At 39.7% G+C, this 72,089-nt stretch overlaps 1 protein-coding gene across 1 annotated transcript; it reads left to right on the plus strand.

Moving 5' to 3' along the window:
- The first annotated feature begins 40,052 nt into the window (after positions 1-40,052).
- On the plus strand, positions 40,053-58,381 carry TMEM196 (transmembrane protein 196). The gene is made up of 4 exons (XM_050890922.1): positions 40,053-40,199; positions 51,915-51,971; positions 53,813-54,067; positions 58,319-58,381. The coding sequence occupies exons 1-4, from the start codon at positions 40,053-40,055 to the stop codon at positions 58,379-58,381; spliced, it is 522 nt and encodes a 173-aa protein (XP_050746879.1).
- Positions 58,382-72,089: the final 13,708 nt, after the last annotated feature.

The raw sequence follows: 72,089 nt of genomic DNA on the forward strand, positions 1-72,089 counted from the left end.
CATGCAACATAAACGTTTAGGATTAGGATTAGGTCTAGAATTAGGGTTTGCGTTGGAATGCCAAGAAAGATGAACTGGAGTTACTGCTGGGTTTCCATAAGTTTGCTTCCCTAATATTACAGCTGGTTCTGCAAGGAGAAAGGCAAACCTGACACAATTTGTTTGGGAAAGACCAAGAGCTCTCGATTAGGGATACAGTAATGTTTGGAAATAGAGGGAGGGCTGAACTGTAGTGTAGTTAGGTTTGCTAACCTGTCTTAACGGACCTAAAACTTGATGGACTTGATTTATTTCTCTAGAATTAAGTCCAATACTATCATTATAATCCTAGATTAGGATATAAAGTTCCAGGATACTGCTTTGGAAGTTAATGATGTATAGTAATCTTTTACTCTAGAGTTAATTATTTCCAGTTAAGGGCTAGAAACAAGGTTAAAATAAAGGTACAAAAAATCAAGAAGGGGCTGGGCTGCAATTATTGCTGTGTTTGGAAAGGCTTGGAAGGTAGTGACACTCTTTGGTCACTTGTATTCCCCAAAATAAAGCCTATTCTTGAACATAAGGCCTTGGCTTTGCATGAGAAAAGTGTACTACCGGAGACCACAACAGGGTATGTTCCCCAATGTCCTAAAGCAATTAGTCTGACAGGGCCAATCTAAAGATCAGTTAACTTAGCTAAAGCCAGCACTGATTACAGTTAGGTCTTCCTGCATTTCTGAGTCCTAACCCTGACTTTAGCCATGAATTTATACTAGGACAAGTGATGGCCATGAAACTCAATATAGAATCCTAGCTCTTTACATTTGCATACATTATTCTGGAAATGGAAAGTCTGGACAGCTCCTGTTATTATGGGACTTAAACACATTAATTGACCTAGGCTTATGGCTGGTTCCTTTAGGACCTAGACGAATGTAATAAATTCTGGATATTTCCAGGGTATTTTGCCTGGATTCCAACATGTATACAAGATTAGGTTTCTAATGGTGTTGTGGTTGCAAGGGTTAGAATTTGGTTAGGATTCTGAAATGTAGAAAGTTCTGACCTGTAGTCAATTCTGGGTTCAGAAATGTTCACTAACATAACCTTTAGGGCTCGTACACAAAAGGAAGTAATATGCTAAGTGACTTTCCATCACTTCCATTATATTGCACCTGAGTTAAATCTGGAGTTTGGGATAAAGAATGCCAAGAGATCAGGATTCATTTTAATATTGTGGTTAGAAAACATGTCTGGGCTAAATTTAGGGCAGTATTATTTGTACCTAAGAGATTTTGTTGAGTTTTTTGAGCTACCTTTCAGTCCTTGGCATGAGTTAGGTTTGGATATAAGAAAATGTCAGGTTTGTTACCTGTCATTTTGGAACCACTACGTTTGAGAGAGTAAGTGGATAGTCCATATCAATTATTCGGGGTGGGACTCAGTTTGAGATTAAAGTGCCTGAATTTAGGCATTTAAATATATGTGACTGCTTGTAAGTAAGATGCCTAACCTCCTCTTGTAGTCAATAGAGATCCAGTTAATAAGTGATTAATCTGAGATTTAATCCATAGTGAATAGTCTCAGAAGTGATTATAATTCTCAGGAGCAAGAAACCTCTTGGTTCATTTAGGTTTAGGGTTTGATTTGGGTATGGCTAGGGATGGGGTACAGCCATGCAGTAAGTCATTTAATCTCAGTTTGTTCCCCTAGTTCAAAATTGAGCTGCTGCTTTAGTTGATCACCAAAATTTTTTCCTTGCGCTTTCTAAACCTATAACCTATGCTCAATGTTAAGACAAAACTCAGTGTGTTCATCAGGCACCTAATGCAAATAGCAACAGAACTAGGTTAGCAATATTTTTCAAATCACAGGCTGACTACTGTTCAGCTTTCCCTGTATATATGAATTTATTTCAAACCCTAAACATTCACTATGTTTTTATAGACCCTAACAGAGCCAAGGCTAAAAGTAGGCTGAAAAACCTTTTTACCCTAAGAATTAATTGCAGATTTGTCCTCTCTGAAATTCTAAACCTGAGGCTCTGATCCCAGTCTTCTGCTTGACAGCAATAGACTGTCGCTACTGAATCTTCCCATGCTCTCTTAGCTCCTAACAGGACCACTCCTAAAAATAAACTGTCAAACCTTTAGAAACACAGCAGATGAGCCCTCCATTGACTCCCAAAGCTTAATTTGAATCTCCAAGATTGCCTCTTTAGGCTTATGGATTGTTCATATAGGATCTTGAGAGTATATAAAGTTTTGCAGTCTAAAACAGCAGACTTCCGCAGCAGAAAATGTAACATAATGTAACATATTTCCAAGGTCCTAATCAGAGAGTCTGTAACACCAGGCTGGCCAGAATTTCCTGAGTTTATGTACCCTAAACTTAACATAAGCTGAAACTCTAAGGCACTAGTCTGTTAGAGATAAAAATTCAATATGTTCGTTTAAGCCCCAGTGGAACCAGACACAAAGTCAGGTTACCATAGCCCTTCTGATCTCAGTATTGCCCACAGCTCCTAACTCCCTTTATTTCCAACCACCCACCTAGCCCTAGTTTGCACCTTAAAGAACATGGCATTGCTGGCTAGAACTCAGCATTTTCCCCTTGTTCTCTAAGGAATTAGCTCTGACTTTAGACTGGTAAACCTGCTTAAAGTTAGCTCCTTTATTAACTCTAGTTCACAAGCCTGTTTTGAAACTCAAACCTTAACCTTCATATTAACCCCAGCCCCAATCTTATGTTTAACTGCAGAGCACTGACCAAAACTCAGCATGTTCCTTCTAATCCTGTCATAAATTTAGGTCAGCTAACTTTTCCCAAATCACTATTAAGCATGGATCATGAGGCCTTCTCTGTTCAAACTCCTAACTCTAACAATATTTCCAACCCTACTTTCCACTATAGACTCCAGCCAGGAATCTTTCTTCTCTAAAAATGTTAGTTTCAGAACCTCAAAATAAATGCTGTATATTAAACCTTTATTCTATTTCCAGTCCTATACAAATACTTTTCACACACTTCGTGATCAAGATATTCCTCTGGTCCCTTGAAAAGCTAGTCTGCACTTTGTGGATCACTATTTGGACTTGTGCCTATTTGCACAAGTACCCTTTCAGATCTGAAGTAGTCGTGTTCCCCATTAAGAAGAGAAGAGCAGCAGTCCCAGTCAGACAGTGAGAGCTGCAGAGCTACGTGCCCTTTGACTGCATCCAATGCTTGAGGTACACTGCATTGGCCAGTGGTCAAAGTGGACAAAAATATCAGATTGACATCTTTATTTCTGCTAGTAAATTTGCACATGAGGGCTTACCCTTAACTGTATGGAGCATTTCTGCATTCATAGCAGGGGAGATAATTATAAGCCTGTGCTAGAAAATAGGTGCATTTGTCTGAACAGGGAGTCCCTTTGAGAACTCTTTCCCTCCATGCTCAAAACAGATCATGCTCAAAAACAGACCCAAAAGATAATAAGAAGTTAAACCATGCTATGGTTCTCTATATAGAACACAATTATCAAACCAGTAAATAAAGAAGGCTTTTTCCAAAGCAATATTAATTTCTCTCTGATTGTGATTCTTAATAGAAAAAAGGTAACCTGTATGTGTATTGGACAAGATGGAGTTAATTTTCTTCACAGCAGCCCACATAGTGCTGTGTTTTGGATTTGTGGCTAAAATGGTGTTGATAACACAGCAATATTTTGGCTACTGCTGAACAGTGCTTGCACAGCATCAACACTGTCTCTTTTTACCACTCTACACTCCTTCCTTCCCTCACTTCAAGCAAGTAGGCTGGGGGTGGGCAAGAAGCTGAGAGGGGATATAGCCAGGACAGCTTACCAAAATTGGCCAAAGGGTTAATCTATACCATACAGCACCATGAACAGCAATAAAACTGAGGTAGAGGAAGAAAGGAGGCAGTTGCCTTCCAGCATGGTCATTGCTCATGGCTGGGCATCAGTCTGACTGTGGAAGGTGGTGAGTGATTGCTTTTGCAGACTTCTTTTTTTTTTTTTTTCCTTCTTTCCTTCACCTGTTGAACATTTTTTATCTTGACCCACAAATTTTTCTGCTTTTGGTTTTCCTATTCTCTCCCCTGTCCTGCTGGAGGAGGGAGGAGTGAGTGAGTGGGTGCTTGGCTGATGGCTGGGGCCAACCCACCACAGTGTGGTAAGGGGAGGCTGACAATGTGATCAGCTGAGCATGAAATAATGACTCCTTATATTAGTAAATTGAAAGTATTGTCATTTCAGATTACCCTGGCAGACCTACACAGTGGCTTGCCTGTATTTCATAAACCTCTTAATAAATGCATGGGTAGCCTGTCTCTGGCATTAGCATCTTTTGCAAAACATATATCCTAGCATGAATATTTCTATCAAAAGTTATCTGGCAGCTGGATAATTCTTGCAGTCCAGGAGGCTAAGCCATGAAGAGCATAAAGTATAATTGGTTTTCATAGTAAAACTTGGTATGGATTCTTACTCACTGGATCTGTTTTTCATACATAGTTAATTATATATGAGTATTTTAGGGCTGCAGATAAAGTTCCACTGGATTAACCGCCAGGGCTATGCAAGAAACAAACGTGTGGGTATTACATATGCATATAGCTCAGCATTTCAGTCAGAAGAATTTAGAACTAGACTCATTCCACAATCTTTCAATGACATGCATTCCTAATGACAGTGAAACTGAGAAACTGGTGGATAGCAACCATAAGGATCAAAAATATTATTAATGCTTTATTCTTTTTCATTTCAGCATTCAGTGCTTTATCACTAAGCCTCCCTCTTTTCTTCCTTCTTCACCCCACTTAGGCTACTTGATAAACAAAGATGAGGAATTTTAATGGCATTTACCTTGTCTTATTCCAGTCAAACCATGCTTTCTGTTAAGTCATTAATACAATAGATACATGATTGGTTTCATACCTCCACATAAGTGGAAAATCACAATCTAAGAATGATTTTGTAACGAATTCTACAGAATGAGTTATTAGTACATTAATGACTCGATCTTGACATTTAACATTACTTGTTAATGAATGCTTCTGGATAGGTTTTTAAATTTCTCAGTGTGCTGGTTTTGGCTGGGATAGAGTTAATTTCCTTCATAGTAGCTAGTATGGGGCTATGCTTTGGATTTGTGCTGGAAACATTGTTGATAACACAGGGATGTTTTAGTTATTGCTGAGCAGTGCTTACACAGAGTCAAGGCCTTTTCTGCTTCTCACACCACCCCACCAGCGAGTAGGCTGGGGGTGCACAAGAAGTTGGGAGGAGACACAGCTGGGACAGCTGACCCCAACTGACCAAAGGGATATTCCATACCATATGACATCATGCTCAGCATATAAAGCTGGGGGAAGAAGAAGGGAGGGGGGGACTTTTGGAGTGATGGCGTTTGTCTTCCCAAGTAACCGTTATGTGTGATGGAGCCCTGCTTTCCTGGAGATGGCTGAACACCTGCCTGCCGATGGGAAGTAGTGAATGAATTCCTTGTTTTGCTTTGCTGGTGTGTGCAGCTTTTGCTTTACCTATTGAACTGTCTTTATCTCAACCCACAAGTTTTCTCACTTTTACTTTTCTCATTCTCTCCCCCATCCCACTGGGGAGGCAGTGAGCGAGCGGCTGTGTGGTGCTTGGTTGCCAGCTGGGGTTAAACCACGACACTCAGGAATAGATGGCTGGGCTATGTTATAGTCTCACACTGAATCTTATGAAATTGTTCAGCAATTGTGTTCATAGGATTGCAGCTCTGAACTCACTTTTTGAATCATAGTAAATGCTCCATAAAATTTGCAAAATTGCTAACCTTGTAATTATGAACCTTTCAGCACAGAAACAAAACAAAAGGTAGCATTTACAGATAACCTCATTGTATCACTGAAATGTGCAGGAGGAGTTCCAGTTCTAAAAGCTTTTATTTTATCTTTAAAGTCAACTAATCCTTTAAATTATGCCTCCAGGAAAGGAAGTTTGCAAACTGTCAAAGACAGAATAACATTATCATAGATACAATAAGACATAATCAGGTAGTGAGAGGACAGTGCAGTTCCTGAAAATATTAACACTTGCTAATGAAGAGCCTGTTGCATAATTTCAAGCTTCATAGAAGTAGTGTAAAATTAACTTGCCCTCATATTGAAAGGACTGCAATCATGAAAGCATTATAGGTGTATCTTTGGCTCATCATTTGTCAGGGTAAAACAACATACCCTTCCCTGAGCTTTGTTTGGATGGAAGATATTCTGTGCTATGACATTGCTATCAATGTCACAACTAAGCACCAGCTGCAGTTTTAAGCAGGCAGCTCTACACATAAACATGCAGTCAACATTGAGACATGCTTTCATGGCTCAGTCTTTCCACCTGCATAGTTAGACTACTTCAACGAGCTTTTGTACAAACTAGAACCTAATGTTCTCATTGCTATAAAAGACTTCCCTAATACATAACAAAGCATCAACATGCTTCGATTTGAAATACTGGTTACAGAAGGGCCAGTTCCACTCAAAACAGATTGCCAGCAGATTAAATGAAATAAAGTGTGACAACCACATACAACGTCTTGGTTTGGTCCTAGGTCACTGCCCCAGATACATACCACACCTGATGTTAGTAAGATGAAAGCTAGGAACAACATAGTTCAAAATGAAGCTGAAGCAGGTGCTCTCTCTTTGTGGGTAGTAGCTACCATGACCCTCATCTTCTCAACAGCTCCATACAGCACATGAGCATGGGTGGGTAACATGTATACAGAATGTATCAACACTCATTTGGCCAGGAGTACAAAAATAGTTTCAGGAACACTGAAGCTGGCACCAAATGTCTGGCTTCCAATCTTCATACATCACAACATCTCTCTGCTTAGAAAAGCTGCAATGTTGTGAAAATACAAGCATGTGGTAATTTTTTGCATGCATCAAGACTTCCAAAATCTATAGAGAGGCCAACTCCGAGGCAATACTTTGAACTATGTAGGGAGAGCATGCTAGCCCAAAGAGAAAACATCATCACAGACCTGACAACATAAACCTTGAAAGATTAAATCACTGTGATTTATGAATTGCCCTAAATTGCTTCAAACCATGACATAGGCACTGCAGTCGCCTACTATGCAAATGGAAAATGAAAGACAAGTTCAAAACAGCACTGATACAAAAGACTGTGTAAGTAAACCAAAGCTCTTAAAACCAGCTGTGCTTAATTCTATCAAACAGTAAACTCCAAAACCGCTTGCTTGCCATATTTCTCTTAATAAGCATATCCTTTAATTTTCTTTTTTCTTCTACTGTTAGCTCACGTATTAAATGAGGATTAGGAAGAAAATGACAATGTTTCATGGCACTACTGACTGTGTGCTCTTCTCTAGTTCATCTATTCATGCCTGCATATAAAAGAGAGCAAAACAACAGACAAGTAGGTATTAATAAGATCAGAAAAAGTACTCAACTGATATCTCTTCAAATGTTTGTAAAGAGAACTTACATACATGGTAACTTGATGACTATCTCTTCTAAAAAGCAAATGAATTCTGTGTTTACAGACGTGAAAGACATCCTTTGAAAGGCTGACTTTGAACTCAGATCCAGAGAAAGTAACCAACCTGTGAGATCCTGTAGGCCTATTGGCCCTAACACACCTGCTCTCTAATCTTTTATTTCTGACCTTATCCTGTGTAGAAATCATGATCCATGCCAGGTTGTCTTATTTCATAAGTTGCATGCACAGGAACTGGAACGCTACCAGCATCTTGCAAGTTTAAAATTTGAAAGAGAGTTTAGAGAAGAAAGTGGAAAAGTGTACCCAAAGTTGTGACATGCAGATCATCACACAGGTTCAGAGTGATTGACCGTGAAGTTTTCTGATATTTTGGCATAAGTGAGTGAATTTTTCTGGAACATTTTGCTGCAAGTGCATACATTTCTTGGAGCAGAACCCAGTTTCAGTTGCTCTCAGAAATCTTTATCACCTGCTTTCAGCCAATTTACTTATATTTCCCTCTTTTTCTGAGGCAGGTCCATGGGCTTCATGAATTACATGGAGAAGTAACCTCTGCTATTGCCCTTAGAGAATGCTAGCAAAAATTTCTAGGAAAGGTTTGTTTTGACATATGGAAAGAGCTCTTCATTATGTATTCATCATTAATCATCTTCTCTCTTTGTCTGAAATTTCTTGCTAAGCTCAAAGCAAGTATACATTCAAAATATATCTGTTGGACTGACTTACATTTTCTGTCTTCTGTAGTAAAGTTCACGTGCCCAAGATCTGTAGCTTGCTTTTAAATTTTAACAAATGCTTTTTATATTTGCTTCTTTTTTTCCCCCAGATTTACAGACTTTCGTCACTTTTCTGATACAACTGGCAAATGGAAGAAATCATGACATTCCTATTTTTTTTAGAAATAAGTCAATCCACTCATGAAAGCTGTGAGGCAAAAATATACTTAAATTTGAATCCTGGCTTCACAAGTGCAACTGGTGAAACTGATACAAACCCCAAACCACAGGTATTCAAAGACTTCATTGGAATGGCATGTCTCATACTTGTCTTCAATTTTTTTTCTTTTTTCTGGATCATAGCATTATAGATGGAATAATTCACAGTGATAGTGTTCCTGTCAGAGCTGTAACCAGTTTGCAAATGCTTATAGTTATGCTTGGCTCATTGTGATGAAATGTCAAACAAATCTCAATGATAGTTCTCACAATTGAGAAATGTCTCTCACCCAAGCTTTTAGGCAAATATTCTTTCAGTTTTTACTGGATCTTCATTGCTTAAAAGCCTATGTCATTTTGAAGCTTGCTCTGCAATGTGTTAGTTTGTTTTAAAGAGCTTATTCTTTGAGTTCTGCATTGGGTGAAAATTTGCTTGCATTTGTGGAAATGTAAAACCAAAGACACCAACCTTTTTTTCACAGCTCTCACTGAACTTAATTGGAAAATGCTGTCATTTGCTTAATTGGAAATGGTAATGTAAAATTTACAAAGGCAATCCAAAGGAATTAAGCACAAAATCACCACATTAAAATGCTAGCTTGTAGGTGTATTGTTAGCTGCCCTACTACCATGGAAATTAATGTAGAAGTCCTAAATAGAAAGATAGCTAGCTTTTTACCTTATATAATTTAGCATTTAAATAAACTCTGTTGGCCAAAATCAATTATTGCATAAGCCATTTTAGATGAAAATAGAGGGAAAATTTGAATTGCACAGCACACATTTAACAGGTCAACATTTAACTCTGTGTTGGTCCCTAAACATCATGCCACAAACAGCTTGTTTAAAATTTAGAATATCTTCCATTGTCTTCTCTCCTTTTCTCCTTTCATATCCTCTCCATCACTCAGCACTGATACACATTTACCTTTTCTGTGCCTCTCTCTTGAAAGAACTTCTTTTTTATCACATGCTTCTCACATGACACTTTTTCCAGACTTAAATTTGCAATTTGCTTCACCAGTCCTCAAAGTCCCCTCAATTTGGTTGAATCAAGCATTTATGAGAAAAATGAAATACAAAAGGGAAAAGGACTTTCAAAATTTTCAAGGTCAGATGCCAGCTCGTGCTGCTTCAGAAGTGTTTCTTCTGAACGGCTAACAGGGATTCTGGTGGAACTGCAGATTAACTTTTGATGCATGATGTCATTTTTATATTTTGTATTTCTTTTGTTTTTCACCTTCTGCTCTCATATAATTTTTATGAAATGGTTGATAGAACTCCTTGAAAGCTAGTTCATTTGCTGCTTCCCTGAAATCCTAGCCATATGTCTCAGTAACTAGTAGTATTTCAATCACAATATCAGACTAATATTAAACCCCATCCTGCATAATTCAGCTTGTCCTAGGTACATGAACCAAAGGTTTTTGGGGCAGTAACAGAGATGTTGATAGACAATTTTTGTTTTCCATCCTTTTACACATATAGAGAACCAAATTCCACTGGAGTTCATCAGTGAACCATTAATGTAAATGCTTACACAGAGTAACAGAAGAAAAATCTGCTCCTCATTGAACAGAAAGACTAACAACAACCTAGATAGGAGAGCCAAGTATGCAATTATTTACCACCGCAATACGTACATTTGTGAAGAAAATAGCAATATAAAATTGCTCTTTTTGTGCTATGCTGAAGGCCTGGATTACTCACAAATCCTTGCTTAGCAGAAGGTCCTTCTCTAGAGGCCCATATCTGTTGGCTGCACACAGCAAGCTGGCTGCCTCCAACATTCTGCTAGTCTCAAATAAAAGCATTTGAAGAAACTGTACATTTTGGTGTTAAATAAGTAGAGCCAGGCACATATCTCAGGATGAAGGTATTAGACGAACAGAAGAAAAATGGGCACGTCTACATGGCATTGTATACCAAACAACAGAAGTTTTTGGCAATTGTCTAACTACAATGCTAGCCAGACCCAAAAGCACAATAGCGAAAGGATATTAGCTGTAGGCTATAATGTAATGCAGAAGCTCAGTAATTTTCCAGAAACCTTCCACAAATCAGAAACTGGATTAGATAATTGTTTACATCATTACAGGAGAGTTGCATTTATTTCAAGGATACTATTTTTGGTGTAAGAAAGAATGAAATCCAGGCAAAGCTGAAGCCTACTTTTCTTTAATGGTGCAAAGCACTGAGAAATCAAGTATTTCCAATGGTAGGCTGAAAATGAAAGTTCCCCATAAGTCTGAAATAATTAATGAGAGGATACTGTAGTTAGACAATGAGGAGTCTGGAGAAAGGAAACCAGTTTACTGTAATCTACATGGCTGATGCTACTGCAGGTCTAAAAGATGTAGTGACATATAAGATATTTAAGAAGAAATATAGTGAATTATTCTACCTAAAGGTCTGGTTATCCATAAATTCTACTCTCTGTAGCTTTTTGTCCCCATGAAGAGGGATTGTCAAATGGAATTTGTGATGACAGAGGACAGCAGATGTTAATTTAATAATGTTTTATATTTACTGTGCATAGGAAACACACATTTACTGGCAATTCAGTGCAGTTCTTAAGATTTCTGTCCAAAAATCAAGACATCATAATGGCAATTGTTCCTGCTTTTTTCAGGATTTCATTTCTGACTTTCCCTAGTAAAAGCTGGGGACTGGGTTTTCATTCTGCTTTAGGAGTGGACAAGAAAGTAGGACTCAACTTTTGTCTTAAAATTATTCCCTGCTTTCCTGAGAAGAAGCCAAAACAATCAGGCTCTTTTGAACTGCTTGTCATATTGACTCAATTATCACTTCCTGGGCCATGCTGTGGGCTGAACAATGGAGCTATACAGCTTTGATTTTCACCAGCTCAGCTGGTTGAATGTTTTCGATGATTTTAGCACTGTGATGAACAAGCCCCCAAGTAAACTGAAGTGTTGTTCTAGCTCTCCTAGGAACGTTCTTCTGCCCAGAACTATTGCAGTACGTTGTGCAAAAGCTTTGTCCTTTCTTATGCCATCTGGGGATTCCCAAATGCTGACTAAACTGGCAGCTGCCTACATACAGCAGATGTAAAATCTTTCTATACCAATCTAGGAGGAAAAGGGAATTTAACTGAAACCAAGAATTTCATGGCTTTTATTTGTTTGTTTTTGCAAATATCGACTGGATGGTTCAGCTCAGGTCATGCTTTGGAAAAACAAACCAAACTTCCTGGGTTATATTCAGGCCACATTTGTACTTCAGATATTTTGAATTGGTGTTTTTCTGTCCCTTGGGCCAGATTATCTGACCACTTTCCAACAAAACAGCCAGTTTGGGCTGGCCCTGTTGATATGAAGATTAGCCCAGAAAAGTTGTTTGTTTTCTTTCCTTTGGCTGGGTACAACTGGCTAAACTATATTTATACCTGATAAAGACGGGAAGCAGAAGGGAGCTCTAATACTCTACATTAGGGTCTTAAGAAATCATTCTAAATTAGAGCAACCCTAAGGCTGCCCTAGGTTATGTTCAGGCCATCTTTAAGCAGCAACCTAAACTACATGCAATATAGCATATATACAGTTCACTGTCAGTGATCATTACTTTATTCTGCAACAAGTGGATTTAGGCTGAGAGCATCTGACTCCGTGCACTGTACATTACAGGAGTCAACCATGGGATGAATTCTGCTGGGTAGCCACAGCACTTCAAGCCCTTTACCTTTTGTGTCTTCAATGTCTGACTGTTATATTGAATGGCTGCAAAGTTGGTGCGTTGGATTTCCTCACTCTGATAGATCTGATTTTGCAGTCAAATGCTTTGCCCTCATTTCATTACTTTTAAAAATGAGAAATTCTATTGCTCTTAATTTGTGGACAGTAATCAGCTTCTAAACAGCCCCATGACACTATAAAAATCTGCTGAGGAATTGGCATCTGGGTCAAGTGTTAATGAAGATGTAGAATTAGCAGATGAGGACTCTGGCAGTAACCATGCTGACCTGTCCCTGACCAACTTGTTCCTCTAATCATTCCCTATGTTTTATATACTTAGTAAACTCATTATGCCCCTTTTACCGTATTTTAACTCTCTCTTTCTCTCCCCTCCACCCCTCCTTTTTTATTTTATAGTTGGAACATCTGTTTTCATGTTTCCTGTCTTTTCAGATTGTCTTCTGTGTCTTGAGTGTAGTGGCAAACAGATTACTGGCAAGAGGAAAATGCCCAAACCCTGGAACTTACAAAGCTGTGCACTGCATTTAGGAAAGAGTGACTTTGACATTGGTAGTTTAGGCTAACTGAAGCTTTATAAATGGTATGTGAACCTTTTACAACTGTAGCCTTAAATTTCTACTTTGAAATATTCATTGCAATAGATTACTCTCCTCCATATGAAATTCTCTGGAGTAGCCCTTCACGTTTTCAAGTTGTACTTAAATCTTACTACTTTGAAATTAGCAATACTTTTATTTCCCCATGGTAACAGTTTCTAGATATTCAATAACCTTAAGAGGAAATGATTATAGGAAACTTACATAAGCATATACCTTTGAGAGCTTAAAATGATTGGGATGATTAGAATGGAAAGAAAGGTTATATAAGAAAACTGAAAAGAATAGCTGATACTGATAAGGGTTTTCTACATAAATTATTTTAATTTAATCTTATTCAGAGGTTTCTTTAACAGTTAACATAATTAAAAGACTAAGCCATTCATCATGAGTTTTGTGTTTATTTTTCTTCTGGTGAGAGATATATATACATATATATGAGTGGGAAGAAGGCAAATAAAAGCAGCCTATACTATATTTGTCTTCATAGTTCCCTCTTGGTCTGTACCATGACTTTCTGAGCTAGAAGAGCAATGAGTTTTGACTCTCCTGCCACGTGTACAAGTTAGCAGTCATTGAACAACAGCTAAAACTTCTGAAATCAGAAAATTGGACCTCTTAAATGTGAATATTCTGAGGGACTTTAAGAAACCTTCCAACTACAGTGTTTATATTTGTGTCACTTTTTTGCAAATGTTCTGATAAATTAATCCATTTTCAGGAAAATTTACCAGAACAGTGACTTCTAAGAGAGAACTGCAAAATATTTTTAAAAAGGGAAGCTTATCTTTCATAACTGTAAATATTCATGCCTGACTAAGACTAATATACTCATCTAGGAACAGGGCAGAATCATACCATGTGATGTCCCTGATGAATCATCTCAGATTCGACTATTCCATGGCGAATATTTGTATAATTATATAAAATACTGACTCAGGTCTGTTTAAAATACTAAGTGAATCACTTCTAATGCAGTTTGAGGAACTCATGCAGTATGCTTGAGTTTATCAGTTATTACTAAGGTTTGCTTCCTGAATGGCAGAACTTTCCTTAGGAAAAAACACATCAGGATAGACCAGGGACCTTTGTGTTGATAAGCAAGAATCTGGAATGAGAAATATTTGCTTGCTCATATTCTCCTGAATACATAGTAAACACTGTCCTAGAATCATAGGGCAATACAAGTGGGAAGAGACTTCAGGAGGTCTCTTGTCCAACCTCCTGCTGAGAGCTGGGCCAGCTCAGAGATCAGATCATGTTGTTCCAGGGCTTTGTCCAGCCTGGTATTGAAAACTTCCAGAGGTATAGACAGCACATTCTTTCTAGGCACTCTGTTCCACTGCTCAACAGTTTTCATGATCAATCTTTTTTTGTGTGTGTTATATCCAGTCTGAATAGCTCTCTGGAGTGTCTCTTCTTATGCCCATTGCCTCTCAGCCTCCCACTACGCATAACTGGACACACAACTGTGAAGAGCCCGACTCTGTCTTCTCAATAACTTCCCCATAAGCCCCGTGAGGCTCCTGCCAGGCCCCATGGAGCCACCTCTTCTCTAAGTTGTACAAGGCCAGTTCTGTCAGCCTCTCCTCACAGGGCAAATGCTGCAGCCCACAAGCATCTTGGTGGCCCTCCACTGAGCTCACTCCTGTTTATCAACACCTTGTAGTGAGGATCCCAACACTGGATGCAGTATCTAGATGTGGTCTAACGAGTGTCAAGGAAAGAGGAATAATCACTTTCCTGAACCCACTGACTCTGCTCCTGTTAATACAGCCCTGGATGCTGCTGAGCTTCTTTGCTGCCAAGGTGTCGTGGTTTAACCCCAGTCAGCAACTAAGCATCATGCAGCCGCTTCCCCCTTCCCCCTCCCAGTGGGGTGAGGAGGAGGAAAGAGGAGAAAAAAAGTAAAACTCGTGGGTTGAGATAAGAACAGTTTAATAACTAAAGTAAAATATAATACTAACAATAGTAATAATGAAATATAATAATAATAATAGTAATGAAAAGGAATATAACAAAAAAGGAGGGGGAGGAAGGGAAAAAAAAAACAAAAAAAAAACCCACCAGTGATGCACAATGCAATTGCTCACCACCTGCTGACTGATGCCCAGTTAGTTCCCGAGCCGCGATCCGCACCGCCCGTCCAACTCCCCCCTGTTTATATAATGGGCATGACATTCCATGGTATGGAATACCCCTTTGGCTAGTTCAGGTCAGCTGCCCCGGCTATGCTCCCTCCCAGCTTCTTGCACACCTGCTTGCTGGCAGAGCATGGGAAACTGAAAAGTCCTTGGCTGAAGATAAGCGCTACTTAGCAACAACTAAAACATCAGCGTGTTATCAACATCATTCTCACACTAAATCCAAAACACAGCACTGTACCAGCTACTAAGAAAAGAGTTAACTCTGTCCCAGCCGAAACCAGGACACAAGGGAACACTCCTGGCTCATGTTCACTGTCTACAAATATCCCTACAGTTGCTCTGCAGCCTGGCAGTCCCCAGCCACCATTGATGCAAGGGGTTAATCCAACCCAGTGCAGGACTTCGGCATTTGTCCTTGTTGAATTTCAGGATACTCATGTCGGCCTATTCCTCCAGCCCGTCTAGCTCCCTCTGGATGGCAGTCCTGCCCTCCAGCATGTCAACTGCACCCCCCCAACTTGGTCTCATCTGCAAACTTGATGAGCAAGCAGCTCTCTGTCACCTTCTCCAGGTTGCTAATAAGGATGTTAAACAGGACTAGTCCCAGTACAGATGGTTGCACTACTCCACTTGTTACCAGCCTCCAGGTAGTGTATGGCTCATTAACCACTGCTCTTGGAGCCCAGCTGTCCAACCAGTTTTTCACCCATTTAGTTTTCACTCATCTGTACTGAAGTGTTCCAACTTGGATACAAGAATATTGTATCCAAGAGACAATATTCCTGTATTGTGAGACAGTGCCAAAAGCCTTGTTAAAGTTGAGGTAAGAGACATCCACTGCTCTTCCTTCACCCACAAATCCAGTCATACCTACTCAAAGATGTACGTTTTATTTCAGTTCTGTGACATGCCTTAATAAAGATCAGAGCAGAATCAACCTTACACACTTAAATTAGAAATAAATCTGTTGAAATGTTGTTGGGCATCGGTGATAAATAAAAATGCAGGTCCTTATGTGGTGTAAATTGATACTTATGTCAGCTGAAGCATGAGTTCAAAATATTTATCATTCCATTGTTAGCTATAGACATTCATAGGATATTGGTTGCATCTTCCTCTCTCTATTAGTCTGTTTTAGTTAGATACACACAGGTTTAATATATCTGCACATTTAGTTCTTAAGCTCTCAGTGAATTAGACATTGTCTCATATTAATCTCTGCTGTAACTGAATTGAGATAAATATCACAAAGCGGTATGATTTCATAGACAATAATGGAGTTATATTAACTGTGAATTTGATGCATGTTTTTCCCTCACTTCATTTTACTATGTTAGATATAATTCTTTGTCAATATTTTTGTATGTGCTACATATAAAAGATTTACTGTGCACAAATATATGTATGTGCACATACATAGGAGGAACACCTCTCCAGAGTCAAACTATATTATAGAACTCCATCTGGAGTTCAGCCTCGTCTCAGATGAAGCTACTACATATACAAGACTGCACAAAAATGTATGTGATGGTTTTGGGTTGTGACCTTTGGAGAGATGATATCAGCAATGCTTTCTGAAGTGTGCTCTGCTGTAGTTCAGGATTGATGTATTTAAATACTACTTTATTAGTTAGTATTTTATTCAGACACTTGTTCTCTTGCTCAGACTTTTGCATTCATGAGTAAATTATGCTACCAGGAATTCTCCTGCTAGAGACTACAACCTCCTTCTTTTCTCCTACCCTCTTAAAATTAGGAGCCTTCTGTTGTTTTATTTTTCTTCCCCAAAGTTTAAAATCCTGTGTTTTGTAGCTTTGTTGACAGATTTACTGAGCTGGAGGATGTCCTTGGTGATCAAAGTAATCCTGCAAGTTTTTCACTTTAACAATTATTTTGTAGTTTTGGAAAGCATAGTACAGCTCATACTGTACATCCAGTATCTCTCACCCAGGTTATCTATTGATGCTTTTGTGGTACCAAAAAAAATAAAAATGAAGATGATGTTGACTGCTCTAGGCTGAACATTATTATTATTTTTTTTAATTCACCTTGAAATGGAGAAATTTCTTGAGTTTTTTTCTTCTTAGATATATTTCTCCTTCTCCTTGGGAGATAATGCTACTAACAAATATTTTCTCACCACTTCTTAAACATGATTAGGAATCCTCAAGACAAAGACTTTCAAAACTGAGGCTGGTGTGTTGCATAACATGGTCAGTATGGCCTTGTCCACACCATGTACAGAATCTTCCTAGCCCGGATGTGTTTGAGAGAGAGGAGCTGAGGAAAGTCCCATCAGTCAGCATTTTGTTCTCTCTTCATCAGCTACAAAATGTGTTGACTTTAAAAGATCATTCAAAATCCATCCTTTTGCAAGTCTGTTATGGTGGGTGGAATTGCCCAGCTGGATTGGTGTGGCAGGATATTAAGAAAGCAAGTTCAAATATTTTCTTAAGGATCAGATTTTAGGAGGATTCTAATATTAATTTTTAGGAGCTGATGTGACTATTAGAGTTATTCTTTCTGTATAGACAGTGATTAATTTACAGTGCTACTTGGGTTCATAATAGATGACCATTATTTTGACCATAATTTATTATGACCTCACTGAGGATTCGTGGCAGACCTCACAGCAGATTCTCATTGTGTTTTGCTTAAAACACCACACCTGTGTTTTACGTAGTCACTCTCGGGATAACAATAAATACCCTGATGATCCACAAAGGAAGAAGGAGCTAGCAGGAAAGTTCTAACGAAGTAGCTTTATTTCTCCAGCATTTGAGAGCTATCTGCTTCAGAATAAGCAAACGCTTACAGAATACATTTTGTTAGCTTGCTGTGAACCATCACAGAGAACTGATTGTTTCTCAGGCCAGCCTACAATAACCAGTCCCTCTGGCTTGTCTCCAGTACTATCTAGAAAGATTTCTTCCTCAGGCAAGAAGACTTCCCGATGTGATTTACAGCCCAATCTGCCTATCCAGACAGATATTCGGTCTCCTGAGTAATACAGAAAAAACCCTGCCTCCTTTGTTCAACCTAACCTCTCTTTTGCAGAGGGAACTTTTGTAGGAGTACTATTAGACTGTCTAAAACTTTGTATGGCTTCCTCAGCTGGGGATGCCAAAAAACTCAGCATTGATCAAACACTCCTCCCACCAAGGCCAATGGGATCACAGTGAGCCTCTGAAAGAAGAGCTCCTGAAAAATCATATATCCTGTTAGCCATCTGAGTGCTCTGGGCTATAACAGCAGGTACTGTAGACAGCTATCAATGTTTATTATTTGCATTCTGATAGCATCCAAAACGTGTCCTGCTGTGTCCACACTCGGATAAAGTCGGGGCTGAAGGACTTCTTTCCCATTTTGGCATTGTCTTAGTACCATCAGAATTTCACACTGAGTCCTTGACTCAAAGCATTTACTTATGCTACAACAGTAGAAAATTAGCCTGTGCTCAGTATGTATAAATAGCCTATCTTGAGTTGACATTTTGTATTGTGAATTTCACTTGTCTGATTTTTTTTTAATAATTATTTTATACTCTGACAACATTGTTAAAGCTCTATTGTCTGTGAATTGTAATGAATGAAGAACTGGAAGTCTGGCAATAAACCTCCATCATCATTAGGATGTGGAAAAACCTTCTATCCCCACAACCACATAGGACTAATACTGTGTAAGTTTTTCTTCTCGCATTAAAGTAAACAGAAGAAAGGTCTACGAAATTATGTGGCCAAACAAAGTGATTTACTGTGTTTGTTCATGCTGATTTCATTAATTTTTAATGTGCATTTTGTAGAAAATATTCCATGAACAATTCCAAACTAGAAACCTACTGTACAAGAAGGATGCTAATAAATGTGATGATTAGTTAAGTGGGCTTGTATTTAAATTAAAAATTGACCATGAGAAAATACAGTTTCCTTCTTGTTCTGTCACCTGGTAGAAAAATGAATTGCACCATTGATATGGTTCACTAATCTAGAAAAAGTAAGCAGGTAATGGGTGGTCGGTGTTCAGCAATTTCACCAAAATAAACAGTGAGAAGATAGTCAAGGTGATTTGTAAGGCCAAGCAAATATCTGGAGCAGAACAGAGGATGAGCTTTACTGAAGAGGAGAGCATGAAAGCGCTCATACCTCAGCACAGCACCAAGAAATCACTTTATTATTTGACCAGATCAAGACTGAGCATGTCGCATCCTAACTGCATCAGCAGCAAACATCCCACCTTCTCTTCCTATGCACCCTTTGGATGCTTTGAGCTGAACCAACCTGCCCTAAGACACTGAGGAGTGAGTAAAAAAACTACTGGAGTACGCATTCTTGGTGTGCTTAAAACTGTTTTTAACCTTATGAAGTGTACATAGCTTCTAATTTACTTGGAGCTTATTTAAAGGTTTTCCAAAAATAACATTGTGAAATACCAATGCAGGATGTTTCATTATACATATAGCAAACCACTTTCCCATGTGTATTGAAACAGATTTAATTATGGAAAGGAAGAACCAGTTACTAACAGAAACAAACAAAAAATTTTAAAATCTTCATATACTTCTCCCTTTTTAACAAAAGTAAGGCAAAGTCAATTCTTACTGTCTCCAAACCCCTCCTTTTGTCATGTACTCTGTAACTTTACCACTCTTTTCAGTGGAGATTTTTATAGTGGGATGTCTCTTCCCTCTTCCTTTAGATTCGTCACCCACCAGCTCATCTGTATGGGCTCTTGCTGATGTGGAACATTCTCTGAAATACATGGAGGGCTTTATTTTTAAACATACTTCTTTGTACTTCAAAGCACCTGCACAGCAATGTCTCCAGTTGGACAATCACTCATGGAAGACTTATATTCTAGAGCTCACTCTTAAAAAAAATGAAAATTGAAACCGAAAATTGAAAACTGAAGTGAGTCTTCTCAAAAAAGTTGTACAGCACATGATGTTCACAAAGCCTAACAGTAAGTTCCATTATTTTTGCTCAACACTCCTCTAGTCGGCCTTTATTTTTAGAAAGGTCAGTAACTATTATATTTGTATTCAGCAAAATATTGTATTTAATGAAAAATATTGCCATTATTACCTTCAGAGCACCTCTTCTTAAATAATAAAGATGCTGTGAAAAAGAAATCCTCAGAATAAGCGAGGTGCAATTAAAGCATGAAATAACTAAAAGGTGAGGATAAATAGAGGCAGAGGGCACACTAGAGAGAAAAGAAAAAACATTTCTAATCATATTTGAAATGGGACAAAGAGGTAGAGAAATATGAAAAGGTATTCTGGATAACTGAACAGATGAGCTGCAGCAGTTTTGTCTATACTGAATTTTGTCTGAGCTGAAATAGAAAGAGGCTACCTGCTACATATACCTGGGCATGTGCCATGTTCAGATAAAAAATGAGCAAGATCTGACAACTTGTGGTTGGAGGAATTAAATTGTTATTTTTGAATAGAGAAGAGAAAGGGCTGGACACATTTTGACATGGATTGAAACATGAACATTTGACCCTGACGTTGATAGCTGTCTTCCTGCATGTTTGCATGTCTAGTAACGTAGTCTTCTTCAAAGAATTAATTTCTGTACACTTAGAAGAAAATAACCCCAATAGGTAACTTTGAACTGAAATGAAAATTACATGTAACCTGTAAAACCTTAAATATATGAAAACAGATGAAGAAACATATGAACATTGCTATTAGGGAATAATACTTGTGCTTCTGTCAGTAAGCCATATGGATGCATCTTTAAGTGGTTAAATTTCCTCTCAGAGTTTAAGGACCCCAAATATGTGTTCGTACCTTGCATGATGCCTGTCATTAAGTCCACCCATATACCTGGTGGTATTTAGAACTAACAAACTATTTTCCCTCTCCCTGTTTCCATCATGAATTGCTGTCAAGTCTACTTTCTTGTATTTTAAAAGGAGTTAAAATATACACAAAGTACAAGAAATATTTAGGAAAAAAATAGTCCTTAGAAAAAATGAGCATTACGTGGTGGGTTGGCCCTGACTAGCAGCTAAGCACCCACACAGCCGCTCACTCACTCCCCACCTTCCAGCGGAGCAGGGGAGAAAATAGGAAGAACAAGAGAAAACTCGTGGGTCGAAATAAAGACAGGGAAGTCACTCAGCAGTTACTGTCATGGGCAAAACAGCCTTGTCTTGGGGAATTTAACTTAATTTACAACATTTAATTACTGATTCAGGTATTGGGAAACAAAGATGACAAACATTTAAATACTATGGGCTGCAGTCCCTTTGTGGGTGCATCTGCTCTGGTGTGGGCTCATTCAAGGGCTGCAGTTCCTTTGGGGGTGTCCCTGCTCCAGCACGGAGCACCTCCTGCTCCTCTGGCCTTGTTCCTTTTCTCTAATTTCTGAAATATGTTTTCACCAAGTCACCACCAACTCCTCTGACTGGTTCAGAGGCAACACCAACTCCATTGTTGGGCTCAGCTGTGTCCTGCGGTAGGTCCATTGTGGGGGTGGCTGGAACTGGCTGTGTCTGGCACAGGGCAGTCCCTGACCTCCTCCCACAGAGGTCAGTCATTAGGGCCCCCCCCCCAACCTTGCCATTTATACCCACACATTAGCAACTTTATTGCAGAACATGAGTTCTGTTGCTATGAAGTCATGCTTCTGGAAACCAATTTACCTGCTTGTGAAAAGTGCATGCCTGACTCATGTTCTCCTCATGAATAAAGTTCAACCTACAGGGCACAACTTGCCAGAACGTGAGTCCCGGCTGATTTGGTATCTAACAAGGCCTTATGCAGGGTACTAATCTTCAGCATTGGCCCTGTAGTCCATGAGGGCCCGAATGTGAGCAGAGGAGTTGAGTATTAATGAAACTGGAGACACAAGGTGCTCTGTAGAGCTCAAGAGCTGGCTCGACTGCCAGACAGACCTGGTTAGCCTAACTGGCACCAGTGACAGATGGCTTTTGTTCCCCTCTAGTATTAAGACAACCTACAGCAACATTAAATCTGCCATTGATATGAAGGTTGCAAAGTTCAATGCCTAGGCTGTTGGTGGAGCTTGAAGAGTGTTACTGACAGGAGAAACTGGTATAACCAGTGTTGACAGGAGAAACTGGTATAACCAGTCTTGTCAGGGTGAATATATGCATATTTATGCAAATGAACTGCATTTTTGTAACAGTTATGCTATCAAAACTGCTCCAATACCAACTCATGAGCAGGTACCCATTAATGCTCTGCAGACACAAAGCACATCCCATTGGCTAAAATGAGTTGCAGTGCAAAAATGCAGTACAAGACCAATATGTGTTTTTCCAAGAAGCTGAGAGAAAACGACTCTGCAAGACTAATTAGCAGCTGCAATAATTAGCAGCGTTAGCTCTTTTAGACCACAATCAAATATTCACTCAAGCCTCGAGGATCCACTGAGTCAGTGTAGCTAAGGCAGAGCAGACTGTGTAATGACCAACACATGGGGTGTTGGATCAGCTGTCTGCTACTCCTGGGCTCAAAAATATCAGGTGGAGTAATGGCGGGCAGCCTTTTGGTATGGGTTCAGACCAGTGTGTGCCATTGACAGACACCTTTGCTGCTCTGTCCCACAAGTTAATGCAGAAAAGACTAAGAAGAAGCTCCTTGAAAGATTAGCTTCAGAGTAGCTACATCTAGGGAAATTAATTTCATGGAAGTGATGAGAAGGAAACAACTTGCTTCTTTTTTCTTTCTTTTTTCCTTTTTTATAACTTGAGTTTCTTTCTCGAGTCCCAGCCACTCAATTCGTTGGAGCAGATGAGGTCTCACCCTAACAGCCAGTGCATGGATCAGCAAAGTGCTGCTGAACTCAGAGGCTTCCACGAGCCAAGGGGGACTGGAGTGACCTGTCTGCATCGCTGTGTGATGGAGAGCAGAACTGGCCTCTGCGCTTCCTTTCCTTTTCCAAAAGATGCTTTATATTCTAAGAGATAAAAAGGAAACTGCAGCCAGCAAGAGATCTCCTGGTATCAAGTAGTCCTGTGGTGGCACCAAAAAAGAAAGTGAATGTGGAATTAAGGGAACCTTGTTTGTGAAAGATTCTTCCTTCCAAAGGCTTATTAAAAATAAGGATTGAAAAGTTGAATTCCATCAAAATACATATTTTTAAGTAGCTGTTACTGGATCTATGTTTAGGAACTTTATTACCTTTCTGTGAAGCTTTAGATCAAGGAATTCACCATCTAAAACTTCCCCCTCAAAATAGAAAAAAAGTCTCCTGTACTTTGCAGAATCAACATAAAACATTTAAAAAAAGGAGGTGGCATGTTTATAAATATATGTAAGTCAAATTCTGCACATACTTAACTGAAGTTTTTCTTAATAAACACTCTTCTATAGAATGGAAACCTTTAGACAAAGATTAACCAGGAAGACCATGGAATAAAAATTAACTATATTGATCTAAATAATTTATTACAGTGAGGGAAAATCTGGCTTAAGATTTAGAGGATCAAATACATCTTTACCTTGCCATTGAAAAGAATAAATAGAAAATAACCATACTATGTATCAGAAAGCAGAATTTGGTCCACAGCTCCCCTGCCTGTTAGCTTGTTTTGTCCATGACACATATTCTTGAGGTGACATGACTTTATTCCAATTTTGTGACATTTTAGAGTCACTTCATACTTTCTCTGAGCATGAGCTTGGTGGGTGCAAAGCAGAAAAGAATGAGCTCAAAGACCTCTTCTCTGCTGCCAGGCATGAGACTTTACAAGAGACACCAGACTTGGGAATGTCAGATGCCTGTCTAAATAACTGACAACTACAATGAAGTGAGGGTAAAAGTCATTCCCAACCAGACTATATTTAAAAATGCTAACCTGAGCAGGCTTCATATTCTAGGAAACGTGTCTGAGATTCATCTTAAAAACCCTGCTGTGTGTTTCCAAGTTCAGTCATCAGCTCCAGTCCATTTTTAAATGGGATATTTACTGAGCCAGTTACTGCATAAAACCAGTTATAGGGAAAGTTACATTGTACTGATGAAAACAAAATATCCTATGTTACAATATAGCAAAGGTAACTTAAAAACCATCTGCTGTCACAAAACTTGTAGCTGGATTTATACCTTGAAAAGAATTAGTTTCATTTATGATCTGAGGTTGTGCTCTGCTCAGAGGCCTATGAAGAGCTAGATTAGCTGTGGATGTAATGTTAAATTCCAGTCAATGCATAGGCAGAAGGAACAAGACCACTATCCAAAGGGTCTGGTGGTTGTCCGCCAAACCACTGAGTGGGCACCAAGCTCAGGGCCAAATACTTCACCATATGAATATGCCCTGCTCCTGCCAAAGTCAGTGAGAGCAGCGTGCCTACATTGCAAGGCAGAGTGTTTGACAAAGAAAGAAAGATATATTTCTGCAGAGAAATCTTTCTTGTGTTCTTTACGAGTATTGTTTGGGTTTTTTTTTTTATAAGCCTGCAAAGCTGCGGGATATTGAGAAAATAGATATTGGATGAAATCCCGGTTCCACTAAAGTCATTGGGAAAATTCCTATTGACTTCTGCAGGGTCAGCTTCCATCTACAGTATGGTCCCTTGTGTATTCTGTCTTGGTGACACCCAAATAAAATGTGCTTTGCTTACAAATCAAAACTTTTTTTTTTTTTAAGCTGTTAGCTCTTTCAGCTCAGCATGGTAGCTGAAATACAAGCTGCGCTCTTCTCTGCATCTCCTATTATTACCTGTCATAAAGAATCCACAATTAGGGTTTAGCTGGCAATTTCGTTGCTGATACATGAGGCAGACGAAAATCCAGATTGTTCTTCCAAATCTGTTTTAGCTGTATGTTGCTGATAGAATAGCTTTTTGTGGTGGTGTTGGAATAGTAAGCAGATATGTACCTCCATCCACATTGCCAGATCGGAAGCCCAATGAAGTCAGTGGGATGGACTCCCACCTAGTAGAAAATTAATATACTCCACAATGTTGCTATCATTTAATTTCTACAATCCTGCAGTTGGGTTTACCGCAGCAGCTATTCCAGTGTACCTGATCGCTGCAGGAGTTTTCTGAATGACTTCAGTGACACCAGGACCTACAGACACACACAGGAAGAAGCTGATAGTTTAAAATATTTTTTCAAACATACGTGACTTTAAAGAACCCAAAGTAGAAGAGAAATATTCATAGAGATGAGCACTTCTACAATACCACAGTAATCTGTTGAGAGACTTCTGTTTTACCTACTGAGGAGTGAGAAATGGAAGATGAGAGAGGATGAGTAGGGAACAACATAGAGTGTTCAGAGTATGAAGAGGAACTATTTTCTTTTGTAGATTGACCAGTGGAGCAGGAAATGTATTGTACCTGACTTAGGAGTTTAAGTCAGGCAATTTCTTTATACATGGAAAACATTAGTTTTCAAGTTGTATGCAGGGCAGACAAACTAGTTGGCCTACACCTTAATCTCTATAGCTGTTGAAGATGACCAGTACGATAACTTGTGGAAGGTGTCAGAAACCTTACATTTCTTTCTGTGAGAAATGCTTCTAACTTGATTTCTGTCCTCTTGGAACAAAGTCAAGTTAAAATGTTTCCTTTTGCCACAGAATGTCAACATCAAGTTAATAGTTATTATTATATATAGAATAATTTCATATCTGTCCACAAAAAATGGAAAACAAAATGACCAAGAGGAAATAAAGCAAATCTTTCACATTTTTTTAATTAAAAATGTTATTGAAATCGAGTCATTCCCATGTATTTTATGTTTTCTTGAAAGAACAGTTCTCAGAATTGTTTGACCTTACCTATTTATAGATATTTTTTGTCTGCTCTTCTTATTTGCTTCTTTTTGCATTACTGCTCAAATAATTTCAAATTGTGATTTATGCTTATATGGCAACACAAAGGATTGAAGCCAGCGACATCTGTTAAAATAGCCTGTGTCAGAGATTACGCTGTATTTACCTCATCCTGAGGCATTTTCCTGTGATCTCTTTGAATTAATTTAACTGGAAAAATGTTGTTCTGGAGTTAAAGTACACTGAATAATAGTTGGTTGTTTTGGAAACTGAATAACAAGAAATAACTTCAGCCCTTTTTGTCAAGCTACTAATTGTTTTGTTTACTTAAATTAAGAAAACTCTATGCCTATGGACTATGAATTCTCAAGACTATACAGCATTCTCTCTGCTCTGCAGCAAAGATTAAAAAAAAATTCTGTAATTAATGTTTCTTTTCACATACTTTCATAAACGGAGAGCAAAAAAATTTAAATCAAAAAGCACTCATTTATTTCCAAAAAAGGAAAGGCTGGTTTAATGGCTCTTCAGTTAATTGGAGGCCTTTATCCTGCGTGAAACAAGAGTGGAAGTCAGGGACATGGCCTGTCCTCAAGAGCCGCGGTGGTTATCATGAACCATCTCACAAGGCAACCTTAAACAATTGGGGAGCTTCCTTTTAATGAGGATACTCTCTTGCTGACAGGCTCTGGGCCAAAGCGTCATCATGTCTGTCCAAAATCACAAAATATTGTGCCTTGAGCTGGCATCACAGCAAAACCCTACTGATTCAGACCTGGAGTGACACCACTTACTGCTTTCTTCTACATGAACAAACGGCACTAGAGTAGGCACAGTGCTGACTTGTAACAAGAACCAGCCTCTGAGAAGGGCATGCTCTAAATCGAATCAGACAAAAAGGAAAGCACAAGGTTTATTTCTGTCTTACAAATGGGAAATGCAGAAAGAAAATAAGAGCCTTGTGAGAGGGCTCACATGGTCTCAATGTGCATAAATACCTGAGGGGAGGCTGCAAAGAGGATGGAGCCAGGCTCTCTTCAGTGGTGCCCAGTGACGAGACGAGGCAATGGGCACAAACTGAAACACAGGAGGCTCCATCTGAACATCAGGTGTCCTGGTTTCGTCTGGGACAGAGTTAACTCTTTTCTTAGTAGCTGGTACAGTGCTGTGTTTTGGATTTAGTGTGAGAATGATGTTGATAACACTCTGATGTTTTAGTTGTTGCTAAGTAGCGCTTATCTTAAGCCAAGGACTTTTCAGTTTCCCATGCTCTGCCAGCAAGCAGGTGTGCAAGAAGCTGGGAGGGAGCACAGCTGGGGCAGCTGACCTGAACTAGCCAAAGGGGTCTTCCATACCATGGATCATCATGCCCAGTATATAAACAGGGGGGAGTTGGCGGGGAGGCGCAGATCACAGCTCTGGCATCGGTCAGTGGGTGGTGAGCAATTGCATTGTGCGTCACTGGGTTTCCCCCCCCCGCCTTTTTTTTGTTATATTCCTTTTCGTTACTATTATTGTTGTTATTATTATTATATTTCATTATTATTATTGTTAGTATTATATTTTACTTTAGTTATTAAACTGTTCTTATCTCAACCCATGAGTTCTGCCCTCTTTCCCGATTCTGCTCCCCATCCCACTGGGAGAAGGGGGGGAGGGATGGGACAGGGAGTGAGGGAGCGGCTGTGTGGTGCTTGGCTGCTGACTGGGGTTAAACCACAACATCAGGAAACACTTTTTTATGGTGACTGAGCACTGGCACATGTTGCCCAGGGAGGTGGTGGAGTCTCCATCCTTGGAGATATTCAAAAGCCACCTGGACATGGTCCTGGGCAACTGGTTGTAGGTGGCCTTGCTTGAGCAGAGGGGTGGACCAGATGACCTCCAGAGGTACCTTCCAACCTCAACCATCCTGTCATTTTGTGATTCTGTCTCATCAGCAAATCCGGAAACCAACCCTGCCACTACTCACCCTCAATTCAATGGCACAGGAAGCCCCTTACTTTGTGCCTCTGAGCTTAAGTTATTTGTGGAATAGTTTATTCACTCATTTTTACGTTATTTTCAGGGAACAACAGGTTCTTATTTAATAGACTCCGTGACTTAATGAGAAGCAAATATTCTGATTCTTACATATACTTAGATCTCTTTATGCTGCTCTGGAAATGCAGGGGTTATACATGAGCATGTCGTGTAGAAACGACTTACCTTGTCACAGAAGTGTTTCCTCTCATTTTTATATCTGCTGATGGCACTAATTTCAGTCACTTATTCCTGATTTATAGTGATATAAGGGAATAGAAAGTATATCTGGATGGGGCTTTTTTTTATTTAACTTTAAATGTGACTATGAATTTGGCTTAGTAAATTTGTGGTGTATTTCACTAGCCTTGCAGATTTTACTCTGGTGAATGTTTTCTGGTTTTTTTTCAAGTTGTGATGCCCTGTTTTCTTCTTTATCAATATTATATAGATAGGGCCATATACAAATAGCTTATCTATCTTTGCATGCTAGGAAAATTTCAGAAAAGGCTTTGTTTAGATCCTAAACAAGTAGGAACATCTTTTGGTTGACATATTGAAATTATTTGAATGCTTAACAACTGGGGCAATCGCATTCTTCTCTGAAAGTGCAAATATTCCTTCTAAATCAGTAACCAGAAGGAGGAACATTAAATAATTTGAAGCAATGCTAAAACAGATATAATACAAAAAGACAGTCTCTTGTAAACAACATGGGTTTTTTTCTATATTCTTCGAATTCCATATCTTGGTTTGTAATCTATATCTACAGTGAAGGGAACCATAAATGAATTATGAACGGCAAGACAATCTTCCAGGGGTGATGGTTTTCCCTGAGGTACTACAGCTCTGAGAAATAGCTGACGAATAAAAAGGTGTATGTGATGTGGTAGGAGTAGGCAAAGTTAAAAACCATAATCATTCTGTAGTTAAATATGGGTGCAGGAGGCTTTTATTCATATCCATTCCCACAGGGTAGATTCTTGGGTGATAATTCATTGGTTCAGCTCCACCAGATTTAAAACAGATTAATGCACTCAATGCTTAATTTTAAGTCCATTTAAGTCTGTAAATGACAGAAATTTACTTGTTTGATCTATGTTGAGCTACATTTGACCACATTAGCTAGGAACCAATTAAAATATGTTTATTTCAATAATATTTTATCTTTTCCTGCCAATTCCCAAATATCATGGAAGAGTAAGTAAAAATCTATGCTGTTATTTCTAGAGTGCCATTGAAGGGAGATGAGGTACCATGGCCAGAGGGAAAATATATTTTCTGTTTATTATATTTAAATGACCTCTCTTTTTTCCTCCAAAATATTTTTTTCATAAAAGCATCTATTTCTGAACTGTCACCATTTTTCATGTAGGCATCTTGCAGGCATAACGCAATTTACATTATATTTTAATTTAATTTTTAAAATAACTTTCAAATATTTTTAAAAAATTATATGTACATTTAGCATTTAATTTTCAAAAGGAAAATACTGTTTGGGGGGCATTTAATTTAGATTAAAAGTTAATTTTTGAGAAAAAATATACAGTTCAACTGCATTAAAAATTATTCCTAACACACTTGGGAGAAAAGACTCATTTCGAATGTACTAAAAGGGAAACATCCTGAAATGGCTGGCAGGTCATAAAAATAGTTTCCACATTTTTTTTTTTCATGGTAGTGTTAAAGCAGTCAAAAGATGCAAAGTGTAATCAGTCACTTCTGTGAGTACGGTTTAAACTGAGAGAGTTTGGAACAACAGTGAGGGAAATCACACTTTCATGAGAGACAGTCTGTTCAGGCCCAGTGAAACAAGAAATGTAAAAAGCAAATGAGAATGAAGTCTCCTAGAGATGGCTGAGATGGCCTAAGGCAGTGCTCTTCCTCCCCTACCAAAGGTTTGATGGAGGCTCGCTCTCTCTCTCAGACTAGCACAGTCCCAGCTCTGAAAGAAAATGTCAGTCCCATGAAGATAACCTGCTCCGTTCCATCAGAGGCTGCAGTGCTCACAGACGCATTTTAAGGAAGGCATGAGACAGTCTGTGAAGGCTTTTAAAATACACTTTTCTTAGACTACTATTCTTTTATTTTAAGATGCTTTGATTTTCTCTCTACACACACACACAAAAACAACCCTCAAAAACAATTATGCAGTAATAAGCAGGTTTTAAAGTAATTTGGTGTAATTATCACACAGATATAACACACAATGTCAAAAAATGTATCAGGAACACATGTTGGGGAACGAGCTTTGAACCAGAAACCAAAACACAGCTCTGTGATCACCTTTTCAAGATGGAAAGTGCTAAGCAGAAGTGAAAATACTATTGCAATATGACTGTTAGAAATTATTACAAAATCAGTCTTTACTATTAGCTAGAACTCACTGTTCTGCTAGTTGGGAAGGTATGGGATTTTTTTGGATTGCTCGACTACAATAATTGCTGCCAGATGGATGCAATTTTAAGATCATTATTTGTAATCCTTCCTGTGCCCTCAGTATTTTATCTTGAAACAATTGCAATTAAGATGTTCCTCAGCAGTTTTTTGCTGAGACACATTCTTTTCTTGCTCACCCAGGTTAAAACGCTACTGAATTAATCATTGTACAATTTAGCTAAGGAATATAGCTTTGTTGATACGCTGTTATTTCTAATATTTAATTAGAACGAGTCAGAGAGCTGATTAGCAGTGCAGTGTGATAGCACAGATCATTAAGACTCAGATGCAAAACTAAGTGCACTATCTTGTCTCACCATGTGCAGGTGGCAATTACCTGAGGAAGCAGAGCTCTCCTGGCACGAAGCGTGGCAGTACCTGAGGGGAGATTTTGACGATGGGACCTGGTTTCTTTGTCAGATATGTGTGAACTGATCTGACTGAAACCTGTGGGAACCACATGCACCAAGGGCAACCAGCAGTCCAGAGAACTCAAGGTGTGTCTCTAGGGATGGTTGTTTCAGATACACTTGCTCTTCAGAGCTGTAAGGCCAGAATTCTAACTTACAATTTTACCTCTAGAGCATATATTCATATAAAGCCCAGATGTGATTTTATTAGGTGAAAAAAGAGCCAGGGTGCCTTTGGCCTCCTCCTGCTGCTAACACTGGCCATTTTTGCATAAGCTCCCTAATCCCATGACAGTGATGTGACTGGACAACTTTCCCAGCCAGACAGCAGATCTAGCTGCTGCTGCTAAACCATCATGAATATACAGAAATTATTGACCAAAAATTATCTCGGTTTTATAGATGGATGTAGTAGGATTTTAGTCTAGCAATATACCCTGTGTTGTTTCAGCTATAGAAACTATTTGTAAATGTTGACCAACTAACAGCCATTACACAGCTATACCCAATTCAACTTACATTTCATTCAGTAGAAAGATTTCTACCAGCTAAACAAGGAATTGGATCAGACTGTAGATCTTTAATAAAATCATGTGTTACAGAAACTAACAATTTGCTGCGTGTAGTCCAAGAACAACTATGATTTCCAGGCATGTTGACAAATCACTCTTTCAACTCTGTGCCCTCTGAGCTTACCATTTTGGACTCCTTTTTCACTTTCTCTATACAGTGTGTTTCTTACAAAAATGATTATTACAGTTTGGCAGAGAAAAGGGGTTGATGGAGGCATGTATGGTTGAAGGAAAACCTTTTTGTTAACTATTAATTCCTATTATTGCCTAACATCGAAAAAATGGGAATAATTAAAGTTTAGTCCCCAAATACCTTCATTTTTATTTTGAATTTTTTATGATTTTTTTCTGTACTCTACCTTGGGCACAGAAGTTTAACAATTGTTTTGCAAAAGTATAATGCAACAAAAGAAAATCCAGTTCCAAATCTCCTCAAGTAACAGCCCAGATGCCCCATGTTGAAGGACTTCGCTAGACACAATGCATCTCATCAGTGAAAAAATTACTCAGTGGGAGATAGATTCTGATCTAATTAAAAGAGCTGGCAAAGGGGAAATAACCATGCTCCTTATTCATCTGCAAAACTATCCTAACAGGCTTCAGGTTAGGGCTCTTAACAGGGTTCGTCCCAGCTGTTATCTCTTTCATGACTCATCCAAAGAATATGAACAGGCAACAGCTGGAGCCTGGACTCTGCCTTTTTCTACAGTGTATTGGATGCCAAAAACGGGAGCAGATACTGGTCCTGAGGTTCCCGAGTGCTACTTTCTGGGTTGGCACTAGTCCTAGTTACTGCAGCAGCCTAAATTCCTATCATGCATGAGTTATACAGTCTATCAGGCCACTTAACATGTGCAGGTTTGTTCTAGCCCTCAGTTCAGGCCATGCTCCCATTTAGGCAAATGTGAGCTTTGTGAATCTACATGATGGAGGCTGTAATGACTGTGATTCAGCAAAGCCCTTTAGTGCATATTTAGCTGAACATGCGTTAGGTTCATCCTCATTCAGGAGTGCGTTATTCATAAGGTGAATTTTGAACACACACCTGAGTGCTGTACTGTATGAGGGCTGATATTACTAAGACACCTTCTAACCTTTCGTGAATGCGCTGCAGGATTCTAAAAAATTATGGCAGATCTATAATGTACTGAGGTTCTAGTTAGGCACTCATTTCATGGCATTTTAGGTTTGAGAATGCTTTATTACAGCCTGTACTGTAAGAAAATATTTTGACGAGATTCAGATTGGAAGGGTTTAATTCAATCTCGATTTAATGGACTTCTGTGGAATGTGAAACTTACCCCACAAAGTGAAGGCCAAAGACTGAAAGATGGCAGAATGTCAGACAGGTTATGTAAGTCATGCAATCCAAAGAGCACTTTAATTTACTATCCTGCAGAGACTGTTTATACATTCTGTTTATATAGCACGACAGTAATGATGTTATCTCACTTTTATTTTGTTTTGAACATCCAAGGTTAATGTATTAAAACAAAAAAAGGTGACTAAGTCAGGATTTTTCCTGGGCATTACATTGAATGAATTATTTGGAATGAAGATTTGTGTTCCTCTTTTTATTTCAGATCAGTATGCTTAGTGTTCATTCCAACCAGCAGAGTAAATTGGTGGAGACTTCTTGCAAGCAGAGACAACATAAATGTCATTTGAAAACTGCTCAGTTTATTGCAGAGGACAAGATGAAAATGAAACGTGTTCAGAAGATGTCAGCGAGATGCTTGTGGCATAGCTGGTGCTAGGAACTGTATCTGGTAACTTTTGTATGCTCACACCTGGTATGGTAGTCCATTACGTGAAGTGCAATAGCTTCAAGACTGTAGGCAGGTTTCAGAAATGGTCTGAAGAAAATGCTCACTGTCTCAGTAGCTTTAATGATTACTGAGTAGAGTATAAGAAAGCACTACATAGCAATGGCTTTTTTAATTTGTAGAGCTGCTATAAGCATGCTATATACCTCTATAAAACCTCTCTATAGCTTTACAGCTTCAGGAGTGGAGCTATGAGATGTACTATAGAGCTATGGAATAACTTCTTTAGTGGTTCAAAATGAGAGTGAGAAATTCAGAGTGCCTCTATTTAGTGTATTACTGCAGATCATTTTCTTGGCAATCATCTAGGCAAAGGTCCTAGATAGAACCTTTCTTTCTAACTTAGATCCAGAGGTGGTGTGAAAATTCTCGTCTCCTGTCCTGATTTTTTCAGAGCACCCTCTCCTGCTAAGAAACCTTAAGAGATGCTAAGATGTGGATTGTAATAGACACGTCAGACAGAGAGAAGCTGGAGAGTTCAACAAGAACTCACTCCCTCGGTATAAGACCCTGTTCCTGCCTCAGTTTCTCATGAACAACCTACATAATAGCTTAAGTCATCAGGTTGCTGGGGGGAGCAGATTATTTGGTCAAACATAAGCCAGATGAAACAGGGACTTAATGGATCAACATGGATATCTGTTCCTGCTGATGCACAGGTTAGAGTGCTCAAGGCAGTCTTTGCCCCAACACTTTTTAACTCACAGCCCCTTGGCATCAAAATGAAAGTCCTCAGCAAGGTTTTTCTGAATTTTCTATCCCACACTATTTCTTCTTTTCCCTTCTTGTGGAAAGAATGGCATTATGTGACCCTTCTCTTCCCCTCACATACTCAAAATATTCATGTGTAAGGGCTTGGGTTTGTAGTAAGTCCATGCATACTTGCAAGGATAAGCAAGAGACAAGAAGACCCTGCATTACGTTCCAAACACTCTCACTTGCCATTCCTTTCATGGTCTACTGAACTGTCCCATCTTCTCTCTCACAGCCCCAGCCTACCAAAATAACCACTGATTCCTCCTAAACTCCTTTACTCCCATGAGCACTGCTGACACTTCCCAGCCCTGTCAGCCCCCAGCAATCCCTCTCTGGTCTCCTCCTCACCCTTTTCCAACAAGCTATGCTGTCATCATCACAAAATCGTATTTGCTATCCCCAAAATAAGGACAAAAGTGGGTAGAAAAATGTAACGCTTGCCTACATTGTTAAGAAGACTAGTATTGGCTTTGTTTTCCTTCCTCATGGAAACAAACACAACAGGTTCCATTAAAATGTTCCCCCTCTCTGGCTTTTAGTATAAAACAACAGCTCAGCTCAGAACAATAAGTTGCTGGCCTCCAGTCTTGTCAGTCCCCAGCCCTCTTTGCTTCTGCCCCTCAAAAGCAGATAGCTCCAAGCCTTTCTTCTCCATGGTAGGGAGAACTTTTTATTCATTCTTCTTTAATCCGAATCTCATGGAAATCCCATGTCAAGATCATTTTTCCTTACCTCTAGATCTTACTGAGCAGGGTACAATCCTAGATGGATACCAGCTCCAGAAAACCCTCCTTTAACAGCTTAAATTACTTCCTCCTACTAAGCAGGGAGAGCTCCTTCTCAAAGGAATCTGTGCTGACAGGCCATCACTGGCCCAAACCATTTTGGAAAGTGCGCACAGTTGAACTCTCCTACGTCCCTAGTAAAGAGCCTGTCCGTCCTGTGAAAGAAGGTAAATATTTTAATGATCGTCTGATAAATATATAATTACTTCATACACACAGTGTTTGGCCATACAGTTCAAAACAGTTCCTAGAGCAATCAGTTTTCCATTCTGCCCCAGATTTCCCAGTGGGTGACATCTTGTTTTAGTGAATCAGAGGTGATGGGTCTACAAAATTCATCCTCTGGGTTACTGAATGTCATTTCATCTGATTTATATACCCCAGATCTCTATGACAGCCTGTTTAGCATGGCGGTACTGCACCAAGAAATGCACAGGAACTGTTTTACAAGTATTAAATTCATGTTAGTAACAGAGGAGTACTTATTTTAATTAGGCATTTCAATGCTGTATATTATACTCATGAACAGAGCTGCTGCGCGAACACGGGGCTGCAGATGCGTCCAAGGGTCTTCACTGGCAGGGAATTATCTGCTGCAGAGCCAGGGAATCACAGTTCCTGGGAAAACTTAGTCTTTTCTAATAATCATCCTTTCTTGCAGTTTCCACAGAAACCATATTAATGTAGAAAGAGTATTTATTTAACAGGACATTGATGTCAGATGAAAGAGACCTTCTCGGTTCAGCTACAGACTTTATGTACAATGTTAGGCAAGTCACTTTAAAGATCCTGTGACTCATATCCTTGTATGTAACATGGGGGTAAGTAATTTCACATGCACTCTTAATTAATGTTTTGATGAGTAGCAAGAGACTTAGAATTTGTGCACAGGTTTCTGATCTCTTCTACTGAAGGAAAATCCTTCTCCCATCTAATCAAGCTAGTAAAAGGTGCCTTGAGGGGAATAGGCTTTCTAACAGTTGTAGACAGCGGGGGTAGTTAAGAATAAATCCAAGAAAAAGTAATTTATACCCACTTTTGACTTGGGCTATATAAAGTCCATCCAATTTTCATTACCCAATCGAAACCTGAAAACATGTGAATTTTCCACCCAACATCAATGACTGTCACAAATCCTCTAACTTCTCTTGAATGAAAACATATGCCAAGTAGTTTTAGAATATGTCATCAGATTTTTTGTGTGTTATAAACCAATACCTTAACGACTTGATTCAAGAAAAAAGTTGTGACCTAACAACCTTATCAGCCACATAAGTGCCACAGATCCTAGCTTTGCTGGGGCTGAGCTACCCATTCAGCAGAAAGTTTGTCTGAGTATTGAATTTTAAACAGACAAAATCAATGACAGTCCCTTATCTTCTCCCGTACAAGATTCTGATGGGCTTTACTTCCCATTTTAGAACATCACTGCACGCTAATTTAGAATATGAACAAACTAAGGAGTAAAATGTACTAAGAGTTGATTTTGCACAAAAAAGAGGGCATGTTCTAAAGGCTGTTTTGTACACATTTCTGTAGATAGGATGCAATTGATACAGCTAGTTTTAGAATGAAATCAATGGGCATCTCTTTGTAGAACCCAAGGCACTGTTATCACCCCAAACACTTAAAAGCCATTTGTTAGAGTGCTGCTCTCCATTGCTTTTGCTTCAGTCAAACTTAATTGAAGGGATTCAGGTGACAAAATAGTGTAAAGAGATAGAATCTGCAAAGAAAGATGAAAGCAGAAGATGCCTGTGAAAAGAAGAGGATTTGCAAGCTGCCCTTGAGGCTGAATTTTTCCATTTCCTAAAGACTGTCCTGGTAGAAGTCATTTAGTCTATGTCATCCATTCTAAGACAGCTCAACTGATATTCCTTGGGACTGGCTAGAAAGTAAATCCATGAGGTAAAAGAGTAATCCAGCTTCCAAGATCACTCAAACTTCTGTTTCTTTGCTCAAGACTGCTACCTTATACCTGCATATTAGTAACACCAACGTTTAGGGAGTAAGTACCTCCCCTCTTGGAACTGCAGCAACTTATTTCTCATCTTCTAAGCAGCCATAGAATATCTGTACAGTTTCAATTTTATTCACAATTTACCTAGGCTGAATTGGATTCAGTGGCCTGAATTCTGATTTAATGCTATAGGCCCAGTTCTTATTCACAATAAAGCTCTTTATTGTTTTAGAGACACATGGAATTAGGGAATAAATAAATTCAACCACTTTAACAGGATGTATTCAGCTATGAATCCTTGCTTGAAAGTGTTACACAAAACTGGTCATTTCCAACGGAGAGGCTATAACCTTCTTAGTGTCTCTCCTTTTGGTCATCAGAGCCGTACAAAAGGGACTTAGTATAAATGAATCTTTGTACTCTGATTTCTAGTTCTTCATTGCCAGTACTATGTCATTCAATTACCCTTCATCCCACTGTGTGACTAGAATTTTTTTGTCATGAACCATTTTTAAAGTCTCCAATGATAAAAAAGAGAAAAAAAAGTTTTCCTTCAAAGAAGTCAAGAAGAGTAAGATTGATGACTTTTGTTCATGAATCCAACAGTTTAAATTAAAAAATCCAATGCCCTCATAACTCCAGTTAATTGTACTTTGGAGATGGGATTTCAGTATTTAACTTTCTGCAGTCATAATGAAAACTTGCCTGCACATTGAATGATTTTTAAATTTTTTTTCCCTAGTATTTCATCATAATCTTTTTGTTACGGCAATCACAAATACAGGAAACATTTCAAAACCAGCCAGCTGAGACAGCAAGCAGTTAAATAACTCTGGAAAAGAGTGCCTTAATGCTGCAAAGATGTAAGCATGTGCATGAATAGTCCCATGTGTAAAGTTAACTGCCTAGATCAGCACACAATGATGATGCGGCACCATAGTACAAATAAACTAAAGTGATTACAGGGACAAAAACTGTATCTTTTCATTTTAAAAAGATAATGATTAGAATATTACATTTCCTTCCTGTCTTTATTTGAAAGGGTGCAAAACAGAGATAACTCATGCAGCTCCTCCTGGGCAGTATTATTAACTCTGACTGAGGTCTTGCTTAGCTCTTCACCTCTCTGCAGTCTGCAGATTAGAAAGCAGGCACCCAGAGCACTTCCTCTCCTGCCATTGGACTCCAGTTTTATATCCCTGTTTTAATAACTGTCGCATGAAGTGATCTCCATCTAGGACACACTTTTCACAAGGTCTCTTTCCCCTCGTCTTTCTGACAGCTTATTATGACTGAAGTGGAAATGTTACATAAAACAAGCTGTTTATGGAAATCTTATTTCTGTCACATGAGCTCTATCCTGATATGACAGGCACTCTATCCGGCTGCAAGTATTAAATATATTAATTATATCTGTCATTATGCAATTCCCCTCTTATCACCACTGGTTTTTATAGTCCTGGTAAAATACACTCTGAGCAGTAAAATCATTGCACCTTAGCACACTCTAACGTTTATAACAATCTGACATAATAAGGATACTGTCATTGCAGAAACACCTTCCTACACCCACGTGGGTACTTGAAAATCTGTGCTTTCTCCATCCTCCTACATAAATACAGTAGCTTAGGAACTTTTATGCTGTGCCTTGATTTTTAATGATAAGAGATGTCAGGTACCATTTAAAGCATAAGAGATGAAAAAGGGACAATTCAGCTTTAACTATAATGCAGCTTTCCTTTAGATGTAGTTACCTGTTCTATTTCTGCGAACTGGGAAAAGTGCGAGAAAATATGAAACAGCTAAAGTTTTAAACTAGAAAGCATTAAGATCCTATCTTAGGACCCCTTTCTTTCACTCTTGGATACCTAAAGAACACAAACAGCTTAAGGTGACAGACTTTGACACCACTCTAACTCCACTCACAGCAATTAAGTATGCAAGATTTCTACAAATGAGATCTAAACTCTGGCCTGTAATGGTGGATCTAATCTCAAGTTTATATACCACCTGTGTATAGCTTGTTCTCTTGCACTTTAGCAACTGCTCATGACAGTGGTTCAATGGCTGTCTTCTCAAAACACAAGACACAGGTTTTGGAGCCCAAAGAAATAAGTTCAGTCAGGACCTTGCTAATCTTATGCTCTTGCCTCCAAATTGCACCATCAAAATAAAGGGTAAGTCTAGACTGCCCTTCTGGATTCTGACACCTGAGTGTAGGATTTCTACACAGGTTAAGAATTCTAGATTTTTGCATATGAGGAAAAATTCCATATATGTTTTGTTTAAAATAAAAAAATAGCATGTATATAGAGAAAATTTGCTAAATCCTGCAGGATGCTGACGTCTTTGAATCATGATCTAGATTTTGGGGATACAATTGTGTAAGTAGTGCTTTTGCCCTGTTGTTACGGTAAATGTCCAAAGGTTGGCGATCCATATTTAGGAGAGCCAAAGTGCTAGACTGAGTGTTTATGTGTTACCATGTTGTGCGGCACATCTGGATAGTAAAACTGCAGTCAGAGTGGCGAAGCATTCCCTGTATCTGAGTCACAGGAATAAAGATCGGTACCAAGCAATCCAGTATGGCTCAAGTAGCAGCTCTGGATCTCTTGTTATATTTTGCTTTGTTGCTCATTTGCTTTAGGACTGACACGGTTCTGGCTGTTGTCAGAGTGACAAGAACGGCTACAGCAGTTGCCTATTTTGGCAATAGTGTTCTGGAAGAGACCGGAGAGTTTTGCAGTGGTGAGACATGACAGACTCCAGCCCTTTTCCTAATACAAGAGGAAGACGGACTTCCTGCTGAATTTTGACCGCAGCACCTGGGAGGAGGGAGGCCTGCGCACACCCCATCAAGGGGGCTCACCTTTTACGGAAGCGTTGCGGGGCGGCAGGCTGCAGCTGGCGTCGGCACGGCTCTCCGCCTCCTGCCGCCAGCCCGATCGGGCGCGGGACGGAGGAGGTGTGCGAGCCGGGGTGCCGGGGGGAGGACCGGAGGAAGGTGCCGTGCCTTGTGGCCCTGGGGCGGGGCTGCCGTAGCGCCTCGCCTGTGCATTGGGTCTAGATTCATACATAAATATAGCCGGGGTGGGCTCGCCACACTCCTCTCTCCCCCACCCCCAACCCAGGAAGAGAGGGGGGGGAGAGAAATAAGACCGGGGGGGGGGGGGGGGGGAGGCGCGGAAAAAATCCCAGTGAGGTCATTTCAATGAGAGCGCAGGAGGCGATCAGACAAGGTCGACTTTTCCGGAGGAGGCGCAGCCCCTGAGGAGCGTGGTGCTGCATACCGACCGCCGCCGCGCTGCCCAGCCGGCCGGCAGCGGCGCCCTGTCCCCGCCGCCGGGCCGGCACCTTGGAGAGCTCCGCGGCGCCGGGGCCGCGCTCGCTGCCGGCGCGGCGTTGCGCGGCGCGGCGCGGCGCGGCGCTGCGCGGCGCTGCGCGGGGCCCGGCGGCGCCGGGGCCGCCCCGCCGCCCCCTCGGCAGCCCCCGCCGGCCGCGGATGCGCCGCTCCACCCCGGCTGCCGGCGAAGGAAGAAAAGTTTGGGGGCGACTTAGGGCCGCGGGAGCGCCGGAGGAGAAGGAGGATGCGCGGTTTCCCCGGCTGATCGGGAAGGAAGGATGACCGAGGGAGGATGTGCACCAGCAGCCAGATCATCGGGAGCCTCCTGGTGCTCTCCGTGCTGGAGATAGGGTTAGGGGTGTCCAGCGTGGCCGTGGGGGCGGTCAGTTTCAGCCTGGTCCTCACAGAGCATAAACCTCAGCTGGGAGACTCTTCTCCGGTATGGAGCGGGGTGTGTGTACGTTAGCCATTTCACTCTCTCTTTAACTCTTTATGGTGATGATCAGACCGTGCGAAGGCATCCCCCTCCCTTCCCTTTCCTTCCCTTCCGCGTGTGCATGCTGCGCCGAGAGCCTCGCCGGGTCCATTTCCGATGTGCATGGGGTACAGTCTGCATACTCGTGGGGCGAGGGGGGAGGCACGGGGGGGAGAGATGTATGAGTGTGTTGGGGGGGGAGACCCCTTCTTTCTCGCTCCTTTTCATTTTTCAATTCTGCTGTGAACAATTGAACTTTCTGTGAACCCATTCTCACACCTGGGAAAGCCCGACGCCTCGAGTGGAACACGGGCCATAGCTTACAATCTTTAAATTGACTGTGAGTTTTGCTTTTAAAAAAGAACAGCCCTGTCCCTTACGACGAGACTGTGAAAAGGTGTTTTAAAACAACGTCAAGGGTATGTCAGCTGAGTTCTGAGCTTTTGGAGGAAAAAGACAAAGAGGAAATGGGAAGGAAAAGGAAAGATACGTTCTCATGAGCTGGGCACCCTGAGCTCCTTGTAAAATGAACAAAAAAATCAAACACCAACAATGGGTTAATAGAAGCAGCATGTTCATATCACAGAGCATTTCTCACTTCTCAAAAACCTTTCTTATTTTTCAGTTTGAGATATGCATGTTTCTAGGAAGAATTTTCCTCCAAATGGTTATTTATATTTATGAAACAAAGAGCAGGAAATATTGAATATTCAGCCTAAACATGATTGGGCATTTTTTAACTCCAAAGCTGGTTTTGGCCAGCTTGGATTGTACAGTAGTATTTGCAAAAGGATTGTTTGCTTTGCTTGAGATAAGATGATAAATGCAAAACACTTGGTTATTCATCAGCATAACTTCCTGTAATTTATAGATTCATTCTGACATAGTGCTTCATGTAATATTCTCACTGTCAATAATTATTAATTATTGACAACAGTCATAAATATTTTTGGCAGTATATAAACACACACATAATTCTGCACTGCAGAACAGGTAGGTGAGAAATGAGAATGAAGACCAGATAAGATAAGACAGTGGCCAACAGGTAATGATATAATCAAAATCACTTCAAAGAGGGAGGTTTCTTATCATTGCTGATGAAGAAAAAAGACTACTCAAAAACGTGTGTCTATCTGAAGATTTAATGACAGAGGGCAATATCCTGGGTTTCACTGAAGTCAAAGAGTTTTGACCAGTCAGTGAGATCAGTATTTTATGCAGTGATTGCATTTTGTGACAACGCTATCACAGCTGATACTGTTTCATGACGATGCACATTTCCTGCACAACTGCCTCATTCATTTTTATGGTTTCTGTTACCCCAGAGTTTGTACTAGCCATAGATTAAGATCTTATTACATTAGATGTTGGCTCCAAGGACCTTATAATCAAAGCAAGAGACAGATGTAGGATAAAAGAATGTAAGGGAGTATAAAGAAACAACAAACCAAAATTGATTGGTATAACAGGTGGTTGCATTAACACACCAGCAGTCTGGCTGATTTCAAGCTGTTCGTAGGTAGAGTTTGAGAGAGGAATAAGACAGAGGACACTGAATTGATTTTGCAGATGTTTATAGGAAATTCTCCCCATATGTGAATGCAGAGGCATGGAAAGGAACCCAAAGGGACTTGCTTGAAAATGTAACAAGTGGGTGAAGGATGCCCACAACCCGAGCCAGCAGAGGCAGGCATCAACTGCTGGGAACTGAGCAAACAACTGCAGGTTGGCTAGGCAGAGAGAGGCCACAAAGAAACTGTAAAGTGGAAGCAAGCAGCTTATGCTTCATGTAGCAGAGGAAACAAGAAATCACACCGGTATGCAGAGTGGGGTGGTATGGTTATAAAGGCTTACTTACTTTGCCTTGAACTAAAGATCTCTGGTCTAAATTGTCACGATTATGGCACCCTGTTTGTACCACTCCAGCAGTTCAAATTGTCTGTTAGGTTGTGTTCTTCTGACTAGAGGACTAGTAGGTGAGACAGGACAAGAAAGGGGCCAGAGATCTACCGTTCTCCAGGGATGCTTAGGGCCATGGGTAATTAGGTCCAAATTAAAACAACTGGAGAAAGGTTTGTTTGCACAGTCCTCAGAATTGTCCTGCTGCAGAAATGGCATAAGCTGCCTTTCTGCTCACTGGATCTTACACTGAGCTCATGTTGCCTGTATTAAAGAATATGTCTTGTGTAAAATATGTTATTTTTTTCCAATTCACATGCTTGAATCAAGGTTTTCCGTTGAGAAATGAACATTAAGGAAAAGAAAGGGACATTAAAAGAAAAACTAATACTTTGACATGTTAGGATGCAAAACACTGGAGTGAAGTTGAACAGTGTCATGTCTCCTGTTGTAATTTACCTGGAAATATACTGAAAACTTTTGACCGTGTTCTATACTTTTATGTGGGTGGAACTCAGCAGAGGTTCATAAGGAAGTAGATGAAGATAGCATCACCATGGAAACCTTAACCTGAATTCCTAAAATTTGGGCATCTTAAAATCATGCACATTCTATCTCCTATACTTGCCTCCCTATGACGCTTTGCACTTGATGCACATTAGTTTTCTTCTTAAAAGAGTTGTTCTTATTGTTCACTGTCTCCATTCAGCCAGATAATTTACTAACGTACCTAACTTTAAGTGTGTGAATCCCACCCATAGGATTAGAGATACAAGTGAAGTTAAGCATGGGCTGAAGTGCTCTGACCATTGCATGCCCTGCATTATGTATAAGCAAGCCAGGGAAAGTGGAGTAGACAAGAATGAAGAAATTGAAAGCTTAGACAATATCTACATAAAAAATGCATGGAAATGAGAAAACAGTTTCTAAATTTGTTGTTCTCATTGGAGTTGAGCTGGATTAAGATAGTAAGAGTTGTTTAAAAAGTAGCCAAAAGAAAAAAAATGAAGGTGTGACTGACTTCTCAAATTATCTGGAGCATGTGGAGATGACTATCCAATTTATTTTACATCATATCCAATCTGTTCTTTTTAAAATAGGCCATGGTTGCTAAATTGCAAAAAAAACCCCAGACAAACAGTCCCGTATAAGCTAAGGTGAATGTGTTGTTGATTTCTGGATTTTCTTTCTGTTTGTTATGATTGCATTGGTATAATCTACTCCACACGCTGTACTCAGTGTCTCCCAGATTTCTTTTTTCCAGAAATTGAGGTATATTTCTGAAATCCACCATTCCAATTCAGTTATATGACGTACTATAGAAAAGATCCAACCAATGAGCATGCTGAACCACTAACACTAACATAGCAAGAATGACAGCATCCATAGCAAAGGCTTTTGCACAAACAAAAAAAATCAGAAGATAATAATTAAAAAAGTATTCACAGATATTTTTTAAATTGTCACATACTTTCCCATCTATATTTAGAACATAATGGTTGCATCACTATCACTATGAGTAGTGACTATATATTCACACACACACATATGTATATGGCTCTAATTATCATTTATTCTGCAGTGGTGAATAAATTCTTGCTATAAATGAGATTCTCTCACAGAGAGAGAGTGAGAATGAGAGACAAAAGCCACATCTTTAGTCAAATATGCCATCTATCTTCATATGCAAGAGAGATATCTGATGATTCACTTATGGCTACGCCCCTCAAGAGTAATAGTTTCTTCCCTTATAAAGACAAATATCTAAATGTATTTGAGAGATATGCATTCTCTGGATGTTGGTCGGTCTGTCTGTCTGTCTGTAGGGGCAGAGTTATTGTTTCCATGATTTGTGATTTTAGCACAGTGGAAGTCTGCCTGTCCATTAAAAATCTGCATTTATAGTTTGGCTAGAGAAATTTGCTCCAAGTTGGCACTTGAAATACTTGATTTCAATGACTTCTTTTTACCCACGATTTGAAGGAAAATAAAAAGGGTCAGTCAGTATGGAACTCTCCCAGAGCAAGAACATCATTTTAGACTGTTAAATCAATGTTGGTGGCCTAAAATTTTAAAACATTAAATGTTGCATCTAGTTTTTACTGCTGCCAAGTTTCCTTTGGAAAGAACAGTCAAACTATTTTTTTTTTTCAAAAGAATACTAAAAAATTCACATTATTGTTTAGCATGCAGACAAAATGCAGATGTGATCCTACTTTATTTTAACATGTGCATTGCATTTTCATCAAACTGACCGTATTTCTGGCTGGCTCCTGCTCCTGATGAAATGAATCGCAGCACTGTCAGTGAGCTCAGTGGAAGCTGGAGAGAGTTGTGTACCTATAGATGAGGGAGGATGTACCAAGTGTGGGAGCTTCTTGCCTTGCATGGAACCAGCACAATTCACTCCAGCTGAGCAGTCTTTCAGTAGGTTTTCTTTATCATTCAGACACTCCAGAAGCATAAACCAATCTGGAAGATGGTCTGTCCAAGGGGACTTGTAGTTCCTGGGTTGTATTTAAGAGGATCTGTTGAATATAGACTGACTTAAGCATATGCTTAAATGTTTTGCTGAGATAAGACTTTAGTTCACCTGCAGGGAATAATCTTTAATTTATTATTTTTTGAGATGAAAGCAGTCACACTCTAAATGAAATATTTGATACAAAAACAACAAAAAGCATTATTTACTATTTGTTATTCTGATAGGCCCTAAACAAGTAAATTATTATTATTTTGTGCTGAGAATTTCAGTGTTTTTCCAGATGACCAGAGGTTTTTTCAATCACTGATGGCAGGTAGACTTTCAGGTTCAGAGACCCACTTCTAAATTTCCTTGAGTGCTTCTAAAAAACATTTCCCGTGGTTTCCCCAAACCATTTTTAAAGCATCTCTGCAGGCCTAGAACCAGATGAATGGGAACACTAATCACAGGGACTGGGATGGAATTTAAACTGCTTGAATACGGCCTGAATCAGTGGGAACTGTAGCACGACCTGAGCTAATATGACCGAACAGCACACTGCCAGGTCAAGGTATTAGCTCAGATTAGACATGTTTTAACACTATGTCTCACTTCAAATAGCAGAGCCCCCCCTCAGCATAATAGATTTGGTGCGACACAGGGTTGGGTTGTGGCAATGCTGTTGCTTCTGGTTCGGGGTCTGGATGACTTGCAGCCAGCTAGACATTCCTGTCTCCACAACCCCTTGCATGGGACAACATCATCATTAGAAGTTTCCATCCCGCTTTTGCAAAGATTATTGTGTTTCTCTATGGAGGTAACAGGCAAACCTACTACCTAGGCTCACTCTTTTTGCCCGTTGTGATTTTTCTCTAGTTTGATGCCTTTGTTTTCATAAGTGGATTCTGTGCCCTTTATGCCTGCACTAAGAAAACTTAATCCTTGTTCTGAAATACTGCTTTGAAGAAGAGTTACAATTAGAGATACCTTCTGTGCTCAGTTCATCCATTAGTGATTTCAGCTTTTTTTTCATTTGGATGGAGTTGAAGCAAAAAGATTATTAAATAGAATGGTCCTTTCTAGACATTACTAATTTCATATTCCTGGGTATTCTCATGGCAGTCACGTTTATACAGTTTTAGTGTAAAACGCAGATTTTCTGGTTTACCACCTGATGAGAGTAGATGGAAGTGAAGCTGTTGATTCTGTCTTGATGGTTTATTCTTCCAAGTAGAGGATTATTTGAATAGGTATGATATGCTTGCATTTTCACTGTGTTATATTCAAATCTGGAATAATTTCCCCTCCTCTATTTCATCAGATACATACGGATGACCCAGAACACTGGGGGGCTTTCCACAGAGTGTATGTAGTTTGGGCTGCTGCTTTGTCATGAACAATAACTAAGGATCAAGCAGTCCTTATATTCAACAGGTTTTCTCTACTATTTTCTTCAGCCTCTCTCCAGAAAGATTTTCCATAGACAGTTTTCATTTTCTCAAGGGAATTACACTCACCATTGCTTTTGCCTCCTCAAAACAGAAGAAAGAAAGGTTACTTAGCTTCAATATATAAAATAAAAATAGTTCCTTTTCTTCTGTGTGATGGAAACCAACAAATCTTTGGCTCTCTGCAGATATAACTAAAACTGAATCTTTTTTTCAGACTACCAGTAAGAAAGCCCCCTTTTTCCAGGAGAAAGTGAAAGAGGCCAAGTCTTTTGTTCCAGAAAATATGAAATAGGGATGGATCCAAACCACAGAACTTGAATCTAAATTGAGATTTCAGCCTCCTTACTGAAATTTCTGGGTGTTTGGATCTGAGGTTTTGTTTCAAGGCCATATTTAATTTAAAGTAAATTAAAGCGGGCTCAAAATAAACATTCTCCTTTTCTGGGAGGTCTTTGGTTCTTTACTCCAAAGTTCAACAGACCAAAAGAGAGATTTTCAAATATGCATATTGAACCTAAGCAGGCACAGCTGCAGTGTGAATGGCAAAGACTCCACAGACAAATAGACACTACCGCATCACCTTGCAATCACACTAGTGCTATCAGAGGGACCCTGACGCTGCTGGGTCCCTGGCAAACCTTCACTGAAAGGGGGACTGAGGCACTCACAGCCCACTGAGTCTCTAAGTAGCTTTTGTGCTTTGTAGTATCGTTCTTTGGATTTTTTACCAATCACCCAAGAGCGGTTCTGCCCCTATCTATTATTGGATGATACATTCAATCCCTGCCTCCTCTGCTAGTCTTGACATAAACATCACATATCATAGGACATATGAATAAGTCTGCAACTAAAAGTAACCTCAGAAGCAATGGGAATTGGTTGCAAATAGCAATCTATGTAGGTTTTTAAGTGAGATTTTTGGATTTTTTAGCCTTTTATGATGTTTCTGATGAATAATAATTAAAGCAAAAGTCCAACAGTGAAACATCTGTTTCAACAATTCCCAGCTGAAGGTCCTTCTCCAGCTCCCAGGGCATTTTGGAGGGCTTATTAATTTAGCTTATCCTTCATGAAATGTTTTAGCCTTATTCTTGACGTAAGTTGCAAACACTTTAACAATTGATCACTCTTTATAAAGAGCTTATCTTCAGTGATGTATTTCTTTTCCACTCCTGATTTACTGTATTTTCAGTGTAAGTGTGTTTGCCTTAACTTACTTCAGGTTTGACATGGTTAGAAAATGTAACTACATTTGAAGAGTCCAAGAGGTTGGTAAAAATTGACTGAGCATAATCAATGATCAAGTAGAAAGGAGCAAGTCCTCACCGTGACAGTATTAGTTAGTCATGGGTAAACTGTAGTCCAGAGTAGCTGAACAGTTACAAGCCAACTTTAACTGGCATGACATACTGACATGAAGATGAAGTCTTTCAGGATAGCCAAGAACAGACAGAGAGTGGCAAGACAACAGAGCCCCTGATGGCTGTATTCCAGTTGGCAGCATTATAAAATAGAAGAGTTCACAATTAAAAGACAAACAGGAACAAACATAGGAAATTCCTTTTGAGTCTGATTTATACTCATATCCTTTTTCTGGTAGAAAGAGCTAGTGTAGTTTCTCCCATTTACTTTCACTACTGCTGATCACAACACTGAGACATCAAAAATTTTACAGGAAATTAGTATAGCACCAACAAAAAAATTCCGAAGTCCCTAGCTATTCTATCAAAAAGCAATGATCAGAGTCAATCACATAATGTCCCACTGACTTCCTAACCTTTCTAGAGGCCTCCACATTGAGAAGCCTGGCTAAGGCAACTCTGCATGAGCAGTGTTCCTGAGCCCTGGGTATTGCTAATATTCTCTCTGTAAAGCAGGTTTTCACTGCTTCCAGTGAATCAGAATCCTCTGCAGCTTCAGAAGAGAGTGGTAAACTTGGCTTATCATTTTCAAAGCTTTGCATGAGGTTTAATTGCCTGACACTGTGACTCAAATTCATCCATTGGTTTTAACAGCAAAATGCCTGCTGTCATAAATAAATAACCATACTGGTTTTTGGGCAAGCCTTTTCTCTGTGAATGTAACACACTGTCATCTAAAAAAAATCCAAATAATATTAATCCTTTGCTAGTGCCCAAGTGCTTTTCTTCCAAGGTTTTTAACATGTTCAGGCACACTAGTCCATTCAGTTTCACAACCTGCTTGTCTTGTAGTCATACGGATTACAAAATTTTGGCATGACCTTCTCAAGCTGACACAGAAGAACTTGGAAGAACCAGGAATACCCAACTCCTCTGAGTTAGAATAGAATAGAATAGAATAGAATAGAATAGAGTAATTTCAGTTGGTTCTCTGTTGAGTTCTTTAACTACAGGACACCTTATTCCTTGTGTATATGTATAAATATTGTAGATGTACAGAGAGAGAAAATACATACGGAGTATATATACAGACCCTGACACAATAAAATATTATCATAGAATCATAGAATATCTCAAGTTGGAAGCAACCCATAAGGATCATTAAGTCAAACTCCCTGCTCCTTGCAGGACTACCTAAAACTAAACCATATGACTAAAAGCGTCGTCCAGATGCTCCTTGAACTCTGACAGGCTTGGTGCCATGACCACTTCCCTGGGGAGCCTGTTCCAGTGACCGACCACCCTCTCAGGGAAGAACCTTTTCCTAATCTCCAAGTTGAACTTCCCCTGATGCAGCTTCATTCCACTTCCTCGTGTCCTATCGCTGGTCACCAGAGAGAGAAGATCAGCACCTCCTCCTCCGCTGCCCCCCTTCAGGAAGTTGTAGACTGCGATAAGGCCACCCCTCAGCCTTCTCTTCTCCAAGCTGAACAAACCAAGTGACCTCAGCCGCTCCTCCTAAGTCTTGCCCTTGAGGCCTTTCACCATCTTGGTCGCCCTTCTCTGGACTCACTCTAATAGTTTGATGTCCTTCTCATATTGAGGCACCCAAAACCGCACACAGTACTCGAGGTGGGGCCGCATCAGTGCAGTGTAGAGTGGGACAATCACCTCCCTCGACCAGCAAGCAATTCTGTGCTGGATGCACCCCAGGACACGGTTGGCCTTTTTGGCTGCCAGGGCATACTGTTGACTCATATTCAACTTGCCATCAAGCCAGACCCCTAGATCTCTTTCTGTGGGGCTGCTCTCCAGCCTCTTGTCCCCCAGTATTTATGTATAACCAGGATTACCCTGTCCTAGGTGCAGAATCCAGCACTTGCTCTTGTTAAATTTCATATGTTTGGTGATTGCCCAGCTCTCTAGTCTATCCAGATCTCTCTGTAAGGCCTCTCTACCCTCAAGGGAGTCCACAGCTCCTCCCAGTTTAGTATCATCAGCAAACTTACTTAATGTACATTCAGCTCCTCCATCCAGATCTTTACTCCGGGTAGTCCCTCAGATACTTTAACAACTATGGAATACAGTAGTCACCCCTTGTTTTTGAGAAGCCAGTACCTTAGGGCTTGCAGATTAGCTCATTCACTATTCTTTGGATTTCAACTGGGAAATACCTTAGGTAATATATATGTATATGGCACTTCATAAAGGTGGTTTGGAAGGGTGCGTGTCCTGTCCTTGAAAAACAGTAAAGAACAGCAGAACTGCCCAAACTGGTAGGTTCTAATGCTGGGTGAATCTGCAATTTGCTTGTTGCTCCTTTGGTTGTATACAAGGCTAATATAACTTGTTCATTGCATTCCCTTCTGGCTAGCAAAGACTGTACAATGGAAATAGAAAATCTTCTTCAATTGAAATCAATGGTAAAAAATCCATTGACTCTAATAGGAGCAGAATTAGAGCATTCTTGACAAAATGGGTGACCTATTTCAGCTTTGAAGGTAAATTATCAAACCCCCAGCTTTTTAAACTAGTTAACATACACTTCTTTGATGGTATCTTCCAGATCCTTTCTGTAAGTTTTCCAGAACTCATAAATTTTTCGTTACACAAAATTTTCCTTTCAATCCTATTCAATCACTAGAGAGAAATTATATTATTAATCCGCTTTATCAAGTCTGACTGAATAGAACTTAATTACAGTGATGTCTTCAGCAAAATTTTTTTTTTGAGGTTTCTGCATTAATGTTGAGAAATACAAAACACCGCATGTGAAAATCTGAAGCATGCCTTCAGTTGAAGGCAATCTGCAATGACAGGACTGAGAATGAAACTCCAAAACTTCACAGAAAGCCTGAGTGAAAACTTACAAGGCAGGTGTGATAGTTCTGAGCTGAAATCTCCTCTGCCTGTGGGAAAGGGGCAGAGGGAGCCCTACCCATTGGTTTTTTGATTGTTATTCCAATGGGTGAGCTCTAGTAGCAATTACCAGTTGTACATTCTGGTATGTCCTGAGCCATTCAGTGCCATGGTCTACATGACCCAGCCCTCTCCATAATCAATTTGGTATTAAGTCCACATCCCATGCTTAGTGTAGAGGTAAATAATATACAAAATGTAACCATATTCATTGTGGGGAACTGATTCAACAGGCCTAACTCAGAGTAAAAATACATCTCAAGGCTTATGCTTAGCTATATGCATGAACTACTTTACTTGGAGGGAGATAAACCATGTATTAAACCATCTCCTCAACTGAGATACTGAAGTTGCAATATTTTTGAGAGTAAATGAGATTTGCATGCAATATATTACACGGACCCTGAATGCTGTATAGAAACTGCTTAATTTTTTTTTCACTTCGTAGGTAACAGCCAGGTCTGTTCTGTGATTTAATCCTAAATCAAGGTCAAGCAGAGCCTTTTGCTAGAAATACCATCTCAGTGCAAAAAGGATGTGGAAAAATCCAGTTTTAAAACTATAAAATTACTTCCCAATAGAGGTGTAGGGTTAGCTTTACTGAAAATAAGTAGCACAGATTTCTTAATAAAGGAGTTTATGAGGTATGGAAGAAATCTTCTGACAGTATTACAAACACCTGGAGGAAGCCTTACTACTTTCATACAACTACTGTAGTTCTTACCACGGCTGCTCCCTCAGGGACTCTTTGCTGTTTCCCTCCTTAAACTTTTTTTGTAGGAGGAAAAAGTGACATCAGAGAACGTCATTGGTCTTTGATGTAGGTCACTAAGAAGCATTAACACCTATTCATATCAGCTGGTAGGGGTTGTTTCTGGTTTTGTTAATCAGTTTTTGCCTAATGCTTGATGCGACAATTAGCAGATCAGTTTGTGAAAGGGAACTACATGAAAAAAAGTACAGATACCTTCATGCTATCTCTTGCGAAGTGGGCTATCTAGAATCTAAAACAGAATTTCCTGCTTGCTCAGTGTAGCCACACCAAAAGATGCACTCGTATTTACACCTGCACCCACAGAGGTGACTGAATGGCATTCTTGCCCAGAGTTCCACTGTCCTGAGGACAACAATCCATGTATGATCCCTCAGTGGCTGACACAGTAGGATCAGGGCATTAAGTATCTCAGCTATGATTGAAAGTAGATGATTTCGATCACTGACTAATACCTTGCTAAACTTTTCTGAGAAAAGAAAAAAGAGTAGAAAGGCATCTTTTCCTTGCAACATTGGGATTTTTTTTCATGTTTTGTTTACCCAAGCAGCTTAAAAGTAGGATTTTTTTTTTTTATTTTTTTATGAGAAATTATCCTCAGTCTAACTTCTCATTCCAGTTCCTTCTTCTCAGATAAGTGTGTTTATGGTTGAGTTATAACTTCCTGAAACATAAGGTTTCTGATAAAAATGCTGACAACAACTGTAACCATTGCCTAACCTACTGTTGTGGTCACCACTACAGCAACACAGCAGGATTTAAACTTGAGACCTTCAATGATGAAATAATTCTTGTTTTTTTTTTTCTTTGCAGTTTCTGCTTTGTGGCATATGTGGAATATTGTGTGCCAAAAAAAAATCTGGACTTGTTGTAAGTTTTTCCACTGCATATATAACACCTAAGTATTTGAAAGGCATACTTATCTAACTTGAACTCCTTACTGAGGGCTTTCTGTGTCCAAGTGTTTCCGATAAAAAGTCAGTAAAAATTGCAAGTCAGCAGTCTGAAAAAGCAATCAGCACTTTGGGTTAATCAAGCAAAACAAAGCAGTTCTGAAATGGCCTATTTAGGTCATGCCTATTTAAGCCACACATCCCTATTTATCCCTATCTGGATAAATAGGGATGGCAAACCTGGTGACACAAATTTATGCCAAGTCAATAAAAAATTCCCCAATAACTTCACTGGATTGTAACTTCTCTCCTTCAAAAACCCATTTCTGTGAAGTGTGGCATGACTGGGCTGCCATGTCAATGAGGCTGCTGACCAAGTTTGATTCCAGATATCGTAGCTCTTCACTGTTTTAATAAGTTCTTTTTGCAATCAGAATCATGAATAAGCCAGTTTTAAAGTGATGGCGGATGTTTTCTGTGTCTTCTAAGAGTCAGAAGTACAGTAATTTTTCTGACTGCAGCAAAATGGAGTTATTACTACACAAGTCACTACACATCCTATTGTAAGTGATAATGTCTGGCTTAATTTTCTGTCAGCTTGATTATTCTGCCATATACAGATGGAAGTCATGTAAAACCAGCATAAGTGTGAAGGGAATCAAGATGTCTCTCAGATTATTTTTGAATATCAATGAGTTATCCTAAACCCTGTTACCATGACATTCTCATTTCTTAAAGCATGTGGACCCTAACCAGTTTCTAAAAGCTGTCTGTTCTGGTGGTCTCATGGAACAGTCACTTCCCAGCGGACTGCAGCATACAGCCTGAATGCCACATTCCTAACAAAATTCTCATCACAGTTGTGTACAGAAGTGGTCTGTAAGGCTCCATAAATTGTTCCTACCACAGTAGATAAGTACATACACAAAGCCATATTAAGTAACATCAAAGGCCCATCTAGATCAACATCTGACAGGCCAGCAGTATCAAGGGAAGTGAATAAAGCAATAATTTAGCAGTGTCTCCATAATAAGGTCTTTTGCCCTTGAGTCATTTGTGGCTCAAGGACATCCTGAACCAGGGTGACATCTTTGTGATTAAAGTGATAGGGGGTCTTTAAACATGTCTCATTAATTGCAGCCTGTTTCACATCCTTCTAAAATTCCCAGAAACATTTTAACCAAGTTAAAAACAAACAAACAAACAAAGACACACATAGTCACCACACTGACCTTCTGGAGAGCTGCATCACAGATTTCTTTGTTGTTTCTCTTGCTTCTTTGTCCAGCACATTCACCTTGAACACTTTTGAAGTCCCCACAAAAGCTGTAGGAAGCCTCCAAACTGCTGTCTGACTGAACAAATTAGAATTGAACAGGAGGCAGAGTCAGATGGCACACAAAGCAAGAGAGCTTCACTGCAAATACATGAGGCGTTCACTCCGGAGGAGTGGTGAGAAACTGCACAATAGAAAATTACGACACATTCTGTCATGTTGCTGTTTTGAATGAAACACTGGAAATCAGAAGATTTGTGTCCTAGTAGTCCTTCCATTGACTAGCTTTTAACATGACCAACTCATTCTACCCAGCTTTATCTTACATGCAACATCAATCTTAACTCTTGTACACCAGAAGGTATTGTATTCCCTTGGAGCTCTGTGGGAGCTGTGGGAGTTAAAAATGAGTGTCTGTGCAGTGTTTTGTAGTACATGATGCTATCGAAGCATTGAATTATGGTTAGTCTCATTTTTTATATGAATGAATCTATCTCTGAAAAATGTTACTGTGACATAACCTCTCTTGTCTTTCCTGACAGATGATACTTTTTTCTGCCTGTTGCATCTGTGGACTAATCGGAGGAATCTTAAATTTTCAATTTCTTCGTGCTCTGACAAAGAAGTCATCTGCTCTCTATTCTTTGCATCTTGCCTCCATGTCTCTTGCATGCATTGGAATTGGTGGTTGCACCCTTTCTTCATGGCTCACTTGTCGGCTAGCCAGCTATGAACAAAGGCGAATGTTCTCAGAAAGAGAACATTCATTGCATCACTCCCATGAAATGGCAGAAAAAGTGAGTTGTGTGTCCTCCCTTATTTGTTCTGCTTCTCCTAAAATGCTACTGTATGTGTTAATGTTTACAATTGGCAAGAGATGTATTCAGATTTCAGTTTTATATGAGAAAGAGCTTCTGGGAAATGAAATGCTGCCATTCTGTGTAAGCTTTATTATGTTGCATTATATGGAGCTATTTTTAGGTACTGTATATTTGCAGTACATCCATTTCAATGAAGTACATCCATTTTCAACATAATTCCATTGTATAGCTATTCAAGGGCTTAGCTGCTAAATATAGCACTTCATAAATAATTGGAAGCCTTATTAATATGGATTATCATGTATTGTACTGTGAAAAAGCACAGAATGCTTTCTGTAACCACATCATTGCATGCTTCCAGGATTTAATCAATTTCTTCCTCTACCAAGTACTCAGCTTATAAAGTAGGTTAAACACAAAAGCCGCAGTTCACAAACCTAGATGACTAAACCTAAGCACCTAAGGGCATATTTAGACACCTAAATGAAACTGGTCTGATTTGCAGCAGCACTGGGCATTTACTGCCTTTCTCTGTTAAAAGGAAGCTTACCAAGGTGTCTAGGTCTATGTTTAGGTGCCGAAACTTAAGCTCCCAAAGTTGAGCACGTAGGGCCAAAAGAATTAATTGAATAGAATTCTTGAAATCAGCTCCTTGGATTTACAGATCTGATTAATATTTGAGGAAAAAATGTTCACTGACATGCTGTGCTTTACATTTGGACTTCATATCCAATGCCTTTCATTTGAGAAATTAGTAGAGAAGGGAACAAAAGTCAAGTGGACCGCCCATCTAAACCTCCACGTGCAAGTTTGCATTACAGTTAAGTTCAACAGTCTGTATCATATCTACTGAGACCTCTGAACAGCAGAGCACGGATTAATTCACTCAGACTGCAGAAGGTTTTCAGATTCCCTGACAAAACATGATATAGCAGTTAATCGCCCATTAAGTAAAAATTACTTGTCACTATTCTTTGGTTTCTTAACTGAGATGAGACTCCAAGCAGAAATATAGACTGAATTCACCTTAGAAGATGTCTGAAACATATTTTAAGAAGTTAAATAGTACAGGTTACAACATTAACATAAAGCAGGATAATAAAATCAAGAGAAGAGGTACATTTATCCCTCTCGTTAAAATGAAGCAGAATTCTGATGAGCTATGTAGGCAAGTATGATCATGGTCTTGCAGATGGTAGGCTAGATCTTGCCTTTCAAAGAGGCTCTTGCCTCAACAAGGATGAGGATGAAGCCCATTTGAGAGAAAAAGAGTGAGGGAAAGAAAAAAGAAATGGCCTGGGAAGAAAAACCTTTCCAAATACGGAAACCTGCCAACCCTATCAATTTGGGCTGAAGATGACCACTGCCTCCCTTCCTGGCCTGTTGACCTACTGAACTTTTAGACACTTAGCAGTGAGGACTGCCAGGTGCCCACTTATCTTGGGTGAAGAGCCATGATGCATGTGCAGAGCAACCCTATTGCACATGCTCAGCAAATGTGGGATGCGCCCCACCGATGGTGGACTCCCTGCATGTGTGCTGTAGAATCAAGTATGCATGTATAGATGATTTGATCTGGGACTTCTTAGACCTAGAGCCTGTGGACTGCCTGCTGCTGGCAGGTTTGAGTACATTAGCTCAAGGCATGCCCCTAAAAAATAATGAAGGCTACTTAAAAACTTACATTAAATTAGGCCCTGATTTAGAAAATAGCTTTAAAGTGTTTTATATATAAGACTATTTTGTATATTTATACCGATATACAGTAATATAGACATGTACTGCATGTGCATTTGTTTGTGCTATATTTATTGTATAATTGTTATATTTATATTAGAGATTGAGGGGTATTGAAATAACCGACCTGCCCAGCTGCCCGGTGGTTCCCCCGACACCAGAGTTACCTCCAAGGTACGCTGAACACTAGGGAGCTACCATGTTGTTATGTCACTTCAGGAAGGGCCACCTCTAAGAGGAAGTCATAGTTTCAGCTAATCATAGTTGGCTGATGCTGTGATGTCACTCTGAGTCAGGAATGGTGCTTCCAGGTAGTGACATAATTCTACGTGGTGAACGCTGCAATCTGGAAGTAAGTTGAGTATTTAAAATATTCACCCTAGTTATAGACATCCAAATGCTCCTATTTGGATGTTGCCACCATTGACTCACTCTGCTTCTAATCTGTGTGCTCCTTCATTTCTTGAATTCAGCAACGCTTTTTAATTTATTAATACTTTCCTTTTTTACAATAGAAATACTGGGGAAAATAAATGGTTTTCAATATTTTCTGAAATTATGGTGATATTCTAATAGCTGATGTCTGCAGAGGATTCAAGTGGTAAAGCTGACAAAAGGAAACTTACTTACACTCACTCACGAGTAGCCTTCTGACAGATCATTACTATCAACCTGTGGCTGACTGAAAGTGAATGTTAAATGGCTTTGATATTCTTGGTCCCTTTCCCAGCTGACTGATATCTTCAGCGTAGATCGAACAAAGGGTTTAGGCACCTACAAATAGGCAAAATGTAGTGCCTTGTTTCAGAGCAGACAACCCCCAAATTGGGATCCAGAGTCCAGTGTTAGGCACGCCTGTTCCTCTTCAGTATATGAGGAGAATAAGTCACCATACAAAAACATCCAACACCATCACCTGCCAAATGGAGAACTGGGTGGTATAAAATGCTCAAAATTCAGTAAGTTTACACACCTTATTTTCTCTGAAGCTTATGCTTGATTCAGGAGTATTAATTGGCATGGCTACTTGGTTTGATGGCCCTAAGTTTACTTTGTAGAGAGGGACATCCTTTCTTTCAAAAACTGTGCAGGGAACAACTAAGTCTTGTGATCTACTTCAAAATGTAGCTGGTAACACCTGAGAGAGGAGGCACCAGTGCTTCCACTTAAACTCTGAGTTCTGGTCTCTGCCTCCCAAACTATTTATAAATCAAATATTGTGGATTAAAAGAAGAGAGAGAAAGAGTCAGACTAGGAACAAAGACCAGGTCCCAGAATTTTCTTCTCTTTACCAAGAATCTCAGCTACTATGCTATAGAGTGAGGCTCTTTCTTTCTGTCTTTCTCTCTCTCTGTTTAGCCCAATGAATCTTGCTTTACCTTCTTCATAGAAACTTCCACAAGAAGGGGGACAAACAAATCCCTTTTCTTCCACATTTTCTCCAAGTGTACCTAGGAGGTAGAAGAGGTGAGTTTGATCTTTCCATGCAGAGATGATCTTCTAGTTCTTATGCAAATATTTTAGAACCAGCACAACAGTGGCACCTCCACTCATCTACCTGAATTTTAAAAAGAATAGCCCGAACTCCATTTTTATGTGTGCCCATTCCTCTTGGCATAGTTGGATGTTCTCTGGGATCTGTCATTGGACATAAGCAGTAGATCACTTCTTTTCTGCATCCGGATTCAATTTGGTATGAAATAGGCCTAGGACTGCTCAGAATAAGGCAGTTCTGAGCATAAACTCCATGTGGCTTTGCATGCATTAATGTAGCCATCTCCAGGCTTAAACAGCTGCTAAGTAGGTATTGTTTGGATCGCAATTTGAGAATTACAAAATCTAACTCCAAACAAATCTTGGTTTAGGTACTTTAGGATTCTGACTCATGATCAGGTCAGCTTACTCCAGGATGACTCATCTGCCACTTGAGTAGCAATTGCTGAACTGCTAAAAATTGTAGTCTGGCATATTAAGGGAAAACCAAAATCAGTCCCATCCCAACGCAAGCAGCCAAACCCCTTAGATCCCGTTTGGATCTAGACCTACTTCCCAAATGTCTATCCCAGCTAGCATCGAATGGCATCTGTTTGTAGCATGTCAGCAGAGAAAAAGGTTTGAATGGAAACGAAAACTTAATTACCATCTTGTTCCTTTGTAGATTACCACACAAGCTTGAGTTGATGCGCTCTCAAAGGACGTCACAAAACTTGCACGGATGCCATCAATGCTGTATATGTGGTCTGAGAGTAATGTCCAACTCAGTCAAGTATCAATGAGTCTATCAGCTTTCAAATGTACTTAATTTATGTAGGAAGAACTGTGATTTCTTTTTTTTTACAGTGAGATTTATCAAGCCAAATAAAAAATGTAAAGTTTTTCTGAATGTTTGAAATTCAGTTTCTTAAATTTTTATTACAGCCTTAGCTAACTGAATTTCAAACACCATAAAATAATTGTAATTTTAATCAGTGTTTTCTATTCTTGTTCCAGGAAATGACAGACAACCTAAGCAATGGTGGCCCACATCTGATTTATAATGGAAGTGTATATTAAGAGATTTTTAAAAGTTCCATGGAAAGAAGCGGTTTTAGAATTTTCTTCAGGAAAAAAAGACTCCAAGAAATTGAGAAAATGGAACTATCTTAGCTTTTATGGCTCAAATGTCACAACTGCAGAACAGCACATTTGCATTTCCCTTTTAGAAACATGTTCAAAATTTGTCTCCTAAACATTTTGCAGATATACAATATTTATTCACTTCCTGGCTACTCTCTTTTGGTTTTTTGTCTGAATAACTTTTCAGAATTGTGATAGTATCTGAAATAGACTTCTCAAGACTCTTCTTCTCATGAAGACACAAAAAACAGAAAAAATAATTAAACTGGACCACATTTAGCCCGGTAACAGGATTCCTAAAGAGAAGAGAAGAGGGCAGAGGAAGGATGGCTCAGGGGAATCTTTTTTCTCCTCCCTGCTTAGCAGCATCTGGTGTAATATGATGGCTTCAGATCATGTGGCATGGTACCAGCAAAGCATCTGCACAGTCCCTCTCCCCACATTGCAAATGCATCCAGCCTCAGTTTTCCCAGTAGATTGTATCAAAAGAGAGTGCAAATTACTCTTCCAAAAGGCTCCCATTTCACATTCAGAGTGTAAATGAACAGTGTGCTGAAAACAACACCAATGTCTTTGTTTTGAAAGACAGAATGCTCTAAGAACGCCATAAATCAAAACCTCAACAATGCCTTGTTGTAAAGAAATTGTAAATATTTCCAATTTGTGAATGAAGTATATTTCGTAATTTGTTCATAAAAGATGACAAATAAAATGAAATCTAAACCAGAGATTTTAGAGAGATCTTTTGGGTTTTTTTCTTGTTAGAAAGATCTTGCAATGCTGAACTGTCATGTTTTGCACAACACATTGAAAGGTTCCTAAAGGGGTGAAGCAAGCTCAGAAAGGAGAAAACCGAAGGCTGAACAGAGGCATGGTCAAGGTCAGAACACACTGGCTATTCTGCACACCCACAATAGAGGCTGGGGTCTGTTAAAGCAGTGTGTATGTTAAGGCAGCAGCTTTAACTGACCCCAAACTTTATTGCAGGACGTACTGGCTCATATAGCCATGAAAAATGGAAGATGTAATCTGTAACAGAACGTATACAGCATAATATTCATATAAAATATTAATATAAAATCACTTATATGTTACATAGTGAGTCTATGACTGTGCTGTAAAGTCCAGCATTTCAACATGAGTTTGAGATGTGAGCATTATTGATGACTGGCAACATTTGGTGATTTATACCCATGTTCCCAGACAAGCGTGAATAGAATCCTATTATTATTCAAGCCATGCCATAAAACCCTCTAGAAATTATATTAAATTGTTTTGTGAATCTATATGGTATAAAATAATCTTTAATTCAATTATCTTAGGATTTTCTAAGTCTGTAAGGAGTTTTCCATCTAATTACAACATAGGAAACATCTTCATTGTGATTTACGTCTCTCACTTAAACTTCATGCAAGTTAGTTGGATGGCTAAGCTTGTGAGTCAAAAACTGGTCCACCTTATAAGGCTTCTCTTCACTTACCTACTGTCTCAAAGGACTTTTGAATCTTCTCGAAGCCCCTGATTGATATACTAATATGTGTTACATACATTAGTAATTGCTAATGAGATTGTTCAAGTCCATAAAGAATAGATACTGTCATAGCAAAAGACTTAGACGTTAAGGTATCTCTGCTCAAGGGAAGTGCTCCCCTTCCCAGGTCCTACCAGCCTTTAGACTGTCTCCCCTACTACATTCCAGCTTGTTTGGACTCTTTATAGGTGCCACTGTCTCTTCAGCTTGATGCTCCTCTTCCTCAGCAGCAGGAAACATGAGAGATATCTGTCCCCAGTATGTGCCCCTTCTGGGACCAGTTTTGCTGCAGCTCAGGACACAACCTGTCAAGGCAGGACTACTGTCTAAATGGGCTGCAGAGTTTCATACAGGTTGAAGAAATCCACACTGGACATAGAACCAGAGGAGGTGGTTCTGTAAGATTCCCTTCCTCATTGCACAAGTACAATGCATGTAAAAGGGCCTTATCAAAGAAAAAAACCAGTAAAATAAAAAATGACTCAAAAATCCACCTCAGAACTACCCAGCTGAGGTTCATCACTACCTCTGTAGGACAACTGTAAAATCACACTTCCTACAGAGGTATCTTGCGACACCTCAGGACTAGGAATGGTAGCTTCAGATCCTAGAGAGCGGCTTGGAATTGCAGTTCAATCTGCTCAGGAATGCCATGAAAGAACAGACCGTAACACCACCCATTTACTTATCACAAACACTTCATTTCCCGGCATGGCGGTAAGAGTATGGGATGGTGCAGGGGAATAGGTGATTCTTCTATATCCAGCACAGTAGTCCAGTGCAACAGCCACTTTCTCATGCTTTGGAAGGAAAGGAGGATACATTCTCCAAGCTCACAATGTTTGAAGCCTTACTGTAACTTATGAAACACAACCACACCACTTCTGCTGCTTTTCAGGAGGTGCTGAAAGGAGAGAGAAGAGATCTGGGCCCAAGAGAACAAAAGATTCAATTGTTTGGGGTTTTTTTCTTCTTTGCTGCCAAGCCTGTAGACTACAGAAAAACTGGCTGGTCCCTGCATTAATAAAAGCCTTGAAAATGCAAAGCTGGAATTCAAAAGACTTAGGAACAAATGTGATGAAGACGACTGTTCCTACCTGAGACATACAAAGAGGATCAGAATTCTTAAATTCCAAGTAAATTACCATTTAAATGTAAAATATATGGATGTGGTAGGGGAATTCTAGGAAATGTTACACTGCGCTTAATGAAGTTTTGTTCTGTAACTGCATACAGAGTTCAACTATAATGGAAATACTTTCTGTATGTTTTCATTACTGGTATAGTTGAAAGGACACTCATTCCACTTACCCAACTGTATGAAAAACAAAACTTCCAGTTTTCAGAATGCGACCAGCCAGCATATCTACACCAATAGCTTGAAGGCCGGTGTAGCTTCATCTAAATAAGATGAAGTTTGTATTGTCCTTGACGCAGTTATTTCTGATTCATGCTGCTGTAAAAGCAGATGCTGGCTCAGATTCTCTCAGAGATATTCAGCTGTTATTTACTAGGTCAAGCAACACTCTTCCTGAAGGGGCTTACTTATTGAACTTTGTGCGTAGGACTTAGCTGGTAAGTCCTTAAGGTATGCTTTAATATTTTAGGCTATATTTTAGGCTATGCTTGGCATTTCATAGAACCTCGACCTATGAGAAACACACACCTTTTGAATTTACAACAATCAACAGTTCTTATTGCTAACTGTGCAGAAAAGTGCATATAATATGTTTTAAATCTTTGTCTTGCACAATCTTCAATATATTGTTGCATTAGAACATATGAATTTCCCTTCAGATGGTCTGGGGAGGTATGAAGGACAGTGGAGCAGGTCAGATTCAATAGGAAATATATATGCAGTAAGCCATAATCACAAGTAGTCATACCAAAATTTTCCTTGAGAGTGTGATTTTGAAGATAGAGGGAAAAGAGAGTATAATAGTTTAAGCCATTTTTAATCCTTTCAGATCCCAATCCCAGCCAGGTTAAGGAGTTAAAAGGAGCATTTTATAATTAAAAGCTTAGAAATGTCTAAAAGCAGACTGGTATTAGTCTACCGTATCATTGTAGATATTACTGCATAATCTTTCTGCGTAAAATGATTCTAGCTAGCTTTCCCTTCCTGTATCAAAGTGACATCTTTAGCTCCACTATAAACCTCCAACAAGTTCCACAAAGCTGTTGTTGTACACAAAGATGTATGTTGTACATACATCTGGAGACAGATTTTGAAGAATATTTTTAGAACTTGTACAAGGGCTAGCCAGACAGACTCACAGTCTCCAGGGGGGGCAGAAAAAAAGAAAAAAAAAAGAAAAAAGCAGAATGTTTTTGGTAAAACTTAATTTGATTGCAGTGAAGATGCTAAACCCACCCTAGTTTAACATCATCAGCCTGAGGAACTCTGAGTGAACTCGGGAAGCTTGCTCAGGAAGGCGTTTTTTCCCCCTAATTATAAAATTATGAAAATGCAATTCAGTGTTCTGAAGGAAAAGAGGGAACTGGGTAAGATGAATCAGTAGCTGGAATTTCAGCAGAAAGTTGTGTGCCTGGAGAGACTTGTTTGGCTGTGAGTGTGTTGTTCTGCTTCAGAAAGAAGCAGCTTTGATTTCAAGCAAAAAGTCCAGAGGGCTGCACCAAGGTCTCTCTCGTCATCTCTCTACAAAGTAGTCAAAGAAACATTGAAGACACAGAATAGACACATCTACTTCTGCCAGGGAACTAGCAATAAGCTGTGCAGAGGAGCCTCACAATTGTTCTGTGGTTCCCTCAAATGAGCCCTGAGCATATGTAGAAGTGGCAGTTTGGTTTTTTCCCCTTGCATTACATTTGATTTGCTGTAAGGTACCTTTTAAGTCCTTTAACCACCAAGTCACAGCAGGCTGCTTTAATGATTTCCACATCAGTGTAATTTTGCTTTGTAATCAGTAGAAGGGTTTTTTTCCCAGAGATCCTTTCTGAAATCCAGTTTTAATCCTGCCATAAACTGCAAAATGGGTCTTTCTAAAAATATATGCAGTTATGGCATGTTGAACAGGTTGACCACATGCATTAATTAAAAATAACTCTGCATCCATGAAAATAGCTGTTTTGATGAACTGGCATAATGTCCAATGGGAACATGCTACGAAGGCAGGCAGGAAGAGGGACCACAAGCACAACTGAAAAAGCCTTGAACTGCAAAGTGTCACTACAGTGCTGCATATAATTCCACTGATATATACCAGGTATACAAGTCAACACAACTTCTCTTTGTACCCCTAAGAAAGCAGACACAGATTTAAAAGGAGCTAAGAGCCGTTAGGATTTCCTGCCCTCTTTCTCACATCCCATTACTAGTAGCTAGTGTGAGACAAATCAAGTGATTTAACTGGGACCACAAACTTGGGCAGCTCCTCTCCCACATCATTAGGTGAACCTTTTTTCTCTCCCTTCCACTTCATGCCGGTTCAAGCTAGGAGGTCATGTCTTGTATCTTCCCTTATCTCTTCTCTTCTGTTAAAATACAGCTGTATCTTTCAAAGTGTTTAGTACTGAATAAATTCTTACCTTCCCTGCCCAGAGAAAGCAAACACAGATCATTGCCTTCATTTTACAGAGAGATTGCAAACGAGGCAAATCTAAATCTAAACCATGAGGTCCAAACACCCAGACTGACAGTATTAAATTCCTGTGGTTTGCTACACTTACTGATATCATGGCTGTCTTCCCCTCTAAATCCAGGCATAAACTCCAGGAATGCTGACAGCTAATATTTTTCTGAGGTCTGTTTATTAACTGTGTAAAACCCTGGAAAAATATGTGTCAGAGCTCCTTTGGTAACCATTACACATAAAGGACAGTAGGTTAATGCACCATGGTGGCAGCAGCAGAGAACTTGAAATGGCTCAAGAGTTCTGGATCTAAACTCCACAAAAGGCACAGGATTCTGTATGATAGGATTTATGCAAGGGATTGTTATACTTCTGTTTTATAATTGCTAAAAATATTGTATAAAACCATGAATAACACTGTTAAGGTTGTAAACTAAGACATTCAAATATGAAGAAATACCTGAATGGATTTTAAGACTAGAAAGCACCTTATGACCAATCAGTTTTTCCTTCTGTATAGCACAAGACATGATACTTCATCTGATAATTCTTATATCAATCACATAACATCTGGGTAAGCAACTTATTATTAGAATGAAATCTGATCTTTATTTAAAGACTTCAAAAGATGTAATCTATCACCTCCCTTATTCCAATGAGCAGAAACTTTCCCACTTTGAAGTGATCTGTTTCTATGTAGAATTTTTTGGCTTTATTTCCCAGGCACTGGCTCTCACTGTGCTATTGTCTGCTAAATTAAGCAGCCTTGGAGAAACTGGGATCAAGTCATGTCTTAACCTTCTCTTGAGTGAGCTTCTTCAATTCTCTTACTGTGGGGCAGATTTCCAGACATCAAATATATATATTTTTCAGTTCTTTCCTAAACCCTTTCCAATTTTTCCATGGAAACTTATTCTTTCTTTCCTGTGCACAGGAATTATGACAGTATTAACTATTTATCCCATTGATCCCCGCCTTACCAAAGCTACACTGGACTGACAGCCAGTAGGTTAAGAGTTCTCATCTCATCTCTCTCCGTGATTGCTTCGAACTACTTTTATACTACAAGGATTTTAAAACTGAATAAAATTTCCTACTCTTTTGGTTCTCTCCAGTTTCTTCTCAGACAAATGGCCTATTTTACCCCTAGGAGTAATGAGGAAAATAAGGAATTCCTTATGTTTTAGAATCTGTCTCCTTCCCTGATTTCCACCAATGGACAGACAGATCTTTTGCGTGAGTTTGTGTCAGGCTGGCAAGTTTACTTTAACACTGACGCCTGTATACCTAGGATCTTAAAAGGTTTACACCACACACTGAAGAATTCTGCAGAACCTCCATAATCCTCAAACACGGAACCAGTTACGATGTAGTTTTATTAATGAGACACTCCTAACCTGAGCTAATTAGCCATGCTGAGAGGTAGGGCTGACAAACCTGCACACAGAACCACACACATACGAATATATTGCTTCTGCATGTTACAGATCATGTACAGTAATGCACTGTGTGGCACAGGGACACCTATACTGCTTCAAACTCATGCCTAGCTCTGCAGAGAGAGAGCTCTGCTCTCGCTGGTTTTCAAAGCCAACTGTCAAACAAAGCTGAAAGAGTACACAGAGATTACACTTCCATCTGTCAAAAGAAAGATGTTTGCCTTATGTTAAATGGCTTGCTCAAGAGGGAATGACCTTTCTTCCCCCCTCTTATGATATACATTAGGTTTTTCAGAGCCTATGCTATGGACTTGGGTCATAACAGCCTCTTGGCAAGTAATGCAGCCAGAATGAGCATCCAACAAAACAGCCTCAAGGATATATAAATACTGATTTGTTGCAATTTGCCATTCAGGGAAGTGTTGCAACATTATTAACTCTGTGGTAATTCTATGGCTGCAGTGAAGAGCTTGTGTAGGCACAAAGAAACCAATTGCATCCCTGTTGCAAGACTGGAAACTTCAAAAAACCCCCTTTAATTCTGAGAAAAAGGGTTTAATGATGTATTGGCATGTCATACATCTAATGGCAGTTAAAAAAAAAAAAGAAAAACAAGGTAGGTTTGTTCAATGTATCTTTAAATTCTTCATTTTCATTTTAACAATTTTTTTGTGTTCAATTTATTCTTTTATTTCATATGTTTGGGACTCCCCTATGCTGTATAGTATTATATTCAATATTTGGTCTGAAAATCCCACACACATAAAAATAATGAAAAAGATTTAAAATCAATTGTTCATGATTTATGAACAAAGGGTAGTATGTACGTGTACCTTGGGGCCCAACTTCTCAAATACTAAATTAATGTCCCTTTCGAGGACTATATATAAATATGTACTTAAGGAACTGCTTCCACTGAGAGCAACGGGACTAAGACTTTTGTTTAAAGTTAAACCTGGACAACTGCCTCAAACAAGGATTCTTTTGTGAATGGCAGCCTAACATTGAGATGAGTCCAATGACTAGTGACCAGTCTTGGTTTGCAGTGGTGTCAATGTGAGATTCAAGGCCTTAATCTGCATCACCCTGAACTCTGCAAAAATAGCAACTGGATGGGGAGACCAAAGGCACAGAAGTGATCAATCAGAATAAATGAATTTTATAAGTACAGATTTACTGGAGGAAAAAAAAAAGGAAAAGGACAAACAAAGGGATTTCTCCTGCCTTCTCCCCACCTTTCCATTAGCACCCAATAGTGAAAAATGCCCATTTCTATCAGTTAATGCAATCACAGCTGCCTTGCCTGCACAGTCCCCCGAGGCAGACTGCACTGTGCTTCACCCCTCATGGCACCTACGTTTATAGTCTGCAATACTTGCAAGTCTTTAAGATGACTCTTTTTAATGGTTCCCCAAATACACTGTTCTTAACCCCAAAAAAGGTTCATGCTTGAAACTCTGAAGGTTTGTTTGGAAGGATTTACTTTTGATTTCAAATAAATGTACATTCTGGGGACTTCCAGGATATTCATTGGGTCTGTCAAGGAATGGAAACATAACAGATGCCCACCAGCTTACTGTCAAAGAGAAGAGATTCTGTCAAAACAGCATATTTATTTGGAATTAAGAATCTAATTTTAAATCTCCTTTTTTGGCGACACTCATATCTTTGGCATTTACATTTCCAATGTTTATACTACTGCCTTAAGAACACTTAAGTAGAACCTTTATTTCCAAATAAAGTTTCATAACTTGGCAGGCTCATGCTCACTTTATAAATATAAGAACTTTAATCCTTTTCCATATAAACATGTGTAGTATTTCCTACCAAAAGTGTGTAACAGCCAAGAAGTTCAATTATTATCAATCTATAAATCTCTGCAAGACAGCTCATCCAAAATAATGCATCAGCCCAGGCATAATTACAAATACACATGTCCGGTAAAGGTAAATAAATAAATACTCTCTAAGTATGAAATAGCAGTTCTAAGTATGAAATAGCAGTGACTTGCCAGGAAAATTATACCGTATGTTAGAATATCCCATAGGTTCATTGGAATACAGTTGTGGCGAAAAATGACAGGAGGCCTTCTCCTCCTAAGAGTTTCCACAGTTCTCTGCTGAGTTGGAAATTAGCAAAAAGTGAGGAACAGAAAGACATCCCAAGTTGTCCTCTTTGCCGGTATGCACACAGCCTGGCAGGGAGGAGGCTGCCAGAGAGCTGTTCAGTTCCTCCTGTCAGCAAGCATCTGTGGAGATGGTCCAAAGATGTGCAACACTGATGTAGGCACCTTGCATCCTGCTCCGCGATACAGAATGAAAACAGAATGAAAAAAAACCAAAAAGTGTATTTTTCCAGCTGACACGCTCAATACACAGTGCCACACGAGCAGTCCCACTGACTGCACAGGGGGGTGACTGCAGAAGCAGACGTTACTCACCGAGAATGAGCGCGGTGCTGGTTTAGCCCAGATTACTTAAATTTTTGGATAAATCAGCAGCAAGAGATTAGCAGCAGGCCTGAGCCTGGGTTTAAGTGTGCTGAACCCTGTGGCCTTCACTGTTTGTAGCTCCCACTGGCTGTCAGCCTGGCTGCCGCAGCCACGCTGCTTTGGAAGAACTGACCCTTGGCTGCCTGTGAGTGAACCGGGCTACATGCACTCACACCACACCTGACTCATCTGGCCATGAAGAAGCTGGGAGCATAGTAAAGCACGCAATGCCCTCGCACCACTCTTCCCTGGAGTTTGGCTTGAGCCTCGTTGTGCTGGTGAACCTGAGTTTGACAACATGTCTGGATTTTCTTAGAAAGACTCCAATGGAAATAGTGTAACGTGGACTCAAACTGAGGCTAAGCATAGTTTAAGACCATGTAAAGACAAATCCCACTGATGAGTCTAGTACAGTGTTAAAAGGCATTAGATTCTGATAAATGCTCTGGGTAGCTGCAAACTAGGCCTTGCAAGCCTGATATCTTATGTGCCTTGCTCTCAAAGTGGAATATCCAAAGTTTCTTTAGATATTTGGCTAGTCAGGGAGAAAGGGGTGAGCTTTGCCCCTTCAGAGGAAACTTTTCCTGCTCTCGGGATCCAGAGCTCTGAATCTTTACCTTAAATCGGGAACCTGTGAAGGAACCGGGCACTTAAAAACTGAGGCTACCTCGAGAGGACTTCATGGTTCTACCTCTTGAACCACACCTCGACAGCAAGAGCCCTTTTTGCTCAGCCTGAATGCATTCAAGCTCCTATTCCCATTTCTCAGAAGTGTTCACCAAATGTCTTGCTAAAGGTTAAGCTGGGAGGCCCTCTTCTGTCGAAATGAAGCATGCATGATTTACTGCACAGAAGAGCACACAAAGCAGCACAGCTCTGGGAACTACTGATTAGGACAGTCAGCTACAGGCCCTGAATTTTGCTGTCAGCTTGTCGCACCATTTCTTTCAGGTTTGGGTGTTGGGGATTCTTTCCTCCACGACTGCCTAAGCAAACCTGAAAGCAGAAGCAGACTACTGAAAAAAATCAGCATTACCCAGTGCCACCTCCCTCTCCAGCAGCTGCAGGACAGCTCAGCTTTAACCCAATCTTTTATCCTGTCCTCTCTCAGCCATACAGCTGGGTTGTTAAAGCACTCCCTGATACTGCAGGTTTGCACCTCCCGGGAAGGGAATCAAAGCCATTTCCCAGTTAACTCTTCCAGCCACTACATAAAATAAGGGCTTGTCATCTACCTGCATTTGAAAAAAAGACTACAAATGTGTTGAGGAGAGCAGACAGCTGATACTATCCATGTATTTTTACAGGTATTCTCATCATATCGCACAGATTAGGGCCCTCAAGACCTTTTCTGCATAGAGGTTGGCTCCCGGCAATGTTTAGAATGGAGCTGGAGAAGGAGCCTTTTGAAGTGGGGCAGGTCAGCCCAGTGCACCACACTGAGCTTCAGGCAGCACAGAACAATTCATACTGAGTTTTGTCCCAGGATTAAAACAGAGTTTCTGAATTGGCACCTGAAATCCATCTCAGTCCCGTTTTAGCTGCTTAAGTCTTTCATAGGATCCGACTCTTTTTGTACAAGACAGTTCAGACCTTTGTTTCACCAACACAATGCAGCCTAACAACAGTTCCTGCGCTGGTATATCCAGGCATGAACCTGTAGAACATCACTGATCCTTTGCCCCTGCCATAAGCAATCGAGTTAAAAAAAAGGGGGAACACCCCCTCTGCCCATATTAGTTGAAAATTCCATTTCAGATTTAATTAGCAAACTTTTTTTTCACTCTCAGAAGTAAAACTTTAAACCAAAACACTCAGATTTGTTATATCCTCTTTCGTACCCTGGCTGAAAATCAGTATTACCTCCATTTAAGTCAGCAAGGTTAAAAGCAGACATAGGAGAAGAATCAGTTCTGACTGGCCAACAGTGAGACCCTTTCAAAACCCTCCAAACCTACAGTGCACGCATAAAATTAACTAGTGAGGTGTACAAGCTGCAACTGAAAGCATAAATAACTTAGGCAAGTCAGTGGTTTTGAGGTTGTTCTTTCCTACTATTTCCTTAAACAACCATGTCCAATGTTTTTGTATTCCTTTCTTCATTAGAGTATTGCCCAAAGGAGTGACGATAACCCACCACAATGATCAAATCACCTGAGAGATTCTATTACTCTGCAAACCATCTTCCATTGGAATTACTTTAAAGATGACACATACCTGCTTCTTCTACCTGTGATAAAAAAATAAAATAATTTAAAAATACTTTACATGAAAGAAAAGACTTTGGATTTTGATAATTTATTGCAATAAACCTGAGGGAGTTTGTTGTGGTTTAACCCCAGTCAGCAACTAAGCATCATGCAGCCGCTTCCACCTTACCCCTCCCAGTGGGGTGAGGAGGAGGAAAGGAAAAAAAAAGTAAAACTCGTGGGTTGCGATAAGAACAGTTTAATTACTAAAGTAAAATATAATACTAACAATAGTAATAATGAAATATAATAATAATAATAGTAATGAAAAGGAATATAACAAAAAAAAAAAGGAAGGGGGGGAAGAAAAAAACCAGTGATGCACAATGCAATTGCTCACCACCCGCTGACCGATGCCCAGTTAGTTCCCCAGCCACGATCCGCACCTCCCGTCCAACTCCCCCCTGTTTATATACTGGGCATGACGTTCCATGGTATGGAATACCCCTTTGGCTAGTTCAGGTCAGCTGCCCCGGCTCTGCTCCCTCCCAGCTTCTTGCACACCTGCTTGCTGGCAGAGCATGGGAAACTGAAAAGCCCTTGGCTTAAGATAAGCGCTACTCAGCAACAGCTAAAACATCAGAGTGTTATCAACATCATTCTCACACTAAATCCAAAACACAGCACTGTACCAGCTACTAAGAAGAGTTAACTCTGTCCCAGCCGAAACCAGGACAGAGTTACACCATTACTAACCTGAAGCTTTTGTACAAAGCTGTTGTTCAGGGAAAGCAACTCAGGGTTCAAAGGCTTCATTTATTACTGTTTTTTAATCCGTCCTAACTGAAAAGGGACCGGAAAGATTTTTTTCCCCATTGTTGTAGTGACAAGTTAGTTTTCCCCAAGATTTTGTGTTCTATTGTTGCTGTGGCACTATCTGATTCTTTGCATGCTGACAACAGTATGAATCCTCACACTGACTTTAGTTGGCAGTTTTTCAAGTCTGAGGTTCTCCTTACCTACAGGTAATTGTGTCCTATGGTTTGGACTACTGGGAAGAAAAGACCTCATTGTGTAGACTTAAAAGCAGTACAACTACTTGGCAACTGGTACAGTACAACTGACATGGCAAAGTATGACTATTTTGGTTACTCATATGGTCTTTTCATAGTGAGATAAACTACCTTTCTTTAATAGTGACAATGCAGCTGTAGTTCAGTCTCTCTTACCAATGACTACATACGTAATCACCTGCAAATGCTGCAAAGGGAGCCATGACTACACAAAATCATTGCTTTTATATGAGGAACACTGAAATATGGGGTTCAAATTCTATTTAAAGAATCAAATATATGTGCCATGTTACTGGCTCAGTTGCTGAAATAACACTATGCAAAAATAATAATGTTATAATAAGTAAAAACCATATTTCATCTAGTAATGTCAAAGCACTTAATGAGCATGAATTAAGACTTACAATATCTGTGTGAGGTTGATATTAGTGTACCAAACTGATATGTAATCTGAAGTCAAGATAAATACAGTCAAGCTGATGGGCCCAAAGTCTCAAACGCAGTCACTGTCAGGGCCCTGAGCACATTCCCTCCCTCCTGGGGGTTTGGCTGCTTGGGCTAAGACTCAAACTCGACGAGGAGCTGTCAGGCCTTGAAACGGTAATGAAGAAAGAGCTCTCTGAGAAAAAGCTGAAAGAAGCCTCAGCAGAAGCTCTCCCTTTTTCTTGGGAGATGCATTTAAATGGAGGCTCAACCTTGGTCCCTGTTGCAGGTCCGCATGTGCTTGGTCTTGAATCTCCCTGGTTCTGAAGCTGACCCTGACCCAGCAACTTGACTTTTAGGCTTGACCTCAGACTTGCCTCCTCTCTGCGGACCCGTTGGGCTCGTAGTGGACCCCAGCTGACCCTGGTTACCATCAAGGACGTGCTCTGCTCTTCTAGCTCAGGTCCTGTGGGATGGTGCCCTTGCCGCAGACCGGCAGTCACTAGCAGGGCCAACTGAATGAACCAAACATCTAATTTTAACTATTAGGCAACATGCCTTACAGACATATGTACACACATTTCAACATAAACACAAAGTCAGGCTTACAAAAATGGTATAGGAAACCACCAATTACATGATCACAATTTTAAAAGAAAAATCTGTTTTATTTCCAGTGTGTTAGGTGTCTGAGAAACTCTTTTATGGCAACAGCAGAAAGAAGTGTTTTAACAGCAGTAATATACGGCTTCTTATCACTACCAGTAAGAACTTCCAGCGTGCTCTGCCTCACCAGTTCAACAGGGCTATTATACCCTTAGCTACTTATTAACCTAACCAGTAGTGACAAAAAAAAAAAAAAAAGGAAATCACACACCATAACAGTCTTACTAATCTCAAATAATG

This window comes from Gymnogyps californianus, chromosome 2 (assembly GCF_018139145.2).
Source record: "Gymnogyps californianus isolate 813 chromosome 2, ASM1813914v2, whole genome shotgun sequence".
Lineage (NCBI taxonomy): Eukaryota > Metazoa > Chordata > Aves > Accipitriformes > Cathartidae > Gymnogyps > Gymnogyps californianus.

Bases quoted from the DNA above. Each gene is read 5' to 3' on its own strand.
- TMEM196 (XM_050890922.1), top strand. From the start codon at position 40,053: ATGTGCACCAGCAGCCAGATCATCGGGAGCCTCCTGGTGCTCTCCGTG. The intron at 51,972-53,812 runs GTAAGTTTTTCC...CTTTCCTGACAG, and splicing joins AAAAAAAATCTGGACTTGTT to ATGATACTTTTTTCTGCCTG. The intron at 54,068-58,318 runs GTGAGTTGTGTG...TTCTTGTTCCAG, and splicing joins CCCATGAAATGGCAGAAAAA to GAAATGACAGACAACCTAAG.